This window comes from Parus major, chromosome 2 (assembly GCF_001522545.3).
Source record: "Parus major isolate Abel chromosome 2, Parus_major1.1, whole genome shotgun sequence".
NCBI classification, from domain to species: domain Eukaryota; kingdom Metazoa; phylum Chordata; class Aves; order Passeriformes; family Paridae; genus Parus; species Parus major.
In genome coordinates, this window is record NC_031769.1 from 19919784 (window position 1) to 19991872 (window position 72089).

A 72089-nucleotide genomic window follows, 5' to 3' on the forward strand; every position below is an offset into this window, starting at 1 on the left:
TAATATTTTGCAAGTGTCCAAGCAGCATGATTTACAGTATTCTTATCTATTCACTTAGGTATAGAGAAAATATATGAAACATATCAATACAGTAAGTTTGGTGTCTGCTGTTAGGAAATCAGGCTAAAATTATTTAATCGTCCCTTTTTACCTTAATATTTATGAAGTGTGCAATTAGGATTACATTATATAACTGAAGTTCTTCAAACCCATGCTATCTTAGAAATAGGCAAAGATTCTACTAATAAATTTTATAAAAGAATTCATTTTTCCCTGACCACATTAAAAATTGTGATGTGCAAACCTTCTAGTTAATATTTGCACACAGATACCAAAAACAAGGGTTTATATCTTCCTCAATCTTTCTGAATTCAAAGCAGTAATTTCAAAGCAACTCACATGAAGTAATATTTCATATATTTACACAGAAGTTTAGTTAAATTATTTTGGATAACAGGTTCATTGAAGTCAAACACAAAAATGTGTTTGAGTAATCTTATGGTAATGTACTGTGATATACCTGTGAAAGGCAGGTAAACTGTAAGGTGCTGGCTGCTGGGATATCTGGGTGCCTGGGTTTCCCTGGGGATGCATCACTCTGTGCCAGATTCCCAACACTGCTATAGGGAACCACTTGTCCTAGTGCTTTTTTGGCACAAACAACTGTTCTCAGTGTGGCCAAACTGACTAACCCAATATGGTCACTTTTCCATGCTGATAACTCAGACCAGTTTTAACCAATGATGAGGTTAAAATTAATCTATTTGTTCTCCACCAGTCTGAAGAAGGAAATAGCAATACTTCTACTGACCACAATGGGCATCAGATTGGAACAGTACTCATTTGATAAAGAGCCCTTTTTAACTTAAGCTCTTGAAATAAAACTAACAAGCTTAGATTGTGTCTGCTCTGAAACTAATTTTGGAAGCAGTCTCCTCTATAGGGGTTGTAGTTGTCACATAAGCAAAATACCATTGAAATATACAGAAAATCAGAAGGAATTTTTAGTATTACTGAAGTGTGTTTTGTGGAACCCTGTGAAAAATTTACCTGGTATCTGTTGGGCAAAGTAAAAAAGTTTCTTTGTAAGAAAAATATAACTTTTATTGCATAATCTAGAAAACAGAATTTAAGAATATATTTATGCTACTAGTTAATTTCCAAAGTGTATTTTATTTTTCTCACGTGAACATTGAAGTTAATAGTACTAATTTCATTTTTAATCATTATATATATACACACACACACACACACACACACATATATATATATATACACACACACAATTAGAATGTTGGAGTTGAGTTAACTTCTTGATATAGCCAGCCTACAGTGTGCGAAGATTCCAAATGGACAGATCATATCATATCTAAAATATCTCATAAAGAAAATAGTTGTTGTACAGAGTTAAATTAGTCTATTATAGCAAAAAGTACAAATCAAAAACTCCGATAAACCAAACTCAAAGGAGGAGGATAGTCATCTCCCTTTAACATGTGATTGTTCTTCAACACTACAGTTTGTATTACAGTTTTGTTCCTGGACAGGATTAAATAGAATAATACACAAGGGCATCCCAGACTTAATGTGCTTTTCAGAAGAATTAATAAACCAGTGGGTTTCAGATATGTGGAATCAATAGTTTTCATACAAAAAAATTCTGGTTCACACCAGAATTTTTGTATTTTTTTAACAGAAATATAAAATTTCACTTCAGCCTGTGTTCATGACACTTTGACTACTGAGCTGTCATATTAAGTCAGAGGCCTAACATGAATCATTTATTTTGCAGTAGCAATGTTAAACTCCCAACTGCTTCAGAAGTGCCAAATATGAGATCTTCTAGTTCTTCCCACAAGATTTATGCAATCTATTCTACACTAGATCTTTTGAAAGCACCTTCTATCAAATTCCTAGCATAATAAATTAAATAATAGATATACACACCTCAGTGAATGCACAAAAAGTCATGCACTCAATGTTGTTCAATTTAGATAAAATTCTGTTTACTTGTGTTTATCCTTGAATACCTCACTGATTCCTACATACAGTAAACCTAGAATGGGGTGCAAGTAGTATAGATAAAGTCTGTTGCCTAAAAACATTGTTCTTGTGGTGTGTTGGGAACATTAACTGAAGATAGAACAGAAGGACAAGCAGAATTGAAGCTGTTAATTTTTTTAACAAATTTCTCTTGCCAGTACTTTAGGTTACTGTCTTAACATTTAACTAGTCTGAAGTATAAAAGTAATTCTGCAGGGTTCACATCAAGTAGTTCTTGAAGCGTTCAATTGTAGATAATCTTCCCCTGTGATAGCAGTGGAGCTGATAAGTCATTATATTCTTTTCAGAGCACTACACTTTTTAATTCCATAAAAGTGTTTCCATATTGAATAGATAAATTTTGTAAAAAAAAAAAAAAAAGCAAAACAACCAGAACACTGTAGAACATTTCATTAGAAAATAATATCATATAAGCTTCACTTTGGAAGTAAAAACCATTCAGCTTTTTAAGGTTTTGAGTATCTGTGTGAGCAATGGGAATCTGGAAGTAAAATATATATTGATAATATCAATCATGAAGAAGACCAAGAAAACTACTAATTTTTGTAGTAACAGTATAGCAGTGTTGGTGATTTGAAGTTAGTGTAAATAAAGGTAAACTGCAAGGGAAGATTGAGAATGAATATGAAACACAATGATGCTCTCACCTACAACATAAAAGACCTTGATCTGACTGTCTTGAAATTTTTTGGAAAGGTTGGTTTGTGTTTGAATAACAGCAAAGTTCACCTCAACTGATAAGCCAGTCATAACTGATTTTAAAAGCTGATTTAGACAATGCAATTAATATATTAGCCAAGTCACTTCTATTGATTAAATTCCTGTATGTAAAGAAAATCTTTCTTATGAATAATTTTGAGATTTTTTGGGGGGTCAAAAGGTGCTTGCTGAAATTGAAATATTACGTGAAATAATTTCACTATTATAAAAGAACAGTGTTTCTAATTAAGTACTGTATTTGATGCTATGAAAATAGCTGACACTTTATCAAATTTAAATAAAGGATTCAGAAAATACAGACTAGTAACCACAAATATACACATTGTAATTGGCAGAAATCATGATTTAAAGAATAATAATAGGAAACTTACAAAAAACAAAATTACATTTAACTAATTTATTGCAGTTCCTGGAACATGTAATTATAAAAGCGGATTTATTTTAAAAAAGCCCATTAACACAACAAATATGTTTTGAAAATGCTGCTGAAAAAATGCCACACATGAACTACCCAGGATATGAAGTAGCTACAGATCAAGGAATAAAATATCTCCATGGATTAAAACATGGGAAATGGAAAAAAGGAGCAAGTTTATTAGAGCAGTGGGGTGTTTATGAAAGTTCTGCAATATGTTTTGTGCTTAATACTTTAATAAATGGTTGGGAAACATAGCCAAATGGAGATGACAAAACTTGCAAATGGAACAAGATGTTTATTTTAATCCAAGAAAAGATTGTGGGGATATTCAGAAAGTTTTCATCAATTTGGTGAATGGGTAGTGTGATAGCGAGAGAAACTGTAAGTTTAATAAATAGTAACCACAATATTAGAGCAAACACATTGAGATGCTTATTCTCACCACTAAGTTCTGGATTGACTAAATTAACTGAAGACAAACCCAGTCATCATTACAGATAATGTGAGTGTCCAAAATCAATAAATTTGAGCAAATAGGGGAAGGAAAGTAATACAAAATTCTAAAGAGAATTAGACAAACATTGCTTATCAAATTTCAAAAGATTCTGAGCAAAAGCATGGAAAACATCCAAGGAGGATTTAAATATGGAGAATTTTTACTTCAAAAGGAAAATAGGATTTGTTGCCTCAAATCTGCTGTGAAAAATCTCAAAAAAAAAAAGGCAAATGACAGCTAAAAGTAAAAATAAGAGCTGATATTAAAAATTGGGATTGAGTCATGCCTTTCTCCATGTATCATAATGTAAGATAAGAAAGTCTTTATCAGTTAATGAATTCATAAATTGAAAAATCAAATGAGAAAAATACCCACTTTACTCATAGTATATGGTTAATTTTTGATGCCTCTTTCAACACTACATTGTCAAAGCCATAAAGTTAGAATGGTTTGATGAGAGGAATGCAAGTGGAGAAAATGTGTAAGATAGCAGAATGAATCCAGAATTAAAATAATAAATATTGAAAGTATTTTGGAAAATTACAGTTTAAACCAATTTATAGCTGTCACGCTGAGATGACATGTAGGCTCAGATTAACCTGTATTGGCAAAAACTTCTGAGTTGGGTCATTCAGTACTGTGTGTAAATTCTTTGTATTGATTTTTTAACTATGGGATTCCCAAACTGGATTATATTTATGACTTGAACAGAAAAAGCATCTGTGCATGTGTAATATTGGTACCTACTGTAATCTCACGAGCATACATAATGTGCTCTTTCACCAACTACTCCTTTTACATGTTATATATTTGCTCTTGCCAGTGGGTGTGTGTTTTGAGGATGAAAGATGAACATCTGCTTGTGTGCTTTGGTGAGGAGGGGGAGGTTTATGTTTTGTTTGGCACATCATCTTATCTTTACATGAAGGCCCTCGACCTGAGACTTGGTGTCTTCCAGGCGTCTTCAACATTGAGATATCCACCCCATTCTAAAGCAGACAGACTTGGGCTCTTTAAATTCTACTGAAGAAGCATTTTAAAGATACCCTGACCCAGTTTTGGAATTCTGTCTGTATATGCCTGAGGTCTGTCTGAGGTATTTGGGCTGAAAAGCCATGGTCACCATGCTCAGCTGTGGAAATGAGGAGCCTGCATCCCCAGGCTAGCAGAGACTGAGCCAGGTGTCAGGATAGTGGGTGCAGCCCACACTTTTAAAGCACCATGTCACATTGCCTCAGGCTAAGGGGACTTCCAGAGCTAGTCCCAGCAATGCTGCCTGTGCTGGCTTAGCTTCCCTGTGTACTTGCACAGACAGCAGACATTTACATTAAAAAGCATACTTAAATCTCATCTTTCAGTCTGCCACCTGGGTGCTCTTCAGGCCCTTGGAAGAAATTTCCCCTTCTCAGGTGTGAGCCTTAGTCTTCCTCGTGTATTGAGGGTGGTATTTATGGAGCCCAACCAGATTCTCGAGGTCACCCTGGCAGGTGGCTGTTTGGCCTCTGAGGCGGAGGCCTGGGCACATTCCCACCAGTCTGGCCAGACTCCCAGGTGTTCAATCTCAGACACGTAATTCTGTGTTTCCAAGAGCTGCGCTATTTTCTGTCACTTTTTCTGAGCTGGGCTGTGTCTGCTGCTGCCTGACGGTCGGCAGCAAGGCCGGCTACCATCCCACCAGGATGTCCCCGTCGGTGGAGGCTCACCCGCCCCCACGGGCTTGGCTGACCCGGGGAGACCCGCGGCGCGGAGGGAGGAGCGCGCAGGGCCATGTGAGCCGCTGGCGGCGGCAGCGGCCCTCGGGGAAGACAGATGGGGTGAGAGACAGCGCTCGGTCCGGCTGTCAGCGCGGCCCCAGCCCCGCCGCGGAGGGAGCCCCTCCTCCCCCGTGTGCGCCGCGCTCCCGGCCGGGGAACCATGGCGTCCAGCGAGGAGGACGGAGGCGGCAACGGCGCGGTGGAGGAGAAGGAGAATGGCAAGAAGAAGAAGAAGCTGGGCGCCCTGGCCACGACCTGGCTCATCTTCTACAACGTCGCCATGACCGCGGGGTGAGCGGGCGCGGGCGGCAGCGCGGCGCCTCGGCGGGGCGCGGAGCGGGGGCGGCGCGGCCGGGGCGAGGCGGGGGCCCGGCGGGGCCGGGCAGGAGAGCCGGGAAGCGGGGGAGCCGCCGGGAGCGGGGCTCTCCTCGTCTGCCGGCCATTGCCTAATACGGTGCAGCGCTGCCAGCCGCCGGCGCGTCACCCCGTGCCCGCCGCGGAGGTTAAGTATAGCCGGGACCGGAATGCCGGGCGGGGGAGCCGCGTCCCTCGGCACGGCCTCGCCGGATGCGGAGGGGGCTGCCGGCCGTCCGCGGGGAGCCGACAGCGCTCCTCGGTGCCCCGGGGGCTTCAGGGCCGGGGTCCCGTGTGGGGCAGCGCGCTCGGGCCGGTGCGCCCTGGCTGTGAGCGAGCAGAGCCTGCCCCGGGTCCCGGCAGGCAGAGCTGTCCAAACCAGCGCGGCCCGCGGGGAGAGCTGCAGTAGCCCGGGAGGTTCATTTGGGCTTCTGCTCCGTGCTGCGAGGCTTTGCTGAGAGGGTATTTATGTTGAATAACAGATCATAAGTGCAGTCAGGTTTATGTTGTTAGCACTCGAAACACTTTGAAAATTTTCCCTGTTCGCTAACACTTGGGGGAAAAAAACCCAACCTATTCATTTCCACATGCTTAAAAGAAAGCTAGGAATTAAAAAATTTATAACTTCTAGTGTGATATTCATAATGAGAACAGTTTTACTTTGGTTACTAATGGGCGATCTCACTGCCCTTTGAATCCCATAGAGTAAAACTAACACACCGCAGTTGAAGCAGGAGCTCAAGCACTGATGGAGAAAGCGAGGAATGTGATCATCATGGCTTTATTCTCACTAGCAACTCTGCATCTTGAATACGTATTCAAGTCTGTTCACATATTACTGCAGCACTTTTTGAAAAGTGCTTTTACGTGAGGTTAATGTTACCTCATTGAATTACCAGTCTAGTGCTCCATGTGTGAATTTGCTAATGAACACTGACTCTTGCCACTGACTTTTATATGTCTCTAAAAGATTATCGAACCATATTACTTTTGACCTTAGGTGCTGCTTCAGTATCTCCCACTTCCTTCTCTCCCATTTTCCATTAATATCAAAAGAAATTAAGATATGAAAAATTGGATTTTTTATGCAGAAACAGAATAAAAAAAAGATAGGAATAAATTATTATAATCATTTATGGGTACAATTTCAGAGAAAAATACTTATTTGAAATACAGCTATACTTAACAGAAACACTACACAGGATAACTATTTAACTAGAACAGTATATTTGTCCAGTTGTCCATGCAGTGCAATATAGAAAAATGTTTCTGGAGTTTTAACAAATGAATGTATAACTACATGTTAACAACCATTCTAATAAAAAAAACCCTGCAGCTTATCTTTGTTTCTAAACAGATTTAAGGGGCTAAAATGACAGATCAATACTTAGTCTTGCTGAAAGTCCCAACTTTCAACTGGAGATGCTGCCTTTATTACAGGAAGCGTTTTCCATTTCCTGATGATTTTTAATAATCAGTGCAAGGGCTTTCCTGAGATCCAGAGTCAAAGCCACAGACAGCTAAATAAATCTATCTACAGAAATTTATGTCCACATAAAAAATAATTTAAGTAAAACACATTTGCTATCTTTGATTCTGAGTGTAGTCCAAGATTACTTCTCTCTGCAATGCTTTGGTTGTGGAATGAGATGCAGAAAATGCGTTGTTAGGTTAAATGTATTTTGACTTCTCAGTCTAAGTCTCGGACAGGGCTGTTGCTGCCACATTTGTGCTGCCAGCTGGATGTAAACTCACTGTCACCTTCTTCTTGTCAAACACTACAGTATAAAACAGAACAGCTCCACTGTGAAAGACTACCACAGATATTCCAGTAATTTCTCATTTCCACAGTGGTGGGAGACAACCTGAAATAAGGGCACTCATATTTAAAATCTGTTGTAAAATCTAAATAACACTTGCAGGGGAAAATTTTGGAGCACTGACAGATCGGATTCATGGGCTTAAAGTAGAAGGGATCAAAGAGGGGAATCATTCCTGCAGTGTGGGGAAGCCAGAGTAACTCTATGTGAGTTTGAAATGCTGTCATGAAGTGCTGGAATGGGGCACACCAAGTGACTGCATAGCGGTAGCCGTCGTGCGTAGGCGTTGTTAAGGGGCTGATACCGAAGTCCGTGTTACCCGAGGTGAGCAGGGAGCTGTCAGGATCCAAGCGGCTCTCATGCTCTTACGGCAGAATGGATCTGACCAAAGATTGCTAATTCCAGGTACCCTGTTTCCAGTGCAAGCCTATGCCTTATGCTCAGGAAGGACTACAAGAAGATGAGTTAAATATTTATCCAAATGTTTATGTAAATATTTCTCTGAATGTTTATAATCTCTCTGAATCTGCCTCTGAGTATTTCTGAGACTTTTCTGCTTTGTCACTTGGGCCCTTCGTTAGCCAGAGCTCATGCTGCTGTAGAATATACTTGCTATGGCTTTTTGAAGAGTGAAAGGACTGAGTAATTTTTCCCAGCAACATCAGAGAAGACATTAAACTAAATTTTTTGGCATTTTTGATTTTCTTTTACCTCTCAAAATAGCCATCCATAGCTCTTGGTATGCCTATGTCTATGTTAAAGAATTCTTGTACTTTCTTAGTCTTCTTGGATTGAAACCTGAAGTTTTCAGTCTTCTTGCTAATGCAATATTTTAAGAATGAGGTATAGATCTGAAAGGCTGAGAGAGTTGGGTTTTTTCAGTCTGGATAATGAAAGGCTCCAGGGTGACATAATTGTGACCTTTCAGTTCCTGAAGGGAGCCCACAAGAGAGCAGGAGAGGGACTTTTCACAAGGGACTGCAGTGATAGAATAAGGTATAATGGCTGTAAACTGAAAGAGGGCAGTCTTAGATTAGATATTGGGAAGAAATTCTTTACTCAGAGGGTGGTGAAGCACTTGCAGAGGTTGCAGAACCTGTGGATGCCCCATTCCTGGAAGTGTTCAAAGCCAGGTTGGATGGGGCCCTGAGTGGCCTTGTCTAGTAGAAGGTGCCCCTGCTTATGGCAGAGGAGGTTGGAGCTAGATGATCTCTAAGGTCCATTCCTACCCAATCAATGCCATGATTGAGGAACATATAGTACACTGCTTGGAGTATCCTTATTATATAAAAATGGATTTATTACATGGAAGGAATTCCTCATGCCTTGGATTATTTTACAGAGTCTAGGCTGGTTATGGGACCAGCCCACAGTTTAGACATTTATTTTTCTATCTCAATTTCCATTCTAAATCTCAATTTAAGTTTTAACTATTTTTAAGTCAAATTCTACTATGATTAAAAGATACTGCTACTTTTTCTTTCTTTTGCATTGGAAGGTTATTAGTTGGCATAATTGTTCAGTTTCCTAAAAGAAAAAACAAAATAAATTTATCCAACCCCCTCAAATAAGCTAGTTAAATATATCTGCTTCTGGAAGCCAGGAGCGTAGAACACCTATCTTTCAGCACTTTGGAGTCTGATTTTTAAGCCAACTTTTAAAACACTTCTCAACACTTTGGAAAACATAATCGGAGGGGTAACTTCATTTGGACAGTCACAAACAGGAGCATTAAGATCACTGGTCAGTCCTGAAATCAGTGAGTTGAGGGGCCATGAAAAATGTAAAACTGATGTGCATAAATTCCAGTTGTTTACTTTTACGAACTTGCAACCCAAACAGTGACTTCAGTGTCAAGCTCATAATGTGGTTTCAAATAACAATATTTAATAGTAAAGATGCATGAGAATTTAATAGTAAAAATATTTAGTCACTGCTAGAGAAAAGTCTGATGGGTGGTTTTGGGGGGTTCCCTCAATTAAGTCCATCCTCAGAGCGTAACAAGTTATTCTCCATTCTTTTCCAAGTAAAGAGATGAGTGTAATATTTACATAATATTTTATACTATTTATGTCTAAAGATATTTCTGATGATCTAAGAATACCGACAAGTGAAGAATCAAAATCATCTGTGAAGAAAAATACTCTACTAAATTATTTACGATGGATGGATATTTTTAGAATTCTAATTTGAAATGTATCCATTCTCTTTCTTTTATAGGTGGCTGGTATTAGGTATTGCCATGGTGCGGTTTTATATACAGAAAGGAACACATAGAGGCTTATTCAGAAGCGTTCAAAAGACGCTTAAATTTTTCCAGACATTTGCTTTGCTTGAGGTAAATTTTAAACATTAGTTTGCTTTACTGGATGCTTCATATTATAGGCAAAACACATTATTATCCTGAATTTAAAATAAAAATATTATATTAGTACTTAAAGTCTTTTTTACTTTATTATTTAATGAAGTTTTGGGGGTGGGGCAAAGCGATTACTTGAAACAAATGGGCACATGTTTTTCAGACTTAACTTTAATATTTCTTTAAATCAGTGCCTGGGAACTGCTTTGATTTGAGAATATTTAATGCAAAAGGAAAAATCCCAAAGGTACCACAGCCAGCAGATCAGCCCCCTAGTGTAGTAGATGTCACCATCTCAGAGATTATAGCTTACCTTATATTCTTTAAACTGGACTTACTATCCTTCTGTGCCTTTCCTGCTTCTGCTTGTTTCAAGATGGGATTCACGTCCCTCATATAATCCATTGCAATGGGGTCTGTGCAAGATGATGTGCAAAGTATTCTTTAAGTAATACTTTTGCAAACTATGCACTAGTGGTCTCATTTCTGGTACATCTGTGGAATGAAGTTTTATTGCTGGGTTAATGGAGCACTCGCAGTCCTTTCCCAGGCACAACAAAGAATGTCTATCTACATTTTAACTTTTCTCAATCTGCCTACAACACCTGTAGTTCAAACAACTGTTAACATCTTGTCACCAGCTGTATATAGGCTTTTGTGCTGTTAAACTTTCACAGTAAGTAATTATATTCAAACATGCCAAAATAATGAAAAGTACTTCATTCGCTAAACATTACTGACCAGAAAATATATTGTATCTAAAGCTTCATAGCTGTCAGTGACAAAAGTATAATAATGATATTAATCTGTAGTGAATGCAGAACATTTTAAAATTGCTGTGTGATTAGCATTCCTTATATGACTTCCTCTACACTGTCCTGTAAAATTCTTCTTTGGATAAGGTAAAGGAAGAGAAGCTTACTAGTTGAATAAAATGCTTTGTAAGTATCAAAATGTCGAGTATTTACAATTAATTTGCAAAACAAATCTATTTCATGTAGTTCACAGCTCAAATATTGAACATCCCAACACTGATTGCCAGGGCTCTGCCATGTATTTCTTTTTAAGACTTTTAGTGGGAGACAAAAACCAGAATTGAGCCTAGGTTTATATTAATATCAGAATGCCATGTTTTTAGGGTCCCTAGTAACATGCTGCCCATCAGTAACCTCTGACTTATTTTTATTTACAGGTAATCCACTGTGCAGTTGGTGAGTTCTTTGTTCTAGTTTCTCCTGTAACTAGTTAAAATAATGAATTGTGGAACAGTGATAACATGTTTCTCTTTTTAAGGAATAGTTCGCACATCTGTGCTTGTGACTGGGGTCCAAGTGAGTTCAAGAATCTTCATGGTGTGGTTCATTGCACATAGTATAAAACAGGTATGTGTGTGAGCCAATTATGTTTTGATTGCTTTTAAAGAGAAGATATTACTACAGTTCTCATTTCACAAAGAAGACCAATCTAAAATTAATGATATTCCTGTAGAGAATGCTTACATATTTGAATGCAATTTTGGAAGTTAGGGTTACAAAATAGAAATTTGTGTGATTCTTGCCAGAAGACTGAGTTCTGGGTCTTAGCTGTGAATCAGCAGTGTCTTCAGTGTGGTCTGCCTAAATGAAATCAGTGACTACTTCAATTATTTACAAACAAAACTACCCTAGTGTTACACATTCCCTTTCAAAGGTTTTAGTTAGCACTTGTTGAATTTATCTAAAAAAAATGTAAATTTATGTCTTTAAATTTATGTCTTAAATTGAATTCACATGGATAAACATGTTTGAAAATTTTGAAGTTTTTTTAGAAACCTTCTCAAAATTGTAATGGTATAGTAGTATTAACATTCAATGACATCCAGTATGTCAGAGTGGGGCTTAAGGACCTGTGTAAATGATAATGTTTTATTTGCCTGGCTGTAGGTGGCTGTTGTAAGGCTAGTGATCCATTAGCAGAATGAAACAAGCAGTTCACAGCTAGTAGGTAGGACATTACCTCAGTTTGTGAGGAGTGCTTTCTATGAAAGGCATGTAAAAAATTAAATTATAGATTTTGTGCTCCTGAATTTCTTCAGAACTTGAAAAGCTGAGCCATTAAACTGTCTCACCAGCAGATGGCATAGGCCTCTCTGCAGATGAATTATCCTTGCACCTGCCTCAGTTATCAACTCTTCATTTCATTTCACTGGAGGACTTGTTTTCTACACTGCATCTTTTCCTTTACTGTCAATTTTCTTAACATGGAATAAATTAACTAGGCTTTTCATAGGGCTTTTTTTTGTTTGTTTTTCTTTTTTCTTGTTGGTGGTGTTTTGTTTTTGTTTTATTTTTTTGATATTGGTTTGGTTTTTTGGGTTTCTTTTTGGTAAGCTAATTTTTTATATTTTTCTGTAAGGCAAAATGTCTCAAAGATTAACAAGACTTTTATATTGAATGTCTACACATGAGCTGGACTATAGCAGTGCATTTTTCCATTTTTTATTATCTACAGTGGACTAAATCTTTAGTATATCCAGCAATTTCTTTTATTTCCTCTATCTACACTACTGTAGACCAAGCTGTGTCCAAAAAGAAATACATTTAAATGTATGTCTGATTGTATTTCACGCTGTTATTGCTTAGCAGGCATGAATGTTCAGGATCACTTTAGGTGGTGAGAGGCATGTCAGTGATAATAGCCAGAGCCAGACCTCCCCACTTGACTGCAGATTTGCAAGGCAGCAGATAGGAATTCTCTGCATACTTATTTAAAGCTCTTCTGCTTGGATTTAGCACTGTGAGATTAATCCAAGTTTGAGTTATCAATGTTTGTCTCTAATTGTATGAGACAAAGAACAGCCTAATTCTGTCTTTACCTTTGCTTATTTGTTTAGATGTCTTTGCACTTCAGTTGCTGCTGTTTGTTTGTGATTTTGGTGCTATTTTTATGCTTCCATTTTCTTTATGATGTTGGTGAGATCCTTCTGCTAAAAGTGCACCTTCTTTGACTGACACATTGAGGGTGCGATTTTATGAGCACTTACAATTCTTCTTGATCTTTGACAGAGTTGTGGATTTTCAGCATCTTGAAGATATATTAAGCTTTGTCACCATGTTGCATTTTATTTTGAGAAATCATTTTCCTTTTTTGTAACTTTAACAGAACTTGTGTTGCTTTATTCTATTTCACAGACTTCCCTGGAGCTTTTCAGCCTTCAGGCATAGAAGTGTATTACAAAATTCCTCCCCTCTTAAAGGAAAGAAAATTACTTGTGTGTAGCTCTTTCTCACAGAAGGTAGTGTTTGTAATAGATCCCCCAGGTGCCTTCTTTGTATATGGGGACTTTTGTTTATTTGTTCACTCAGAGTGAAAAAGAAGTAGTGTTTTGGAACAGCAGAGATGTGCTACCTACCGATGAGGCAGTTTAATGACTCAGAACTTAAATCTTACACGGGATTGTTGAATGAGTTTACCCAAAGCTCCTGATCTACTAAATGAACTGCTCTTCATTTAGTGAGCCATCTGTGCTCCAACTCCTTAAACTGTCTTAGAGCTCCCTGAAGTCTGCCAAACTTGGTCTTCTGTGACCAAGTTGGGTTAGTAGCTTATAAAAAGCAATTTGTCTTGTCTAAAGTTTCATGGAGATGTGTACTATGCATTGAAGAAGAAGCAAGATAAAAAAGTAAGAGAAAGTCTAGAAAATGGAGTAGTAAAATGCAGAATGATTAAAAAGTGATTATGAGAAGAACATACTTTCTGTAGCATTTTGTTGTTCTTGCTGTTTTGAGGAAAAAAATGTAAACAAGTAGGTCAACCACCAATGAAAGAGGGATAGTTAGATAGTCTAGTAGAATGTAGGTAAAGAATAAAGAGGAGAAATAAGCATAATTACAGGGTTTTATATTTGATATTTGCATAATGGATGAAGATCACTCAGTTGACAAATGTCTGTATGTTAGTAAACACATATGATAATGAACTTTACATTGTAATGGCTTCAGCATATCACTTTTGTGCCTAAATTTTCTTTCTTTACAAGACAATAGTTCTACTCTATGTATCTTAAAGAGAAGTCTGTTGCAGTTTGCACAGAAAAGAAGCCTGAGGATGTAGAAAATGTTGGTTCTTTATACTTCTGCAGATCCAGAATGAGGAGAGCGTTATTCTTTTTCTGGTCGTATGGACTGTGACAGAGATTACTCGATATTCCTTCTACACATTCAACCTGCTCAACCATTTGCCATACTTCATTAAATGGGCCAGGTGGAGATGTCTTGCACTTGAGTTTCTCATGATTCTGTGCATGTTGGTTTCACGCATGCTGAACTAACACACAGGAGAGCAGATGTTTGAGCTTTGGTTATGTGTCAGCAAAGTGCAAGTCAGTTGCTTTCTGTATTTGGGATCATTTTTGCTTGGTTTAAAATGTTAAAATATTTTAGCTGTGGTTTTTGGGATATGGTTTTTTCTTTGCTGTGTCTCAGTTAGAACTCTGCTTTCACTTACTCTAATTTTTTTTTTCTCTATCTTTGGAGTCATCTTTTAATTTGCAGTATGACTCTTCACAATGCTCTTGAATACAGTGCCCAAAATTAAGCACCTGTGCTAGTCTTTGTGGATATTAGTTCTTTGAAATTGTGGGAGTTATTGTCATTCAATCTGTATTATTACTTTATAAGAAGTTCTGCTTTATCAGAGCTTTTGTAAGATTATATCCATGTAGTGAAATTAAGTACTGACATAGTTTAGCCCACCAAAAATTGTGTTCCATATCAAAACTATTTTCATTTTGAAGCATACTTAAGGCTGGCCACTAGATCACATACACTAGAGAGACTGTGTGTGTTTATCAAGAGGCTTAACTGGAATAGTATTCCATGTATTCAGTATTTGAAAAATACATATAAAGCAGACTTACTCTGTTAGAAGAAAAATATCTAACCTGCAGTCAGTACAGGCAACTGTCTTTTTTATTTAAAAGAGTTTGTTTGTTATTTTCCTTTATTTTTGTTTTATAGATAATGCAGGTTTGATGCTTCTAATGCACTTCTTTGACATGTCTGATATTTATGTCCAGTCTTACAAAACATTACCTTTTCGCTAGTGCCAAATGACAGACTTGTTTAAGCACTTAATGACAAACTTAAAGATAGTTAGATTGTCAATCATCAGTTGTTTTTCATACAGACTTCAAAAAGAAAAATGCACTGAGAACATATTACATTGACAATAATATTTTTGCCATCAGGTCAGTGTGCCTTGAAAAACAGAATTTTGTTTCCTTAATATAAACAATAGGGAAAATTGACATTCTCACTGAGGAGATTTATTGTCAAATTTTAATATAAACAAAACATTTGAAAATACATTATTTTTTCATAAAATCTAAAATATCCCATCAAGATTTATGGATAAACAAACTGCACAACTGGGTGTGAATTCAGTACCAAGAGAGATGGAATTTCTGATCTTTACCTTATAACTGCACAGAGACAAACAATATGTAAAGTAGCAGTTCCTTCTCATCTAATCTACATTCTTGGTGCTGCCTAACAGCAGGACAAGAGGCAAAAAAGCAGAAACTGATGCACAGCAAGTTCCACCTAAATATGAGGGAGAACATCTTTACTGTACAGGTGACCTTGCACTGGAACAGATTGTCCAGAGAGACAATCCAGTGTCTCTCTCACTGGAGATACCCAAAAACCATCTGGGCACAATCCTGTGCCATGTGCTTTAGGATAACCCTGCATGAGCAGGGAGGTTGGGCCAGATGACTGACTGTGGTCCCTTCCAACCTGAACTGTTCTGTGATTCCCCTCATCTGTGAGTCTTCTAAGCCCTTCTGCATCTAGGAGGGTTTTTTGCTTAGTTGCTGCTGTTTGGATCCCATTTCTTTTGGTCAGGGAGTGCCCAGTGTACCTTTCTCTCTGTGTGACAGCTCATTGCTGTTCCCTATGTGAACTGGAGAATTGTTCCTTAGGAGAACCTGCATATCCATGGTGCACTGTGAAAGGACAGCACAAAGTGTATTGAATACAATTTTCATTTGTCACTGCCCATGTGGCCTTTGGCATTCAAACCACATTTTATTTCAGTTGGATGCTTTGCCTTTTATTTGAGCATGATCTCACTTTAAAATGGATCTGATAAGTTTCTGGCACTGTCATTTTCTTTCCTTTTTTTATTCCAATTTACATTAGTGGTAAGTGTAGTATTCCCATGCCATAGTGAGTAAAACAGGCTCCTGATGTTTTTCAACATTATTATCTTCAAATTGTAGTACATACAATTGACCCAGTGTCTGTGCATTGTGATGAAAATATGTAGGATCATTTGAATTTGAGATTCAGTCCTGGTCTGAATTCTGTCAGTGACAATAGGAGTAAGAGTAGTACATTTTAAAAAAATCATTATTGGAGACTAAAAATTTGAGGATTGTTTTATTAGAAAAACATAAAAACATTCTGATACTTAACTGTTTTTTAAAGAAAGCACTGAGGACTGCATTCTCTTGTCAATCTAAGCAACTTTATTAAAAGTAACTGGAACTGTTATTTTATGTCAAGTCAGGATGTGCTCCTTGATTCTGGTGCAGGAACTACTTTAATATGTTGCTGTGCAACTAATAATAACAAGAGAAAATTTTAAGTTTATAGGGTGTTTCTCACAATGTTTTTGTGTTTTGTTTTTTTTTTATTTTACAATGCAGGTACAACTTTTTTATCATTTTGTATCCTGCTGGAGTTGCAGGTGAACTGCTAACCATATATGCTGCTTTACCCTATGTGAAGAAAACAGGAATGTTTTCACTGAGACTCCCCAACAAATACAATGTCTCCTTTGACTACTATTACTTCCTTATTATTGTCATGTTCTCCTATGTGCCATGTAAGTACTGTTTAACTGTAGAAACATTTTAACAATATAATAATCAATCTTCAGTGATGCAATGAACACTGCCTATATTAAAATTTGCTGAACACTTTCTACTAAAGTAGAAAGGCCTGCTTTCTGTTGATCCAAGCTTTACTATGCTTTAATTGGTTAGGCTGAAATTTTCTGTTCTGTGACCTGCTTAGGAACAAAATATGTCTTAAAAATTTCAATGAAAATGCTAAAATTAATTCTCAGACTTGGACAAAGTAAGAAAACTTTTTGCTTACACACAGAAATGTCTGTAACTGTGTCGCTGAGACTTTCTAGTGCCTCTCACACTTCGAAGTATTGACTTAAAAATGGTTCTGCAAGTTGTGCCAGAGATTTGCTGAGGCGTTTTGCTACTAATAACCATTTACCTTGGAAAAGTCTCCATTCAAGCATGTTCAGGAAAAACTTGAAGCAGTATTCTCTAAGATTTTGTTTTTGCAGAAGTCAACCCCCCCAGACCTCTCTGAACATCTGCAATCCCTGGTTTAATCAGTTTGTCCTTGTACTGGTGCATACCAGAAGCCATGGAGGTAGCAGTGGAGTATCTGTCTTTCACTTCCAGTGTAATTTCCACTTGTACCTAAGCATTGAAGACAAGGAGAAAGCAACCTGATATACCAGATATTCCACCATTAATAGGGCCAGACCAAACTAGGCAAATGTAATATTTTAGATAAAATTAATAATAGATTATATAATAATTTTTATTTTATAATCTGTATAAAATCTGACATTGAGGCAGCAGATTAGGGAGAGAAATTGGAAAACTGAAGTTAAAAGGTCTATGATCTGCGTTCATGGAAGGTATTCATTTGAGGAGGCAACCTTCAATACGGCCTTTTACAATATGCACACACACTGAAATTTTTTGTCCCAAGAAGCATGAAGGCCAACAAGGGAGATTTATGTCAATAAAAAATATTCTAAGGTGTGATAACTTACTTACAGTTTTACATCTGTTTATGTAACAACTCTTCAGGAGTAAATCCAGTTTTCTAGCCATTAAATATAAGGATCAACTCTGTCAGCAGGACAGTAATATAATAGATGACAGAGGGACAAGAAAGAGTGATCTCCTTTCTTCAGACTTGAACAAATAAAGTAAATTTGTATCTTCCTCCAAGTCTTAATTCAAAAATGCTTTGGACAGATTCAAAGTCTTCAACTACCAGAATGTGGTTAAATCCTGTTTCTACCAGGAAACTGTTGGAGTGAAGTTCCTTGAACACAGGGTATTTATTCAGGGGGCCTTGTCTGAGCTTTGAGTAATTATTGTTTTTTTAAATCACTGAAATGTTTGTGACTTGCTATTATTCACCTTAATCAATTCAACCACTGTGTGCCATAATTTTTATTCAGTTCATAATTCTGTAAAATTGTGGTTTTCCATTATGTGATCTGTTGAGTTTTTCCATCTAATTTGCTTTCTTTTATGCTTTGATCAAGTATTTCCACAACTCTACTTCCACATGCTGCGGCAGAGAAGAAGGGTGCTTCATGGAGAAGTGATTGTGGAAAAGGACGAATGAATCAAGCTGTGTAACCATGGTGCTTTTAGTGGAAAGGAAAAGGAGGGTAAAAATCCAAAACTTCCTCTGATTTTTCTGAGTCCAAGTTTTAAAACATGGAACAAGAATAAACAACTGTGCCTAAAATATCATGGACTGTATTATTTTTACAATTAATATATTTTCAGACCTACCTTTTCATCCTCAGATTCACTTTGGTTTTTAATTGTTCATTTCTTCAAAGAAATATTTTCTTACTTTCAATAGGTTGACAAGTAGCTTTAAGAATTAGAATAGTTGGCTACTGTGCCTTCTGTTCTGAAAGTTCTGTTATGACCTGTAGTCATTATCAAGAACAGAAGGAGAGTTGATAAGTTGTACTGAAAGTGAGTCTTCTGGAAATCAGAGTATAAATAGGTAAGGATGTTTTTCATAGACTAGGTGAATTGAATGGTATTTAAGCTTTATATTAAGTAATACCTTTCGAATTATAAGTGCTGTAGTATGTTGTTCAACATTTTTTGAATTACAGTATCACACTGAAGAATTCCAGAAGGACTTTTGAAAGGAACTGAATTCTTGATCGTCAGTGCAAATTTAGACCTCCCTGTATTTTCATTTGTCACTTTAAAGATACTTAGAATAATATATATAATATTAACTGGTTAAAATTTGTGCTGAGGAGTAGACAGGATGTGCCTACCTTTCTCTAATCAGTGGCTGGAATGGGATTCCTTTGAAGAGCAAAGCTGATTGTCAGCATGTTTCCTATTCTACATTTAAATTATGTATGCAGAAAATCAGTATCACATTGAAAAACTGTAGCTATGGTGAGATATTTGACTTCTTTTGAATAGTTCAGTGGGATAAAATATATTTAAAATATCATCTTAAAATATAAATTGTGCTTTGATTCATCCCATTGGGCAATTTTAATTGCTTCCTCCCTATTAATTGTTTATAATGTGTTGACCTAATTCTATTTCATGTCTTCAATAATCTGCAAGAAGGATCAACAGTATATTGATGGAAGTTACAGATGATATTACACTATATGATACCTGAGTGGGAGAGGTCAAACAAATAAGATTTTGATCTAGCAGCCTAGATCAGAGAAAAAAGGTGATGCATTTGAGAAAACTTGGATACTTAGTGGGAGAAAGACGGAAATGTAGTAATGTGGTACGAAACCTTGAAAATGTCGGCAGCAAACCTGTCTTGCTTCTGGCTTCACTTATGTCAAAAAAAGTGTATACATCTATGGAAGAGCTGCATCAGGCAGCTGTATGTCAGAATATTTGTGATTGCTGAGGTAACTTCTGGAGTGCAGTCTTATATTTTGGCTAGCTCAGGGATGAAGAATTGGTTAATCATCTGAAAGCTCAGAGGACAATAACAAAACCAGCTGAAGTGAGAAAGAAGTCGGAAAGATTGAGTCATTAATATGAGTAATTTGTTGTATGATAAACACATGGAAGAGCTTTTCTAAGTATGGAGGTGTAGCTATGATGAATTTGAAACAAGGTAAATAGCCAATGAATATCAGAAGAAAGGTCCTACCAATGAGATCAGTTAGATTACAGAATGACATAGTAGTGCTTATCAATGCATGCAGTGTCTTGGAAGGTTTTCAGTTAAAGTTGGCAAGAGACATATTTGAATAGGAAGTTTCCATTTTTAGCTTCAACGATTCTATGATAATACAGCTTTTTTGAAATTTGTGGATATGCCAGAAAAAGGTCTATTAGGTAATTTGATAAGAAAGCAAGGATTTGCTATGTCCCTAACTTTCAAATTCCATGTTGTGCCTTGAATTTGTGATATTTATGCATGTCTTCATTACACGTAAATGAGTTTCCTTTTATATGACAGGTGCATAGCTGACTTGAGACAGAACAGTTGTATTTCTTTAAATTTTAAAAGGTGTAATCTTTGTATTCCTTCTATTTCATACAAGGTGCTCTAATTTAACTTACTACTTCTGTTTTATATGCAGCTAAAATTGTGAAAAGTTTAAAATATAAACTACATTTACAACACTGAATCACAAAACAGTTGTGCTATATGTGTTCAGACTAGCAGTTGTATGTGTCCAACATTCTTTCAGTACTGTTTTATAAACTATGAGGAACAAATTGGCAGTTTTGGGAAATATATCTCCATTAGCTAACAGAATAGTGTGATGAAATATGGGAAACTAAGATTAGATTAAGTTCTGTGTCTCTTTTTTACTGTCAGGGCAGCTCGCTGAAGACCATAGCTATTAATTCATCGAAAATGCATTGGATACTTAAGAATGTGATTTTGAAATCCTTGATCAGATGAGTGTATCTCATAGAAAGTATTCCTTCTAAAAGAAATACTTACACTATAAAATTTATATTTGTTTTTATTGTGGCCTAAGGATATTATCATATATTAATCAAGGACCTATTTTTATATCATTTTGTACATGTGAAATGAAAAAAATACAACACTGTTTGCTACAATCTTGGGTTGCACTTCCATAAAGCAACAATGTACAAGGTAATGATACAATTTTAAAATGGATTTTCTGCTGGAAAACATTCTTGCTAAATAATGAACAAATAAAAGTAAAGCTAAAAATTACTTACAGTATCACATTCAAAGTTTCTTTGACCAGAGAAATTGCCATGTAGATTAGTTTACATGGCATTTACCTAAAAAAAGTAAGCAACATGTTTTTTTCTTCATTTTGTTTTTTGACTGAAGCCTTTCACTGAAGCCTCCTTTTCACAGAATCAGTTAGGTTGGAAAAGACCTCCAAGGTCACCAAGTCCAACCTTTGACTGAACACCACCACATCAAGTAGACTCTAGCACTAAGTGCAATGTCCAGCTGCTTCTTGAATGCTTCCAGGGGTGGTGACCCCACCACCTCCCTGGGGAGCCAGTTCCAATGCCTTACCAGCCTTTTTGTGGAGGAATTCTTCCTGATGTCCAACCTGAACCTCCCCTGGCACAGCTTGAGGCCTTTTCCTCTTGTCTGGTTGCTATTCTGGAACATAGTGAGAACTGCAGGTAAAATCTTCTTGCTATTGACTTCAGATGAGCTAGGATTTTATCCTAGGTAGTTTACTTAAATTTCTATATACCACCTCAAAACATTTAATTAACCTGTTAAGTGGAACTTAAGTATGATTTTCATATGGTGCTCTCTTTCCAACTTTTTTACATCTGTCTTTTTTGTCTTCCTCTCTGCAATATTCCTAGTTTTCTAAAGCATTAAAATCCTCCTGCTTACACAAGATTAGGAATATATTTGAACATCAGCATCTCTAATGTTTTCATGTAGTCTTTAACAAATAGTCCTTAAAAAGGTATTTTCTTACTTGTTCTATGTAGGCTTTCTGAAATTAATTCATATAGAACATGTCTTTATGAAAGTTTTTAATTAGCAGTACGGAGAAATAGGGAGATTCCTTTTAATCACATTTCCTACTATAGGTAGAAACAGAAGCCACCTTTTGTATAAACTCTGCCTGAATGCAGCTGGATTTCTTGAGGTTCTCCCCAGCATTCACATACTGTGAAAAGCTGGTTTGGGACAGATTGGGTTGTTACACAGTTTAGCCCAGAATGTTTGGAGGTCAGATCCCAGCTGCAGGGCATGGGCAGCAGGAAGGAATATGATGCTGATATTGCATCTTCTACATTTCCTGCCAAGGGGTCACTGAGACCACGTTGAGCAGTAGTTGATAGATGTTTCTCCCACCCCTCATGATCTGAGATGAGAGGAAGCTCAGAGTGCTGTCATTGCCATCTGCTGAGGGAGCTCAGGAGATCAGCTGGGAGGATCTCTGTGCACAAAGGGTGTGTTACAGAGAGGGCTTTCCCGTTCCACTCAGCTGTCCTTTGTATCTGTTAGCCTCCATGTCTTGAGACATACAGGCCTGCCAGGATGGGCACCAATCTCCACAGCACACTTCAACATAAACTGCCTTGGAGAAATGGTGCAGGGTGCTGTTTCTAATTCCCATTGAAACCAACATTTAACCAGGTTCATGTTCATGGATAGATTGCATGGCTAGTTAACAGGGAGGTGCATGGAGACCTTTTCTGTGACCAGATGGAAACATGCACATTTTAAATCTAGGTCTAGCTACTGCTCTGACTATGGTACTCTCGGTCTTCTTGAAGTAACTTACTTCAGTGGATACTTGGATATGTGTATGGTTACTAAATAAACCAGAATGAAACCAATTCATAATCATTATAATAATTTATAATTTTAAATTAGTTTAAATGACATTAACAGTTTTTGAATCAAGCTCATGTTTAATCTGCCGTAGAAAGAAAAAAAAGAAAAGAAAGTTAATACAAATAAATGTTCTGCACTAGGCAGTAGGGCTTCATAAATCAAAATTTGCAGGCAGGCAAACTGGCTGCAGTTCATAAAGGATTTTTTAAGTGGGTTTTTTTTTAACAAAAAAGGTGAAAGCTTTTCTGAAAATCAAAGTTTATTTTATAATGTATATTTTAAAATGTGCTGAGACTTACTGTATTATTTATTACCAGTTTACAATTTAAATTCATGCTGAACCAACGGTATTTATAGATGGTTAACCGTAGCCCATTAAAATGTTTCATTCTGTGTTTGTCACAATGGCTGTTTAAAAAACAATCTCCCCATTTTTCTGCAGAGCTCTCTGTTCTCTTGCTCAAGTGAGTTGCAGTACTGTTATAGCCTGTGATGCTTTGCCAGGCTGCTAAAGCAGCAGGTTTCTGCTGGCCAAGGGAAGCTCCATGAGCTTGCTCCCAGGAGGGCACAGCTCCACAGTGGGTGGCACTCTCGGGTCGGTGTCGGGCACCCACTGTGCCACTGGTGCCATTCTGGGGTCTCGAGCACCTTCAGAAGGACTGACAGCTCCACAGATGATTCATCCCTGTGACTTCCCAGATGGAGAAGACCTGTCTGGTGAACTCTTAGGTGACAAAAGCAAATCTGACAAGTGAACTGAGAGCTGTCCTGAGAGAACTGTGGAGAACTGAACGCTGGGCGACTCCAGCCGTCTCTAGGCCATTGCCGTCAATTTCCTGCCTGCAGCTGGTAGCGGCTGGTGATGTGCAGCACTTTCTCTGGCATGTTGTACCACCTGAAACATGTTGCCTCTTTATTCATACCTCTCCTGCCTCTCTGTTCGGTCCCGAATGTATTTGAATGTCCTTTCAGTTTATGGATTTGTTAAAGTGTAAGTGCAGAAAAATTTATCTGAGTGTATAGAATATATGTGTATAGAAATGTATTTAAAGTTTCTTAATAATGTAAATGCACTGCAACTGCTTATTATTGTTATTTCTTCTGAAATGCATTATTATTAGAAGTTTACACGGACAGAAAAGCAACACAATATTATACTTTTAATAATTTATTTACTTGCAAAAATTATAATATTTTTGAGATATAGATTTGGATATTTGTTTTAGAGATTGTTAATATTGTAGCACTGTAGAAATTAATCATCAATTAAAAGGCATATTTTAAACTTTGTTCTAGTTGATTTTTTAAATTTTTTTTAGCATGTAGAAGTCGGTTCATATAAGCATTCAGCATATCATACCTGACAGGTATCTGTTTTCAAATGCCGTATTTTTTTTATTTAGAATTATTTCACAAATTAATCTTGAGGTCCCCTGTAACATATTGACTCTTACCCAGACAGCCTTTTCATATTTATTGAACTATATTCCATAAAAAACAGGTAGGTTTGAGTAGTAATAAAATAGGTTTATCAAAGAAGAGCAGAAAACACAGGGCCTTAAAGAGAATGTCAACATGAATGAAAAAAATGGCATGGCAGTGATCCTGAAATAGATGTTCCAGTAGTAGATGTTATAGTGTTTTGGAACAGGACTTTTTTGTGGTATTAACCTCTGAGAGAGGTGGAGGCAGAGAACATCCTTTGGCTGTCCTTTGCTATGTGACTAACAATGACATTGCAACTATGAGGATTTCGTTGCCATGACAGTATGAGAAACCACTCTGTGAGCATTCACACCTACTTCTTTTGAATTAGGAATCAAGTGGTTGTAACCCCAAGGAGCTTAACTGTGTATCAAGCTTAAATCCTGTTAGTCAGACGTATTATAATGGAGATGTAGATCTCCTAATATGAAAGTCACAGAAATGGTCTTCTGATCTAAATTTACAGGACAGGATTTGTGTGTCCTGGCCCTCTACCAAGGTTAAGCCATTCAGATTTCTATGGAAGCTAGTGGAAGAATATCCACTGATCTCAAGAGGAGTGTGATAGGACATAGACATTTGTGTATTCTGTTCTGTGTAACTCTGGATTTGCCAGGAAAAGAGTGAGCTGTAGGCTTCCTGTTAGTACTGTCTGGGAGAGAGCCTGTGCTTGTTGTGTATTAGCTGTTGCACGGTGGCACAATTCCTCCCAGCTTCACAGGGTGCCCAGCACTGCTCCCTGCGGAACGCTCCAGAACACCTGGAAATCTCTGGTGGTACACCACTACTGCATTATACTGACTTGAATTCAGCAGAGTTGTAGAAACTCCCTTCACATATCTACATAAATATCTTTAATTTCTGAAATTAATCTAGGCCCAGTGAGACATCCCATTAAAAATAGGCAGGATAGATCATCCCTCACAGTTGCTTGGACATTCCTAGCTTGAAGTGCTGCTGTCACTGAACAACTTTCATTTTCATATATAATCTCTTGGTGGTTTGTGCTCATACCACATTCATAAGATGGCACTTTGCCTGCTCTTAAGTGGCTGTTCCAAATTTGGTAGAACAAATTGCAAATGATGAGCAAGGCTCAGATGGGTATCCTGCTCCACACACCAAGCACCCTCCTGCGCTCAGAAGAGAATCCCAAATCCTGGGTGTGGGGTGTGTGGTAACATTTGCATGCCTTTTAATTTATCATGTATGAAGCTGGATAGTATAATATGGACCTTCAACTCATGAAGAAAAGAAACTAATTTTGTTACTGAAGACAGCAAATTACATTTTATTCTGTAAATTAAATCTGGGAAGACCATTAAGATTGAGACTCATTCAGTGGCAAAACAGAGACAGTACTGTGGATCTTGCTGCCGACTCTTGCTGCCAACTGAAAGCAAGTATTTAACATTACTTCTGTTTTCATTCAAAGTGAGGTGATATTGCTGAGAATAAAAAAACTGAATTCTTGCCAGAAGGAGTCTTTTACAATGATCATCTCTGACCGGGGCTCAATTGATTTAACCTTCCAATCTCTACACTATATCCAGCCAACTCTTAAAAAAAGAGTTCTGCTTCTAGGAAAAAAAAAAACTGGAAATAATTCCTCTAGAGGTTTTTAAATATAAAATTTATTTTAGACTTCATGAGATATAAGCACTGTTGAACATTTTCATACACTTGAGCAATGGCTCTCTAAATAATTTGAAGATTTATTTAGTTGGTTAGTTAGTTAGGTCTCTGTTCTTGCTACAATAATAGAATGCTTGAAAAGGTGTTGGAAATGTAGAGAACAATATCCATATATTAAATATGCTGGTATTGGATCTTTAAAAAGATGATCATATATCAGGGTTACCAGAAAGAAGGCAGAGGCACAAACTAACTGCTTAAATGGAAAGAGTAGCTGAAATATCACACCTGCATATTCAGCTCCATTTGATCCATAGGCAGTGTCCACTGTTGTCTATTATAAATGTTGCTCTTGTCATACTTGCTTCAGAAGTTTTTGGATTTTTTTAAATCAATAGACATAAGTAATTACTGGTGGTAGAAATGTGTCACTGTCATGTGCAGCTGGAGTGGGGAAAAAGAGGGTGTGGTATTTCCATTTCTCAGTGCTTTTAAATTGAAAGATTGTCCTAAGAGCCATATTCAGCAGTGTTGCCATCATATTTTTATTTTCCAAATATAGGCTATGTTTTAGATTATTATTTTCCCACAATTTCTTTGCTGTGTAAAAATAAGTCTATGGTCTTGATGATTTTCTCAGTTGTCTCAGGGTCCTGCTATTTTGCAGGTCAGCAGTAGCCTGCTACTGGAAGAACACTTCATTGTGATATTCCTAAATTGGTGCAATGGCTGCAGTCTTTAGGAATAATTTTATCCTCCCAAAAATTGCAGGATGAAGATAAAATATCCCATACTAATATCTTTTATGAATGTTCTTGCCTCCTAAAAATGTCTATTATGTGGGAATGGGTCTGTGTGGTTTGTTTCTTTACTTGTCTGTTTCCACCTGTATAGCTACTAAAAAGCTAGTTACACCCTTGCCTGCTGAATATGAAGTCAGTGGACTTTTGTGGTTTCAGATATGTGAGTTCCTTGAGTTTATAGCAAGTCTGTAGTCAATTTCCTTGATCATTGGCTTCAACTCTTAGCTACAAATATTTGTGGGAAAGATGCAGTGACTTCACCTTCTCTCTGAAGTGAGCATGATATTTCAGAAAATCTTTCTGAAGGCATTCAATGTTTAAACATGCTTCTCTTTTAGTTCTGCTTCCTTCTGATCTGTGCAGGGTGCTGACAGAGAGGGAACAATCATGACATCTCCTTAAAATAACGTCAGGTTGTTGTTCTCTTTTCACTCCCCTGGCTCATTTGAACACTTGCTACAATCCTTGAGCTGCTAGACAGCACTAAATTAGAGATAACACAATCACCTTGCTGTGGTCTGTAAAGCATTCAGGGTTAGACTGCAGAGGGCAGAAAGGCAGCAGAGAACAATGGAACTAACACAGTGTGCTAGGTGAAGAGTGAGTGGCTTTAGCCACGTGCCATGTGTAGTATGTAGGGTGTATGTTTAGGGAACTGAAAAGGAGGCTGTTTCTGAGTCACTAACTCCTAGATGGCTGCTGTGCTTGTGACTGGAACAAACTTGCTATTTCACCTTTGGTATTGAGAAGACACATGAGACGTGCTTCACTGATGAGAGGTACCATTTATATATCTGCTCTTGCTCTGGGCACACTATGTGCCTGCAATTTGCATGGTTCTACATGTTAAAAGAATTAACGCCTTCCACCAGTGTTTTTATGTAGTTTAATTCTGAGATGTCAAGAACTTCTTGGAAGAAATAATACCTTGGACTGATCTGATTCCATCTTAAGAGCACAAATGTTTCAAGGAGCAGAAGTAAATCTATTTAGGGTTTTGGGTGCCCTCCATAAATAGTTCTGGCAGCTCAGTCCAGTCTCCCATCTTTCTGATGTCATCCTCTCCAGCGTAGCCTGTATCTTCTAATTCATTTTGCACTATGAAATCTCATTACACAAAATAAAATATGAATGAAAGAGAAATAGGAGGTATGTAGGTGTACCAGCATACTGAAAATCTGGGACTTCTTCCTTACTGCAGTCTTTTGTGACAATTGTGGAAGGAATATCAGACCAACAATTCTGAGGAGTAACAAAACTGTTAGTCACCAGCACTGGTCTAAAAGTTTCCTGACTGAAACTATTTGAGGGAAATCTGCTTAGGGATGTGTTTCTTCTAAGTGCTTGCTGAGAATTTCAGTCACAAACCCTTTTTGCCAAGGTGTCGTTTTGCTTTAAGATGATTGTGTGTACTTGACTTCAGAAGTGGTGCTTAATCCTTCAGGGTATCTTGTGCTAGTGCTACGATTTCTACCTTTCAAAGGCTTTAACCTTTATGTGATTCAGTTATACTCCCATCACAGGCCCATAGCATCCCTCCAGTGATGATCTTTCTTCACTGTGTATTTCTTATTTCCCTGAGACTGATGTATCTAAAAATATTCACAGCCCAATTAGAATTACCTAGTATTTCCTCTGGTTAAGAAAGTTATTACTCTGTATTTGGTGATTGTAAGCACGGAGGTTTTTTAATCAAGGCACGCTTAGTTTCAAAGCTGTGAGATGTACAACAAACATTAAATAGGAGGAGGGGGTTAAATTACTTCATTATTTACTAGAACCTCTGAGACTGTAATAAGTGCATATTGAATGAGACAATGAGACATGTTTCAAGTCAGCTGCTGACAAGCTATTATTTCAGTATGTCTCTCTGAGAAACCACAGGTACAGAATTACTCATCTCATGATGATGGCTGCTGCCCTGAGCACTAACCAGTGTCATCCTGTACAGCTCCTCTTCTGTGAGAAACTGAGAAATAATTACCATGGAACTATCCTGAGCTCTAAATAGCTGTTATTCTTTAGGTAAACTACTTACCGAGAGGTTTCATCTGCAAATAATACCTCTTGAAACTGTGCACAGGCAGGATGTGATAATTTACAAAAGCCCTTAAGAGATTGCATTTTGAAATGTCACAGCTGGATAGGTTTGCAGTTCACAGTAGGTTTGGAGATACAGATCCTGGGGCCAGATCCTTTGCTGCCATGCCTCAGCAGAATTGTTCTGACTTACACAATTTTGAAGACTAGACTTTAAAAGAGCTTTTCTAAGAATAGTTCAAAATTTGAATGGGTAGTATGTGTGAAATGGTGATGTTTTTCTTTTTTTAATTTAAAAGAACTTTAATTTATTTTACAAGTTTCTTTAACAAAGCTGGAAACAATGAGGGATTTTCTTCTGAACCAGTTTTAGAATAAAATATTCTCAATATTCTAATCTGAAAATCCGTTTTTGACAGAAAATTGCATTATTTCCTAGGAAATTCTTGGCTAGTGCAACCTCCAAGTCCTGAGACTGGGGAAGGGGGTATAGGCAGGAGGGTGAAAGAAGGTGAATGAAAAGCCACATTGCCTCCCCAGCTGTGAGCAGCCAGTGGAGGCTCCCACACCGAGACAGCCAAGGAAGCAGAGAGTGACCACAGGGGGCAAGGGACAGTTGTAACAATGGTCATAAAACCTAGATGAAAGATTTCCTGAGTCTTCTGCTCAGCAAAGAAAATGAGGTAGTGCTGCTGGAGGATGAGAGGGTGAAGGATTATTTAATCCCCAGTTTAAGAAAAATACGGTCTCATTCAATGAGATTTCATTATATTAATTTTACCTCATTCTGTTGACAGAGTAATCTTTTGTTCTGAATTTATGTTTCCTTCCAATAAAAAGCAATGTGATTTCTATCTTGTCATGCATGTATTTTCTTTATTGGTGCATTTGACTTGGAATTTGGAGAACAGTGCCAGGAACTTGAGTGGGGAACCAGTTAACTCTTCTTCCTACGTTTTTCCTGCATATCTCCAAAGGAGTGTTTGACTTGTTCTGTGCATCAGGAGATTAACTCTGATTCACCTTAGCTCTATACTGAGAAAATTCTCTAGGGTCCATCTGAAACACCTACACAGCCACTCCTCTGAAGCCTTTTAGCATCCCTGAAATAAAATTTCATCACCATCCAGCTATATGAGTTTTACCTCTGCCAAGGATTTGGCTTCAGACTCTGGTAGCTTCTGACACCTTTTGATGCAGGGGCAGATCTTCAAAAGGAACCAACCACTCCCATGAATCTGGACTCTTGCAGTGGTTTGTGCTTTCAGTCTGGAGAGTAGATAGAGTTAAAATAATCCCTGTTCTAGTAGTTCACCCTTCTCATTTTTACCACTATGCCCTCTGGTGAGGATGGCTGACTGAAAGAACCATATTTTGTTCTCAAAGCTTAGAAAGAGGCTTAATGTTGTGACAGACAAGAAACTTGCTGAGAAAACAAAGGATGAAGTGACAACAAGAACTGTTTAGAAAGTAGGAACATGGGATTTAACAAGAGTGCACAGTAAAAACAAGCTAGTTCCAAAGTATAAATGCTGATCTTGCATGTCTGAGGTAAACAGAGAAGGTTTCCATGTTTCCCAGATTTGTTTTCTGACACTTAAAGTGGACCAGATGGTCATTTGGTGGGAATTCATTTAGTGCCAAGAAAGTGAAGTTGCTGGTTTACAGCAAATTATGTGTGACTCTCTGTATCTACACCCCACATCATGTGTATTTTTCTTTTCTATATTGCTGTAAGTTTTCTAAACTGCATCTCTCTAGATCATTCTTTGGAAAGCTGGAAGAAATCAGTGACCCTCTCATTTCATTGTACCTGGCCTGACTTGGTTTAAGGCTATAGCAAATACAATTTTTTCTCTCTGTTATATGTGAGTCCCTTCTGATAATGAGAATGTTATATTGTCTTCACAAGGGATTGATGCTATTTATCGGACATAAAACTAAAGGGGATGCTAAAAGAAATTTTAATAATACAGTATCTGCAGACAAATAGCTTTTCTGACACAAAACAACAAAGTGAGTTATTGCTATAAGTGTCAATTAATGCTTTTAAAATGCTTTAATTGCACAGTATCTGTTTCAGACTCTTGAAATGCAGAGGTAATTTGGGCTAAAAGAAGATATGATTCACAGTCGATATATAACTGTGACTTGACAAGGGGCTTAATAGCTGCCTGAGGCAGATCAGAATGTGTGATAATGAGAATCTAGCAGAAAAACACATCATGGAACTGAACTTCAGTGTTTCCCTGGGTAAAGGGTGTCAGTGACTAGCTGGTCATGCTCCTTCTACAAGGCAAAAAGGCAGAAGTGGTCAGTCTTGACAGCAGTGACTGCTGCAACCTTGCAGATAGTTACAAAGTACTCATTTTTGAAGTAAATATGTACATTCATTCATAGTCATATCCATATGAAATGCACATACATCCATCTATAAAACCTTTCTATTTAATGCAGTTTAGTGAAATGCATTTCAGCATGACAGAGAGGTGGGATTGTGATAAAGCCTTCAATTTACTATGCTTCATTGTCTACTTATGTCCCATGCCAAGTCCTTTCTGGGAAGCTGTAGAGAGAAAATTATTTGCTGGCTTAGGTTTGGACTTGACTCTGTTCCTTTCATTGCTACTATACTCTTCTCTGCAGGGGATCATTTTACATTTTCTTAATTGCAGAGAGAGACCATGGTGTTGGCAGTGGTTGTACTGAGAAATGGGTTTTAATGAAGTGCACTCCCCTTACTGCAGTAGAACTTTAGCACCTGCAAGCTGAAAGATAACATCCTGTCAAGTTAAAGTTGATGACTTTGTCACCAAGGGGACAGATTTATTTGCACCCATGCATTTTATATCAAGATTGGGCTTTAAAAATGTTTTGTTGTGTTGCTTTATGACTACCTGTATTTTTTTGTTTGGGAATATTGCTACTTGGAAGTAAAATAAAGGGAAAGCTATTGGCTGGTCATCAAGGTGCAATTCCTTTGAAGTAAATTTAGACTTTTATGATGCAGATGTTTGCAACCTTCCATCTAGAATCAGGGGAGAGAAATGGGTGGTTCATTTAACCTTTTGTAGGCATCAAATTTTAATTGAGAAGAACCCCACTCCAGCCCCTTTGGCTACAAGTACCATACTGTACCTGGCTCTGCAAACAGTATTCCTAGAGGCACACTGCTAAAGGACTCCACAGTGCCCATAGACTGCCCCATCAGGAGGAGACTGGCTGTATTCCTGCTGCATATCAGCTCTCACTTGAGAAACTCTCCAAAACAGATCACTCTCCAAAACAGATCACTTTCCAGGGCTTGTAAGTCCCTCTTGGAGCAAATGAAAGAAAGCATTGCAGACTACCTCTAAAGGAAATAATAGATCCTATATTTTTCAGGATCTTGTCAATGAGAAACTTAGAAATTCTGCGCCTCTTAGAGGTTTCCTAAGGAAAGATGTATGTGACTGTACTTTCAGTTCATGCTTGCTCATGTCTTCTCTCCAGTGCTTTTTCAATCCAGTTGTGAATTTCTGCCACACGAAAAAGAGAAAATAACGTTTCAAAGACACTGTATTCCTAATTTTTTTTTTTTTTTAGAAAATTTGTGCTTGAATACGGAAGAAACAGCCGAGTGAATGTTACCATAAAAGAAAGGCAGCGCCATCAGCTGGTCATGGGCTTGCCCCTGCCTAAACTGGGGTATGCACACTGGCTGTCCTGCCAGGCTTTGGACAAGCCACTGCACCCTGCTCTTTCTCTAGCTGATACCCAGGGGATGCAATGGAAAGCAAGGATTTCAGAAATGTGAGAGCAGAAGCTCAGGCTGCTGAGAGAGAAAGATGTTAGGAAGTTTCTGGGTCTGTGATGAAATGCTGAGTAGACAAAAATCCGTTGGAATCCGGGCTTAAACTGATTGTTCTGCACATGTCATTTCTAATCACTTGTAACATTGTAAATACCATTCACTTCTGGAGGTCAAAGAAGGATCAGGAGAATTTGAGGGAATAAAATGTCCATGCTCTTCAGAAACTGGAGCAAACAGCTGACTTGCCTTCACCTGCAGCATGACTTCCTGCAATCCCCAGTTCCCTGCTATGAAATCCTCATAGCATCCCTCTGAAACACAAGTGTAAAGAAAATTTCACTCTGTCTGCACTTCTATTTAGCTAACAGAAAAGAGGTAATCTCTGCTGCCTGGGTATTGTCCAATTGTTATACTTAATGAGTCTACTTAAACACCTTAATGAGAGGAAAAGGTACAGAAAGGCAGTTGCTTTGAGCAATTAATTACAGAATAAGGGAAAGCTCAACTGTGGAAATTCTACAAGCCACAGAACATAAATACACCGTGGAAGGGAATCCAGGCTGAAACATCCACAAGAAAGGAAGAAAAACTGTGTCCCTTCACTGTGTCAGGCTGGTTATAACCAACCCAAACAACTGCTTAAAATCAGCATGTACCTGTCACTCCTGTGTCTTATGACTTAGACCTCCTCAGCCTTTGAGCTTGTCTTGGGTATTCAGAGCATCTCATGGGCCTTGTGATGTTCTGCCAGTGTTCCCTGCACTGCTCTGCTCAGTCCTGATTCTCTGGCCTGTCATATTGACCGTCTTTTTGGCCCTTCAGCTTGAGACTTCCTGACCCAGGAGTCAGGCTAAAGAAGTTAATTTCATGCTGTATTGGACACTGTGCATAAAACACAAGACTTCTTTTTTTACACTTTTAATGCTAATGGTATGTTTTGTTATTTTGTTTTTGTCCTTTGTTTGCTTCCTCAGAATTAAACTTTTTGTCTGACCTTTCTAGACCTTTGTTGTGTCCATCATTTTTTTATCTGTGCATCTGCTTTCTGTCTTTATGGACTATTTTTAATGATCCTGAATATTTGACCTGTTTTCCACCTTAGATGCAATAGTCTATTCCCTAAAAGTGAATGTTCAAGATGTTATTGCCCTTTTGTTTGGAGCTCTAGAACACCCACCGTGGCAGACATCCTGTGTGTCTATGCTCAGCACTATGAGGTTTTGTCTTTGAGATCTGAAATTAGTTCAAAAGCTAATATCAAGCTGACACAAACTTTGAGTGATGTTCTGCTCACATCATTCCCATTTGAGAAATTATTTTTCACTGTGTAGACTGTGAATGAGTCCTTCTTTTCTAATAGGTGCATTAAATCCCATTCTGCAAACTCTCACAGAATGTTTTCCCCTAGGAATAGAAAAGCCCTGGCCAAAGTCTGATTGCTGAAAATAAACACATCTTGCATGGTGTTTCAGAGGGCTGCAGGTATACACTGATTCCAGCTATGATTTTCAGTCTTTGGCCTGTAGAAATCCAGGAATTCCTTAATTTTTCTCTGTCCTTCATTGGATAAGGGTTTATTTACTCTGTATTCTATAAAACTGTTTTCTGTTTCTTCTAACTCTTGCAATCAGATCTGGTTCTCTTTTGCTGGCACTAAATAATCTCTGCCTTTTCACAGGTTTAAATCCAGACTGTTGATTGGATTTTTCCCCTTGATTTTGACATCTGATCCCCACTACAATTTGTTCTGACACGGTAATTGTAGTACCAGTATATGGTACATTTTGAGTTAAAACAAGTTATAGATCTGCTATACATCACTCAGAATTTCTTCCCCTCTGATTGGTTTCTCTTGTAAAGCTGATACCTCTCAAGAGTGAGGCTTTCTTTCTCCTAGCAGTAATAAACCCCTTCAGTATCTCTTGTGCTGCCTGATCACTGGCTCAAACTTCAACTCTTCCCTATTCAAACCTGATTGCATGAAAATCTAATGCCTGTCTCCTAGCAATATTTAAAAAAATACCCACTTCAGGGCCATCTTTCTTTCATGTTTTTCATGTTTCTTTCATGTTTCAGAAAACATAATGGTCACTTGAACTTTTTCCCCTTGCCTGATACATTTCTGGAAAATGTCACAATTCTTGTAGTTTTAACCTCACGCCTCTCCATGAAACACCATATTCACTACTTATTCCTACTTCTAAAACCTTCTCTCTGTTTTTGAATCTACTTTTTCTTATCCTCTTGCTCCTTGCATCAAGGAGTATTCTTTGGCTTGAGAGCTTTTTCAGAATTCAGAATTACAGCTTTTAAGCACAGTGAGTCATTACTACAACAAAAGGTAAAAGAAAGACAATGTGAAGAAATAGTACATTAGGGAGGGAGATGAATCTATGTAGCCCACTCTGAGCCTGCCTGCAGACAGCTCATTCTGACAGGATTGCTCCAAACCAGCACATTTCAGTCTCTGTCCTGACCTCTTGTCCTCACCTGCATTCTGTAATCACCTGCCCTTGAGAAAAAAAATACTCACTTGGTCAGAAAGTCAGAAACACATTAAAGAAATATTCTGGATGCTGAAGAAGAGCTGTGTCCTCTGTGCAAGGGAAGGTGTAGGTAATTATTTCAGCTGGTGACAGAGTTACAGGTAGTTTTAAGGTATGAAACCTTTCTCAGCTGTTTGTAAACATATCAGCTGGATGAAAAAAAAAGATAAAAGGATAACATTGAGCTGTGAGTGTAAAGAGGATCTGTGCTTCTGGAGACTGATGCTTCTTAAATTATGGAGGGTTAATATGTGTCTGAAAGACACAGTTAAACCTGACAAATCACATTAATTGAAGAAAAATGGCACTGCTACCCTAAAAACTGATCCCAAAATGTGCTGTTCTGCATTTGCAGGATGAACTATTCTAGTGACTAGTGCATTGTTAGCAGCAATAAATATCCCTTGGGATGGTTGTTATTGAAAGCCTTGAGACAACAGAGATGAAAGAGACAAAGGTTTATGGTCCCAGGTGAGAGTTACAGCTATTTTGAAAGGTGCACCTCATTCAGCAACAGAGAAAAGGATTTACCAAAAGCTCTGCAGGCATAACTAACAGCAGGAGGTGAAGCAATTTAATGATGTGAAGGGCAGCTTCTATAGGTGAAATATGGAGGATAACAGGTCTGGGAGAAGGGATGCTTCACTTAAAAAAAAAAAATAAATTTTTTTTCCTATAGCTGACAATAACAACAGCAGCTGAAAGTACCTGAGTGTGAGTGACAGTGAAGGAGCCAGGATGAACTGCAAATGACAGTAAATAAGAAAAGTGACTTGAAAAGGCTCTGGGCCCCTAGCAGCTCTAAGAATAGTGAATTGGGACAACAAAAGCAAGAGTACACTTTGAAAGAAAACATGAATGTGCTCTTCCTCTTGGCCGCATCTGAACCCTTTCTCAACTTATAGATCAATGCAGAAGCAAAGATGTGCTGTATCTTTCATGTGGCTGTGTTGTTCTTTAATAAAACCTGAACAAACAGGTTTTGTTTATCAACCTTCTACTGAAGCCACATTTTTCAATCAGAACTCTTCTCATCTACCATTCTCCAGTCTACTGAAGCAGAAGGTTAGGTCCTCCCTTGACATTGGCAAAGCAGCACCAATTTCCATTGGAGAGTCTCTAGCTGCTCACTTCAGAAGTGAACTTTGTAATGGAAACAATGTTCAGTTTTTGAGTATAAGGAATAATTTTTTTTCCCCATAAATTGAAGAGTTCAGTGAAAAACAGGTGCCACAATTCTGTGAAGCTGACAAAAACTTTTGGTGGTATCTGAATATACAGACTTTGCAAATTAACCTGGATTTGAGTCATAAGCTTTCTTGGAGAGCTTCACATCTGTATTGACCTGCTTGTTTAGTCACTTAATTTTTAAAATTGGGTTTTGTCAATGCAGATAATATTCTAGGTGCCTTGTGAAGCACCTACAAACAACTTTCTTAGTCAAGGATGGGTTCTTGCCTTTTTTTCTGCCACCGGGAGCCTCAGAAGAAGCTCCTGGTGGGTCAAAGTACTGTAGGTCAGGGAATTCTGTTCTGACTCAACATACATACTTTTACAATATTCCCTGTTTAGTGAATTAGTTATTTTTGTTTTGATATAATTATGTTGTTTTAGCACCTCCTTAACTGGAGACTGTTTTGAGGGGCAGCAGCTGCAAAGAAACTGGCAGTAGCATGACATCTCTCACCTGACAGCAAAAGTCCCTTCTCATCGTAGTGACCACAGCTTGCTCACATCTGAAAACCTTGTCTTCATTCATGAAACAAATAAACCTCTTAACTAAGACTGGCTATCACTGATAGCCCCTCTCTGTGTAGACCCTGGCCAAGACATGGGTATTCTGATACTTCCCTCCTATGTCTTAATAAAATTTCATGGAAAATTAAATGTAACTTGCTTGTGACTGTGAGGTGAATGATAAGTTTTCTCTCTGCTCCCCAGTATATTCAGTGTTCATAGCACTGAGTTTGGCAGAGCTGCTGGGTTTGCTCATTTCCTTTACTCCGAGCCAAGATTCCCAGTAGTGTCAGGACAATTTTAGAAGCAAGATACACTCAACTGAACTTCATCTATGAAGAGATGAACAGGTGCTTATAGCTGAGTTGTCAAGATCATATATTACCTTGATGGGTTTTTTCTGCCTGAAATAGAGTAATTTTTGAGTATGGACTTTGGGCCAGTCCTCAGATTTCAGGAAACCATCTACTCCTGAACTGATTCATTCTGGGGAAAACAAAAATGCAGAGATGATAGGAACAAGATCTGCAGAGTAGTTTTCAGGGGTGGAGTATGGCAGTGCCTGTTGCTGGGGTTGGAGCAGCTGCAGGGACTGTTGTCACATTGTCAGATTTAAAGACCTTTTCCTCCTGGGGACACTGAGCACTGTTGAATATGGCTTGATAGGCCTGGGCCAGGCCCCAACACATTGCAGTGATTTGGGTCTTCTGTGGAGTGCCAGGGTGATAAGACACTTTTTAAGAGTATTTTGTTTCTTTCCTGGATTCTGCACGTGTTGACGGGTAAGGAACAAACACCTTGGAGGTGGTCACTGCCCTAGGGACTTGCTCATGCAATCCCACTCACCCCACCACTCTGAACTTTCCAGATTTTGGGCAGATCTCTGGGTAATATTCTTAATTATTTGTCTGGCCTTAAAAAAGGCCTGAACCATTTGCAACAACATGCTGGCTCCTAGCAAAAAGACCAGTTGGGTTTCAATGGTAGTCACAGGATATTCAAAATCTTTAAAATTCTTAACTACCGTAATCAGCCTGGAGGAAAAGAAAGGAATAGAGGGGGGGAGGAAAAAAAAATAGGAAGGTGTTTCTCCCATACATTGTTCCTCTGAGAAAGAGAAAAAGCCAAAGGTGTGATTTTTAATTGTTCCTAGCAATTTTTGGTGTTTGTTGTTCCACCAAAGCACAGAGGTGCCTGCAATACTGAATACATCCACTAGGCTGGTGTCCCGACAAGCAGCACTGTCATCATAAACCCAGCCTCTGAAATACAGAGAACATGTACTGCAAGTCAGGTGTTACAGGTATAACCTAGATAAAACACCACAAATGTGGTGGAAAACCACAAAACTCAAAATGTGAGGGCAAATAAGTCCACATTTTAATTAGTAACTATTGTCAATCCAATACAATTAGGGTTTATAACAATTTTAACACACTCTGGCCCTTATCTCGATCTTTGGTTCCCCTGTTCAGGTGCCAAAAAAGGACTGTCATGGTTTTAAGCCTGGCTGGAGACAAAATACCACCCCAGCTGTTCACTCAATCCCCCTCTCTCTGGTGGAATGGGGAGGAGAATTGAAGTAAAACTTGTATGTTGACACAAGAGCTGTTTAATAATTGAGAATAAATTAAAATACAATAATGATGGTAATAATGATAATAAAAAGGAAACAAACCATTGAAGCACAGTACAATTGCTCATCACCTGCTGACAGATGCCAGACTTTCCTTCCCAAACCCAGATCAGCCATGCTTCCAGGTAACTCCCCCCAGTTTATATACTGGGAATGATGTACTGTAGTGTAGGATATCTTTTAGGTCAGTTTGGGTCACCCCTTCCATCTATGCTTCCTCACAGTATTTTTCTTTTTTTTGTGCATGTCTTCATTGAGACAAGGAAAAAAAAAAAAAAGTCCTTGACTTAGAATGGAATAACTTACCCAAAAAATGTATCAGTGTGTTATCAACAGCTCTTTCATTCCGAATCCAAAATACAAAATATAGCGCTGTAAAACCTATTGAGAAGAAATTAACTCTATTCTAGCTGAAACCAGGACACTGAGATAGGTAAAATAGTTGTTAAGCAATATCCAGAATGCTTTCTGCCATAATACCCTCTCTCAAGCCTGCTAACTCAATGGATTTTAACTTCTCTGTGCTTTGCTACACTGCATGACTACAAATTTTATTTCAGGGAAGGAACAGAGCTGGTGCATCCACCTGTGTAAAGAAGTGATAGGGAAAGGTTATGAGGAGTCATGAAGTAAGGAGCTGCAGGCTAAGGAGCTCTGTGAGGGGGACATGGACACGGACAGCGCATGGACACCCTGATATACCATCAGTGAATTTAGTCCCCTGATTTTGGTAGGCCGAAGATGTGGCAGCTGACACGCTCCTAATTGAATTGGAAGCGTCAGAGAGCCCCTACTGCTATCCAGATCAGCAAAGGCAGGAACCAGCAGGAGCCTGGCAGGAACATCTGAATGGATGCCCATACTGCTGAGTATGGCTTGCAATAGGAGTGGGTCTGTGGGGTGAAACAGTTGCCAATGTCCAATGTCCACACTGTCCAGGGTGGGGGCATGGAGGAGACTATTAATGCCATTAGTGGTTAGATCCCACTAGATGCAACCCAACCCAGAAACCTGTCTTCTGGTTTAATTTAATCTGAAAGCAACCCACCTTGTGTACTCTGAGACAACTCTACAAAGCAAAGAAAAAGAGGATTGATAAGGGTGACTGATTTTAAAAACATTCCCTGAGTGAAATACCCTCTCCATTTCTCTAACAATATATAACAATAACCTGAATAGAAATCATTCCCATGGGCATGAAAAAGCTTGGTTAAGAGGTGAACTAATACTCATGGGAAACAAAGCAGTGCTTGTTCCAGAGTTCTCTGTTTAGGATGTGGAAGTATTTCTCACGCAGCTGTTAACAGTTTGTAAAATACCATAGACCCATAACTCCAGCAAATGCTGATCACCTGTGCCTGGGTCTCTGGTCTCTGGCACCACAGACCTCTGATCATGCTGTGGGGCCTGGGGTGACGCTGCATAGCCAGTAACACAAACCCATTTCTATTTCCTCTGATCATTAATCACTCAGAATTTCATTGGTGCTTAATGGCGATACTTCGGGCTCTCCTATAAAGACTATAAGATTTCATGTACTTGGAGCCCTTCTGCCTTTCTAAGGCACTCACATTTTCTTTTTCTAGGAATAGCCTTGGTGATAAAATGAGTCACCTAGGCCTCTGCCAACAGTGAACATGATGACTGACACTTAAATGGCACCTTTCACGCTAGGAATGTTGAAACCTATGTGTGGAATCCTTCCCTGGCTGCTGGCTCTGCTGTCAGTACGATGCCAGAGCCTTCCTACATGCACAGACCAGGAGGTCTCAGTGTGAGGATTCAACACCCTTCGTTACTGCCTTGGAAAGGATCTGTGTGTGAGGCTCTGACATGGCTGGCAGGCACAAGTATTACACAGGGAGTTATGGTGCTCCTGTGCCATGTTGCAGGGAACAGCAATGGAAGGGAACTGTACAAGTCCTCTGCTGAGGTTTCTGCAGCCATGTCACAGGCACCTCTTCTCATCCCTCCTAATGTGCCAACAGCTTGATTCTCTAGCACACCAGTGGTCTCCTGAGTGCTGCAGAGATCCAGGCAGTTGAGCATGAAAAGGTAAGTGACATGAGCTTTATGTTTATTCTGTTCCTACTGGCTTAACATAACCAGGACTTCACTTAGAAGTGTGCCTTAGAAGCATGAATTAATTTATAAGGAATGTGGAACCTAGCAGCACTAATGATAGAAAGAAGACTAAGTTTTTAACACTGATACTTTATGGAACACTCTTCATGGTCAGAATCATAACAGAAAAGCATCTGAGGAGCAAACAGCTCAGCTGTTCCTTCAGCCAGCCAGCCAAACACATCTTCAGCTTCTCTACCACAAAGTACCTGATTCAGAGAAACCCATGAACTATAGAAAAGGAAATAGAAAAGTAAAACTGAACTTCTTTTTTTCTTTTGTGAAACTTGAACTTCTGCAGGGCTGATTCACAAGTTCTTACATGATAATACTGCAAGTATCAAATAAGAATATACTTCATTTACAAGGGAAGTCAGTGTTGCTACAGCCAGCAGCAAGCAAGTGGGAGATTGAAGAGGATGGTGTCATTCGGTGTTGATGGGAGCCTTGGTCTTTTGAAAACCTGTGCACATCTGCCCAGCAACATCAGTAGTTTTCTATTTAAAGTCAAGCACTGGTTCGCTGAACCTGACTCAAAGATAACTGCAGCTTGTTTCAAAAACCTGGAAAATTAATCGGTGTGAAATGTATTGGAAAACAGAACGGTTATTCATATGCCTCAGCAGTTTCCTTATTAGGTAAAACAAGCTTTTGATTGTTCTCCCAGGACATACAATACCTCAATATGCTGCAAAATAGGCTGTTAGAAAATGAGCCAGCACAACTTGCATACCTCAGTGACCACTTTTGTGACAAATGCAAATGAATATTTTGAATCCAAGGTCAAAGTCTAATCATCGAAATGGCAAAGGCTCAGTCACTAACTTTAGATGTACTCTTCACCCTACATGAACAGCCTGCCCTGGGCTGACTAGGACCCTGTGGAGTTTGCAGAGGGCAGGAACCACTGGTTGTCCCTATGATGAGTTCCCTAGACAGCTACAATGTAAATTCTTCACAGCAGATGCAAAGAAATAAGCATGGGATCAAAATCCTCCTATGGAAAAGGAAAGTACCACACATTAAAACAGCGGTATTAGAAGCTCATAAAACAAAAGGAAGGCTTAGGGTTCCAGATGTATCATCTTACAAATGGTCTTTTACAGTTGGCTCTACTCCTTGGAACCACTGAATCATTTCCTACTTGGGCACGTTTGGAAATGTCAGCTTTTTCCAATTCAATCCTATCTGGTTGCATAAACTGAAAATTCAGAGTGGCTCAGTGCCTAAGTGTGGGAAAGACAGTTGCATAGAAGAATATAAATGAATTCATTTTCCCAGCAGAATTAAGCTCATTTTAATAGCACCGCCCCCTACCCTGAACAATGCTAGAATAAAAATTAAAAGGCAAGTCCTTTAGCAGGAAGAAAGTGTTCCTTTTTTGGTCTACATTGCTTTTCAGTGAGTAATGATAATAGCATCCATAATAATAGGATGCAGGAGGTCTGGATGCTCTCTGCCTCTATCCCTGAGGAATGGGGTGATGAAAAATTATGTTGACTTAACCATATGTCCAGAAGGATTAATTTTGATTCTGTAGTCTTGGTATCAGCTGCTACCTCAAAGGCGATGAGTGTGATGGTGATATTTCTAGGCTACTGATTACTTGCTATCCCTGACCTGAAAAATGACAAGATCCCTGATTTTACATGTTTCCAGCCTGACTACAGACTACTGCTAGGAGAGAGAATTATAAGAGATGATGAGACCGCTTTAAGTACATCTTTATGTCTGGACAAGACACCTATTTCCTAGCCCAGGATGTTATTTCATAGTATGGGTTAATTCAAGTAATATCTGGGATGAGGTTAAGTCAACACCACATAGTGCATATCACAGCAAAATCCCTGCCCAAGCTGGCAGAGCCCCTGTGGCCAGCAGCACCTGCACAGGCATCAGATCTTCTGAGCCTCAGTGCTTGACTTATGTGTCCATGTTATGTGGGCAATATAAAAAATGTGATTTGCTTGATGATTTTGGAGTGCAGACAAGTAATTTTTAGAACCTTGTCAGCCCCTCTGTGGTTTGTGCCCTCCCTGGGGCAGCGCTGCATGCCTGCTCACACCAGACAAATCCTCCAGGGTGCCCCCAGGCCACCCCCAGCAGCTGGTGGATGGACTTTTTGTGCTGGCAAGCAGCTGGCCTGCCACCTCCTGCCTCATCCCCTTCCCCACAGGCAGCACCCAGAGCAGCTGTATGGTGCTGATGCTGCTGTGCCATCGACCGGACAGAAGCTTCTCTTTCAACACTGTCCAAGTGATTGGGATTTTGAGTGTTTGGTTAATGGCACTAGTACAGACTAATGGAAAACCAGCTTGATACAAATAAGTTGTAATAATCTCCAAGTGAATGATTTCTAATGTTCTGTTAATATTTTTAAATAAATCCAACACCACATTTCTAGAAGATGTCTACATTGTGAGTGGACTTTTTCACTGTACAAAGGGTTTCACTCTGCTGATGGCTGTCTGCAGGAGAGTGGAAAGAACTTGACCACAAAGCAGCATCCATGGACATGTAATTTCATAGCATCACAGAATCACTAGGTTGGAAGAAACCTCCAAGATCATTGAGTCCAACCCTGCCGTAACACCTCAAATAAACCATGGCACCGAGTGCCCCATCCAGTCTTTTTATAGACACATCCAGGGATGGTGGCTCCACCACCTCCACGGGCAGACCATTCCAATAGTCTATGACCCCTTCTGTAAAAAACTTTCTCCTAATATCCAACCTATATTTCCCTTGGTGCAGCAACAACACAACATTTATACTCTAACCACACTGCGTTTTCAGACATTCATTTGTAAGGGTTTTCTTTTTCTCTTCCTGAAAAAATTGCATTTTTATGGGTAAAACAATCAGTGAAGGTAGCCACAGTGCCACTTTCCCCTTTAAATTATCAAAAATAAAAAATAAGCTGAAATAATACAAAGCACAGCTTTGATGTGATGATTTCTGGATGTCATCTATTATTCATACACACTGTCAATAGTTCATTAGTTCTGGTCTGTTTTCCCATGTAAAAAATCTTGTTTTTCATGCCTACAGTCATGCAGTAGAAAAAATAGCATGATCAATGACCTCAATACAATGAAAATAACCCGTTTAAAATGATCTCTTTGCATACAGTCTAGAAGCTGAAAACTTCACATCCCATTTCTGAAAAAACCCCAACCCAACACCATGTCAAAAAACAAAATTTATTTTCAAATAGAAATTAATTCTTTCTTACTGTTTTGAGTGAGGTATTTGAATGAATTCTTGCAAATAACACTGGATGAAATTGGGAGGGGTTTTTAAAAAGCCTGTATAAAAGGAAAAAAATTGCATTTTCTGATAACGTATCCCTCTTCATAAAAATTGCAGCTAGTCCTACCTAACTAGGAGTTGTTTGTGGGCATTTCTCAAAGTGATGAATGGTGTCTCAGCGTTTCCTTCTCTCTTTCTGATGATCTGTTATAATGACAGCAGCTTTTATCATATCTCTATTTGTGAGGGCCCCTCGCTTTCTTCCTTCTTTTACTACAGAAGCTCTCAAAGGAAGCCTTTGTGTGTCAGGAGAAGCCAAATTAACATAATACACAGCATCTATAAATAGTTGCTTCAAATTAGGCTTCTACAAAACCTTGAAGCAATATTTCTTTGGGTTCTTTTTTTCCTGCTGCTGGTAAAAGATACAATGTCGTATCACATTTTTTCCTTTATAAAACATTAATGTTTTTCTTCTGATTTTGTACATTTTTCAATGCTTTGATCCAGCCACAGGTAAAAGATGGCCAGTTCATCATTCCTATATTTTCAATTTGTGCAAAAAAGACATTGTTAGAAATATGGCCTGTGGTACTGGCAAATTAATTACCAAGGACAAAGCCAAATTATCTCTCTTGAAGTCAGATCCTGGAAAACATGGATTTTTCATAAACTCTGCTCCTACATTTTTTCAGACCTTTTGAGAACTGCTTCCAGATGTAAAAAAAAATTGGAAAGAACTTGTAAGCTGAGAAGGATTAAGACAAGGCTAATTAAATCAATGTCTGGTATTATTAGGATCATGAGAAAATGTTAGCCACTATTTGTACATCATAACGACCGAGTCATGAAATTTTCACATATCCAATGCAAATGAAGTAACGGAATTATTTCTCTTTTTTTTTCACATACTTTCCAACCAAAGTGTGAAATTCAATTCCATGTAACAAAGAAGTTCAAGAGGAATTTGGAAAAATCCCCTGAAGAAAAAACCCTTAGGTTTTTCTTTAACAAGACAGTCCAGAGATAACCAGTAACCTAGAGATTCCACCAAGCTGAGGGTTTGCACTAAGGCAGAGTTTACCGGTTGCATCCCTCTCCTTTTGAGTTTTTCTTTTTGGACATTGTTGGAAAGAGGCACTGAGGCTGCCCTAAGCAGATGTTAAATGTCTCAGGTGTTGCCCAGACTGCACTCTGGAGGCAAAGACCCGGTGTCTCCTGGTACGTGTCAGGTCAGGAGGTGTGCGCATCAGCCCCGGGTCCCTTCCCCACATCTCTCATCTTCAGGACAGTCTGGCATAGCCATGGACTCCCAGAGCATGAGCACGGCTGTGAGATCTGCAGAGAGCCATGGGCATTGCTGGCTGTTTGAGGGCCTCTGCACTGAGCTGCTATTGCTGTGAGTGTCAGTGAGTGTGGAAGGAGGCAGCAGTTCCAGCTGTGCCAGACAGCAGCAATCTGGCCCGTGTGCCGCTCGCCGTCTGCTGCGCTGGCACAGGAGGCTCCGGACTCTGCTCCAACAGCGGCTGCAGCTCTTCTGCCTGCCTGATCATTATTTGTTTGGGGCTCTCTTCTAAGGACCAAAGGGTGAAAAATGGTTCAAAAAATTCAATGTGAACTGCACAGTCTCTTTTCCACATTAGCTGCTTACTAATGGCTGATATTATCAAACACAGCTTTATAAAACCTACATAGGAACACATCAGTTCTTCCAAAATACTAATTTTTTTTTTCCTTTTGGTTTCTTTAATATTGAGGAGCTTCCTTTTTACTTTTTTTTTTTCCCCTCAGCAATTTTAAGGAATAATAATAAAGTTTTTAAAGGAAAATCTTGGCTTTTCAGAATCTCATGATTCCAGTGACTAAGCAGTGAGGGAAACACTAAATGACACAAGATACCTAATTAAATCACAGACATGCTTCAGTTTCTTGAGATTTTGTCCTGAGAATATTTTCCTGATTTTCAAAACAGCTAACATTTTAATCTTGGCCAGGGAAAGGCAACCACTCCTAATCTAATCTAATCTAATCTAATCTAATCTAATCTAATCTAATCTAATCTAATCTAATCATATTTAGGTTTTACAATTAAGTTAACTCATGACCAAACTGTTTACTTTTTAATTCCATGGCAGTATAATACATTGTTATATCCTGGACAAATTACTGATCCCAGCTCATGTATAAAGGCTATTTATATAAAGCTTAGACTATAGTATCAAACAGCTACTCAAAGAATGCCTGTTTTTTTCAAATTAAGAATAGAAGGTACATTGAAAAAATCCTATGAAAACTATTTTTTCAAACTAACAGGGCTCATCAGTATATTCTTTGAGAAAAGGCAATAGCTGAATAATCACAAAACCAGCTTCTTAACCCAGAAGCCAAGCTCACTATGTTTCTGAGGAAGCACCATCTACATTAATTACCACTTCCCCTTCCCCATAACAGTCACTTCTTCAGCAGGAATTTACAAAATTAAAATAACTTTTTATTGAATAGGGGGATGTTTGTTTTGCATGATGGAAATTCTTTTAACACTTCCACTTCTGTAACTCAGTACAATGACTCAAAAGCAACAGACAAAATTTCTTAAAACATGTTCACAGGAGATGTTTAAGAGGAGAGTTCTTGCCCTGTTTTAAGTTGACTGTCATTTTTCAGGAACTGCAGTGAGTCTTTTTTTTTTTTTTTTACAGATTAAGAGATTTTTAAAATACTCTTGCCAACGCTTTATTTTTTTAAGGAGTTCAGCTCCTCTTTGCTCACTAAGATATTCCAGCTGTACTGTAACCCAGGAAGGCCTCCTGCATGGCTGGGCTGTGTCTGTACTCACCATGTTTTGTGGCTTTCAGGGTTCTTTGTGCCCAGGCACATTCACCTGGCACATTGGTGGCTCGGTACATTAAAACCTGTGGCAGCTCCTTTTCTTGAAGCATTGTGCACAGCCTGAGAGAATATGAGTTGAAGAGACACATAGGTGTGCCACTGAGGGACATGGTTTCCTGATGGGCTCGACTCTGCTGGGTTAAGAGCTGGACTCTATGATCCCAGAGGTCTTCCAGCTTAAATGATCCTACAGTTCACTTATTTGAACCTAGACTTTCATTAATTATTGTTCTTCTCATGAATGCAAATAAAAAAAATCAACCCAATATTCTTTCCAAGTCTCATAACTTTGTGGAGAATGGACTTTTGATAATTGAAGTCCCAAAGCAAGCACACACTTTGTGACTTTCTTAATTGGAACAGCATGAGCCACAACCCTGGTAGTGCTCTGTGCACCAGTGCCATCCAGTCAGGGTACCAGGGCACTTCACAGATGATGGATGAGTTATTTTTGTGGATGCAGGATTTCTCTGCATAGTTCCTACCAACTAATTCTGCTCTCTGGAGAATTTAACAGCAAAACCGCCTTTGATTTTTTGTGGTAAGAGCTTGAAAAATTCACATAAGGTGAGTGTGGAAGACATCTTCTACATGAAAATGATAAAGACCAATTTTCACTGTAAATTCAGGAGAAATTGAAGTAGACAGTGTGAATATAGCAAGGTGTCCATGGATTGGATAATTCATGTCAATAACATGCACTGTACCAAATCTAAAGTATTTTTCCCACATAATTAAACATGCAAGTGTAAATAAACCCTATATCTACCAAGTTTGTGACTTGATTCAGCATTGTGTCTCTAGTAGAAGTTGTGTGCCAGGCTATGCAAGTAATACTCATTTAAAAGCTTACCGTCACCTCATAAAATAATGTCTGAATACGTGAAAAAAATCAGTGTTTTTAGATGAGGACAGGAACGCTTTAAATTCCCCTTAATATTTCTCAGAAGAGGGATTTACCTCACCTGGAGCTGAAACAGTCTCTGGATTTTTTACACACATTATAATAAATATCAGGTTAAATATGTTTACTTTTGGATGTGATAAATTTCTCTCCAGAAGTGATTATCATTCATTTAAGTCTAAATGGAGCCAGGGTGAATGGTTCAGATGTGAATGTATATATTTCATATGACTGTATCTGATAATATGAAACCCAGTCACGATGTGCCATCTGTGTCCTATAAAAGTACACTTTTGTGTCTTTGTTTTTTAAAGATCTTCTACATAAATATATCTAATGAGGTTGATACTTGCAATGAAAGATATATCATTTCAGGTTGTTCTTACAAGGTTTTGTATCTGTAACTGGCAAAACCAGCTTGTTTGTACATAATTTATTAATTTTGCATCCTGTCTAGTTAAACACTATAGGCTATTTAAAAACCTTCCCTTGTGAAAGGGGAAGTAAGTTTATATTTCATAACTTACTTTATTTCCTGAAAATGGTCTCTCTACTGAAATAAAAGTAACTACCTATATACACAGGAATCTAACCCAAACTTCCAAATTTTATACTATTTTACCCTTATGATTACAGAATAGGTAAGTACAGTCAAATGCCAAAGGGGGAGCTCTGTCACTTTTTCTGTTAACTGAACACAGAAGCACACATGCTATAGTCTACAGAAAATAATGCCTGTTTGCTATAACCAGGAAAAAAACCAGGTGAGATCTGATCTTCATGTGCCCACTGCAGAGCCCCCTCAGTGTTTCTTCACCCAGACCCTGGGGAAAACACAGCTCCCATCCCTGCTGTTCCCTCCAACAGCTGCTGCAGCTTGTGATTAGGAGGATGCTTTGTGTGGGGTGAATAAGTGTGCAGCTCAAAGCACCACCACTCATGTCACATCCAGTTTAGGACCTCAGCCAACTTCTACCCAGGGCATGGGCTCCTGCTGGAGCTCTACCAGTGCTATTCTCCGTGCTCCACTCACATCTCTCTGGCCCACACCTCTTTCTCTAGTTTCCTACAGAACATCTGGCAACACCTTCTCATCATGCATTGGAAGTACACTCACGTAGTAATGTGTTCTTGCTTTTGTTTAGCATGAAATATTTTTGTGTCTGCTGAAAATGGCCTCTGTTTATGAGTCTAGATAAAATACATGTTCAATAAATGTAAAATGTCAGTAAATGGTAAAACAGTATTTATAACTGGACTAATCCAATGACCAGTCTAAGGCCAAACACTGAGTTACAGTGCTGTGTTGCAGCTTTACGAATTATATGGTGTCTGAACAGAGAAATTAAGATTTCTGAAGTCGCTTGGCACCTTTTAATTTTCAGAGATAATCTTACTTCAGATCTTGACATGCATCACTGATCTAGACAGGAAACGAGCCCTGGACACTGCTTCCTGTCTTACAGGGCTCAGTAGGCTGCATGCAAACATCCTGTGCAGCAAATCTTTCAGATACCAGCCACTACATGCCATCCTCAGCTAGATGCTAACGTGCCTCAGAAATGCAAGCATGCAATTCAGTGCTGAAATTTTGGTTCACTGTGGTTGAGGAAGGGTCCTTTAGTCCACACTGCAGGACCATGTCCAGAGAAGCTACAGTTACCAGGAACCAGCATGGGACACCAACGAGACGGGCTTCTGTTCATGAAACCATTTATTCAGCATGGGAACAAACTCAGATTCAGAGACAGAGAGCGCTGAACAGAGGCAGGGAGATGGGTTTTGAGGGACAGAACCAGGGTGGAGTTCAGGGTCAGGGACCAGTAGGAACACAACAAGAGAGAAACCCCAGGGGCTCAAACCCAACCAGAATACCCTGGGCTGCCCCCCAGGAGGGGTCTGGGGTGGGGCAACTTCATCCAGGCCTCACAGGGCCCATCCCCCAAAGCAGGAGGTCAAAATTCACACTAGCCGGGCTTACAGCCATGCTTCTCACTTCAACAATGCTTATCTAAAACTAAATCTTTGCCTCCCTGAGGCACCTCACAACAGAAGGGAGCATGTTCCATCTCCTCCAATGTGGACTGAATTTGTGGTCTCAATCTCATCCCTGGTGAAAAGATTGCTGGTTGTTGGGGTCTTTTTCCCAAAATGGGAAATTATTCCACCATACACATTACTGAAGATTGAGTCACACAAGACATAAAAAGGTGTTGCAAAGGCTGAAGCACTGTCTCTCTTGAAGAAGAGCCAAGTAATGGGGCTTGGGGCAGCTCTGGGAAGTGCTGCTGCATCTGCTTGCAGCTCTCTGTGGTACTCTCTGGTCAGCTGTCACATCGGGGGCTCATTCAGTTTCCATGACCATACCCAACAAAAAAATTTCACATATTGCTTACTTGTTAAATTTTCAGTTTGCTCTTAAGGACATCCAAGCTGAGCCTGAGCGCATCTGGGGAGCTTGAATAAATTTTCTCCAGCTGCAGGTTCCAAGTGATGATTCCTTGCTTTAGAATTGACTTTTACACACACTCAGCTATTCGGTCAAATGCATACTCATGCAATATGCAAACACGACATTAAAGGCGAAGGATTTTAAATGCTGGTATTTAAAATGCACATCTCCCCAGCACATGATAATGGTACTTTAAGCATCAGCATTCCTCTCAGCTGAAAATGCCCTCATTCTCCCTCCCCTCTGCCCTTAGTGCTCAGGCTCCACACACTTCACATGCCATCCTGTCCTCCACACTGAGCCCCTGTGCTCCCCAAGCACCTCTTCACTGTTCTGGAACCTCCATCCTCCTCTCCTTGCTCCTGCTCTCCCTTTTGGGTGCTCTTCTCAAACATTGATACACTTTTAGATTTCTTCGGATCTACTGGTGATGCCAAGGCTGTTCAGTGTAGAAGACTCAGAAATGGTGTTTGCAAACCATATATTTATAAACTTAGTCTATTTAGATGGACTTATTAACTGTAGGGGATATCCAAATAAGTAGTTTGGGTGATAAAGCTCTCAAGATTAATAAATGAGGTTGGTCAATCTGTAAGAAGAAAATGACCATGTCCTGCAGCAAGTCTGACCTGGGAGCTAGGTACTGAATGCCTGTTCTGAAAATAATGCTAAACATACGAGTTGTTATTGATCCCTTTTGCTCAGATGACATTCGCTCTTCCTAAGCTACGTTTGGTTTTCCCCTCTGGTAGAGCTTAATTCTTTTCTGCCAGGCCATCAAAGGTACTGGATATAATAACCTAAAATGTGCATTCTCTGGAAGTACAGTAATTGAGAGGGAGACAAATAGATAAGTGACTATCTGAGGACTGTAAGAGAGATTCTGGCTCACCCAGCACACAGATTTTGCAGGAATGGCAGTATATTTGCAGAGCCTAATGAAAGTGAGCCAGGGCTGCAATACAATCAGCAAGGCCTGTCACTGAGGTATGGGATATCAGCATATTTACTGAAGTCCCATACCTAGCACTACATGTTTAGAGGAGAGAGGCAGAGAGAGAAGAGAGCTGAGCCAAATTGATGATGATCTACCATGAGAAGGAAAATGCCCTAACTCCCTCCCCCGGTCACCTTCCACAACCCCAGCCATGGCACGGGCCTTCCAAGGTTTCTCACTTTCTCCCTATGCCGGAGAGGGGCTGTGCTGCTTTGCAACTGCTTGAGAAGCCCCAACCCAGCTGCCCCACTGCCAGTCCTTTCCCCAGCAGGACAGCAATGGTCATGCACTGGCTGAGATGGCTCTCTCATATGTCAGCATGAATCCCGGCATGTTTTGGCCCCTTTTGGACTCTGGTCTACAACCAGCATAATTCAGACAGAAAATTACTTCAGAATGGAGAAAAAAAGACATCTGAGCCAACTCTGGTATACAGCAAGCATTCCCAAATGTCTTTATATCTTGCTAGCTCTTAAAGTACCCTGGATTTATTTCTGTTTGGAGATAAAAGCTTTCAGTTCCAGTTTATAAATGGCTCAAGATGTTACTAGACAAATAAAATAAAGAATTGTGTAGAGTTTTTTTCTCTCTTTGCTTTCACTGATGATTCTGAAACAGAAAGCCACCCTAATGCTAAGAGGTAGATTTTTTTGTATGGCTTATTTTCCTGTACTATTTCTCCTCCCAGGATGTGCTGAAGGTTCAGTGACTGTCTTGCTTTTCCTCATCACTGCGTGGATATGCTCCCTGACCTGTGTAAACACTGATGTTTCACTTCAGAGACACAATGAGCTTGCAGAGGACTCTGGCAGGTGCCTCACCAGAAGCTCAAGACTGGCCCCAGGTTAACACGTGCTTAAAGCTGCATCTGAGTGAAGGGAACTTGTGAAACCCTGACTTCCAAGCACCCTCACAATTACTTTACTATGCAGCTTTTACACAGATTTATGGGATATGTTTTCTTCTCCAAGTGATCTCCTTTTCACAGCAAGGTATCCCAGTCACAAGCCCCATCTGGCTGATCCCACTGTTGACACCCACATTGACACCCACATCCTTCACCTGCACCCCTTTGGCACTCCCCGTTGTATTATAGCCTTATCAGCATTAACTTCACCACTGCAAATAGCCTAAGGTATCTTCATCTACCTGATGACAGAAGAAGGAAAATCTAGGATTTGGAGCTGCTATGTTTCTATGGAGCATTGAACAATTTTTACTGCAGAAGAGACTGTGAGAATCACTATTATGTAAGAGTATGTCTGGGCTGCAATCTGGGCAGTTATATTTTTAACTCTGTTTAATGAGGTTAATGGCTTTTTCCCAGTTTAAAGGCAGAGGTCCTGTCTTTCTACCTCAAATCCATGAGCTCATGGTGCTCTGTACCACTTTTGTGGTGTTCTTCCATAGCAATGAAGTAGTCTAGTAGTCTATCCCCATACTTTGGCACAGGATTCTTCCTTAATTTTACTCCATCAATTTCAACAAAGTATAGAAATGGTAAAAAAAAAAAAAAACAAAAAAAAAAGCTCTAGCCTTTTCAATGCACTATGATCCCAAAAAGACATTTATTTGAATCTGATCAGTCAGGCCACCCTCTTCATGAAACTCATTGGATAATCTTCCTATCCCAAGATTATGCCTTCATACATTTGTCCTTTTTTTTCCTTCTTCCAAGTGATCCCTTCTATTTCCTCATACCATGCATTTATTTTCCTGAATTGTTGCTCTGATTTTCCTTAAACATAAATTATGCTGTCTGGTCATCACACCCCAACACATGTATTATAAAAGATGATTCTGGACTCTACTATGGCCTCTCATTTCTATCACTGTATATTTTATATGCACACTTCAACAAACATGTGATCCCAAATAGGATTTTTCTGCAGATGGGCAGCTGGGCTCACTGTGTCACACTCATTGATGGAAAGAAATGTTTCGTTTGACTTAATTACCTCAACCAGTGACCACAGTGCCCAATAAGAACCCTTCCATTATGTGACATCCCTGGAGGCATATTCCCCCTTCAGCCATGCTGGCATTTTAAAAGCCTCTGGGAGCTGTACAGTCAGTCTGCATGCTGATCTATGACAAGTAAATGTTGCTCCAACAATTTTTGCCAGTGCTAATTTACTTGCTTTGTTTGTTTGCTTGGGATTTTAATAATTGTATTAAAAGTCTTTGCTCCTGATGTATTTGACATTGTGCCATTGGTCCATTAGGAGTTGGTTGAGTGTTGTGCATTATTTTTAATTTGCATTCACAGTATGCTCTGTAATAACTCCCACTGAATTCTAGCAATGGATGCTGTGAATTTGTATTAACAGCAGCGCTGTTTGTGCAACTGTAGTAAAATTCTTTGCAAAAGAATACTTAGTGCATCATCTCCTTTAGCGAAGGAGATCAGAGCTCCAAATAACAACAGAGACTTGCAAATTGTTCCTGGGCTAATTGTAATGGAAGGATTCATCTTGGATGGAAATCATTGCCACAAGCTGCTGTTGATGCCAGAAGTTTACATGGTTTCAAAAACCAATTAGACACAATTATGGAAGGAAAATCCATGAAAGGCAACTAAACACACAGCTAGCTCTAGTTCAGAAATTCCCTGAGCCATTGATTGCTGGAAGCTGAGAAAGGGTCCTAGGGATGGATCACTGCACAGTTCTTCTCTGGGATTGTGCTACTGGGCACTGTCTGAAGAACACGCTGTTCTAGTCTGACCCAGTACAGCCTTTTCCATAGTGTCACGTTAAGATGTCGTGCTGAGAGCCTTTAGGAAGAAAAGAGAATGGGGAAAAAAATTATCTCCCTTCAGGTTAACAACTTTCAAATTTTTCAGTTTCTGAATTAAATTCCTCCTTTGTACCTAATTGTAATTCAGATCCCCTTGGCCCAACAGCTTCCTTCGGAAAAGCATGCATGCTGGACTGAACGACAGTCATGGGCACATAACCTGCAGTGCCCTTAATTGGATGAAGGCTCATACAGTGGCTGGCAGTAGAGCACGCATTTTCAGTAGTTACTGGCCTCAAGTTTGCTTATGCTACAAGACTTCTTTTGGCAATGAGTCTTTATCTGCCACTGGGCTGCATCATCGTTGCTAAAGAGGAGAAGCTGGTTTCTCAGTTAAACTAAATAAAGGAATCTGGTGAAGTGCACACAATATCTTACTCTGATGGATATAAAAACATAGCTTACAACAGAAAAAAAGCATTTATTTTGTGCATAAGAGGCAAGTCCGGCTGTTGGTTACAACACCAGGTCATGTGTTCAGTCCCCATACAGATCATTCACTTAAGAGTTGGATTTGATAATCCTTGTCTGTGATATATCAGAATATTCTGTGATTCTGTAAGTATACATCTTATGAGACACTCAGAGTCCTGAAGACTTCTCCATGGGCCCTGATTTTTTTTTCACCTTGACCTTCTCCAAGGAGTTAATGGTGCTTGACTGGATGAGTCATCACTGGCACACTTGATGAACACCTCAAAGTGATGGTACATGTGTCTGCTTTTAAACACCTGATAATTTAGCTAGGTTTATGTAGATCTTAACAGACTGTTTACTGGCTGAATTTAGTTATTAAATTATTATTTTAATAAAGCCTAATTTTTAAGTTGCAGGACACAAAATTCTGTCCTGAAAAAATAGAGAGAAAACATTAAGGCAAGATAAAAAGCATAGCGGCAACAGCCACACAAGGTGATTATTTGGTTTGAACTTTTTTTTAATTTTAATGGGGTACGGGAATGCATTACTTTTTGTGATTTTCCTTTAGTGGAATGATTGGGGCCATTTGATGTCCTGGAGTCTGGCAGACAGCACCTTAGTTCTTGCAGTTTATCATTATGTAAAACCACATTGCCCAAAACCGTGGGTGGAAATAAATGAAGATGTGAAATGCAATGAACCAATGATTTTCTCCCAGTTTGAAACACATATGTTTCAGTTTTGTGAATTTGTTGGAAGTTTTTTTGCTAAAAGCACTCATATTGTGAGTGCACTAAAAATACCAAAATAGTTGTCTCGCACCAACACCTCAGTCTGGGGCCTCTCATGCTTCCCCAGAACATGGGACTCCAGTTTCACTGAACATCTTTAGTACCTTTCTCTTCTTCTTAATCGTGACAGTCATTTCTCCTCCTATTTGCTATAACTAATATCCCTATGACAGCCATTGCATAGATGAGAAGGCAGCACTAGGAAAGCATTTAATGAACATTAATTGCTTCTTAATATGATTTAGCTGCTGGAAATAAGAAGGCTAAGCTGGCTCCATGTGACCAGCAGCCCTACAGGCACCTCCACCAGACTCCTTTCGAGACGCAATCCTGCTGACCTGAGGGACAGCAGCTTTTCATGGATGAAAACCAAGGCTGCATTTTGCTTTTCCAAATTAGCAGCTAAGTAGGGCTGTAGGAGCTCAGTAACAAAGTCATGATGATACCACCTGGCTGATTAGTGATCTCTTCCTTCTGTGCAAGCCAGCAATTATCAATTCCTGCTGACTTCAGAAGCTAATGGGAATCAGAGGATGGGGGATGCTGCCAAGATGCAGCAGCTTCCAGCTGTGAGGAAGATGACGAGATGGAACAGAGACTCTACGTAGGCTGTTAAGTCTCAGTCTTTTCCTGTGTGGCATCTTTGCCACCTGTGCCTTTATCATTTTGACCATCTTCATTACATTACAACACTCCTGACATGGCAACACCATGTAAGAGAAACTTGGTCTTTTGAATTCAGCATTCCTAAATTTGAATTCTGATTCACCATTGATTCTCATCTCATGCTTCAGTAGGGTCACTTAACCTTTCTACTAAGCTGCTGTGGCAAGAAATTAAGGTTGGTAACAGTTAATGATACTGTGACAATCAATCAATACGTTTGTAAACTTGTTAGTAAACAACAAGCACCAAGTGCTAAGTCTAGTTTAAACACGTGTTGTTCATAATCTTCCCAATTTTTTTGCAAGAACTTTAATATGACACAAAAATTAACCTTCTGATCTTGGGGAAAAAAAATAAATCTTTACTGGTATTATAGACTACCGTTGGCAGCAGACCTCTAACTTGAAATATGATGTCCTAACTGGCATCACTAAATTTCCCATGGATTAGCTGACAGTGATACCTCAGGACTCGCGGGGAAACTGTATTGCAGAGGGAAATGACAGTGAGGGCAAAAAACAAATCTTTTTCTGGACTGTAATTCTTAGTCTTCTTTCATTCAGAGCTGGAATTGAATACCAGTAGGCTTTTAAGATGAAAGACATATTGTTTTACATAGGGTATTTAATGGGTATCATGAAATAGCTGATGATATCCACTAACATAAGCAGGAGCCTTCATGTTTTACAGAGGTGATGGGGGATTGATATTTTTTAGTATCTGCTGATCAGTGAACATACACATACCTTGAAAAGCTTGACTGTTAGCCTCCTACTTGTTCTTATACAGTGTCAACTGGTTTTATAGGATAGGCCCAAAGCAAGCTTTTGGGAAATGGTGATGAACATGAATCACCTTCATGTTCTAGATGTTTATAATTCATTACAATCTCAAACCAGCAAACTTCTTCAGGACTTCAGAAGTCTTCACACAGGCTTTGTTTCACTCTTACAATTAAGTATCTCAAAGCCAAGAAGACAACTGAACTGCATTCCCAGGAGGACTGTGCAGTGAGCCAGTGAAACACCTGCAACGCCTTGAGGAACCAGCCAACTGCTTCTAACTCCCTCTCACCAGCACCCACAGTCCTACTCACCAGCAAGCTAATGAATGCCCAAAAACATCATTAGATGTTTCCCTGCATAGCCCATCACGATCACAGATGGTGTTGTGCTGTTCCTCTGGGGTACTATAGGCATGCTGCCCCTTATTGTCATATCTAACCACTCACAATATCAAGTCAGTGTTACTTCATTAATATAGCTGCAGTAGAGCAACGTTGAGACTTCCTAGCCATTGTTTGATGAGCAGCAACATCAAGGCTTAAGGAAATGGTCATAGATACAGAAAACATGAAGGATGGAGAAGAATCTGCAAAAACAAGGTGTCAGACAGCTCATGATTGAAAGGCTGCTGTAAGTTACAGCATCTCTTCTACCCACTCTAAATAAAGGGGGCCTAGTTATTGCCACCTTGTCACCTTTACTAGGTTTCTCATACCAATGGCTGGCTTGTAAAAGCAACACCGTATTGGCAATTGAGAGACAGGGACATCCAATTCAAGATCAGAAGCCAATTTTATTTGGCATACAAAGCATTTATACAGGGTTTTACTTGTATGGCACTTAGAGAGAGTTCTATTTTTGGTAACATTGTTTACACGTTCTTCATAACATCACTTCATCTGGTAACATTATCTTATCACAAAATTTCACATCATGTTTTCTTGGCCACTTATTGCCCAGGGAGCACTTATCTGTGTCTGTCTCTCCCATGGTTTCTGCTCGATCAGGCCTAAGATATTAAGCTCCTTTATCAGTTCTATTGTACTCTGTTTTATTCCCCATAACACTGAATGCACTGTTAGGTAAAAAGATCCAAGCTTACTACAGAAACACTTCTTTACCAAAACCACTGCAAATCACAGAGTCATAGAATGTTTTGGGTTCAAAGTGACCTTATAAATCATCTGGTTCCAGCTGCCCCTTGCCATAAGCAGGGACACCTTCTTCTAGGTCAGACTGATCCAAGCTTGCTTGAACACTTTCAGGGATGGAGCATCCACAGCTTCTCTGGGAAATCTGTTCCAGTGCCTCAGCGTGCTCACTGTAAAGATATCTTCCTAATATTTCATCCATACCAGCCTTTCAGTTTAAAGTCATCCTGCTTGTTCTATCACTCCATGCCCTTGTTAAAAAATCCCTCTCCAGCTTTCTTGTAGGCCTCCTTCAGGTACCAGAAGGCTGTAATGAGGTCCCCCCAGAGCCTTCTCCAGTCTGAACCACCCCTTCTCAGCCTGTCTCCACAGCAGAGGTGTTCCATCTCTCAGATCATGTTTATCGTCCTCCTCTGAGCAGGTCCACATCCTTCTTATGTTGGGGGGGCCCAGAGCTGCACACAAGTATTCCACGTGGGAATTCACTTCTATCCATAATATACATATTTTCATAACATACCCTTTTATAAGAGAAAACACAGGGCAAGTTGACTATTATTTTTAATTCAGATAAAGAGCCACTGAAGTAGCAGCGACTTCACTACACCAGCCACGGGGCAGAGCTGCCTGCCCTCACCGGGCATACCCCGCTCCCGCCGCCGTCCCGCACGGCGCCCCTCTCCCCTATTAAAGTTTGGGCAGTTTCGACTCCCTCGCTCCGCGGCCCTCGACACCGGGCAGCGCCCCGGGCAGCTCCCCGGGCGGTGGCCAGCACAGGCCGCCAGCACAGGCCGCCCGGGTGCCGCCCTCACGCCGGCCGAGCCCGCCGCCCCCCCTCCCCACCAGCAGCGGCGGGCCGGGCCCGCGCGGCGGCCGCGGGGCGGGGGGGCCGATGGCGGCGGCGCAGGGCTGCGGGCGAGGGGCGGAGCGCAGAGACCCTGTGGCTGCCATGGCCGCCTCCCCCTCCCCGCAGCCTCCCTTAAATACTATGGGGCGGCCGTAGCTGCGCCGGGCGCCGCCGCTGAGCGCACCATGCGGGCTGTCATCGCCTTGGCCGCGGCGCTGGGCAGCCTGCTGCTCGGAGGCTGTCTCCTGCGCCTGGGCGGCCAGCAGCCCCTCCGCGCCAGGTAGGGCGGCCTCGCCCGCGGTCCGGAGCCGGCTGGGGAGGGCGGGAGGAGCGGGACGAGCCCCGCGGGGAGCGGCGCAGCCTGGCGCGGCGCCCCCGGCTCGCTCTGGGCTCGGCGCGGGTGCTGGCAGCTCCGAGCGGGTCGCGGGCAGGAGAGCGGCGCTGCTCTCGCCGGGTGATGTTCTATCACTGGTCCTGACAACTTTGTTTTACCGTCTCGCTTGCCAGGGGCTGGGAAGAGGAGGCAGGAGTAGCGGCTGTCACGCCGAAAGTGGTGCGAGCCCTCAGGTCTCCCCTGACGCCCTTTCCTCACACCGAGAACAGGTACGGGCTGGCCGCCCGCAGGTGGGTCCGTGAGGTCGGGTCTACAAAAGCAGAAATTCGCCTTCGCTTCGGTTCATTCTTCCTTTTGTTTCGGCAGCTTGATCAGAGAGAGCGTTAGAGATCATTAGAGCAAATGACACTTTGCTTTAACTATAATGAATTATTTGCTCATGGGCCCTCTTATTGATGTCTGTCACTCTGCCCTTGCTTTTGAGCCCAATAAAATATTGCGTAGATCAGTTTTGTTAGCGAACGATGCAAAAAGTGCCTGCTGAATGGTGTGTTCCAGGCACCTTTTATTCTTCTTTCCAGGAAGGTGGAGCTGGGTTATACTGCTACTGTTTTTGTAATCTGTTTTTGGTTAAAAATACAGATTCATAATTTAAAATTCACAGGATGAAGGCAAGACATATGAAGCCTATTTCATTTTGGGTTGGCATTGTACTTTGTGGGAGCCCATTCACTTGATCCTGTGTCTTGACCTTTTAGATCAGTGTAGATCTTTTCTTTACAGTCTGTTATTTTATACTGTGAAGTTTAATATTTAGATACTTCATAAAATCAGCTGTGAAACATGTTGTGCCATACATGCAGACTTTAGTACTAATGACTTGTTTTCATGCTCCCCACACACTGTAGGAAAACTAAGAGTGCAAGAGACAGTGGTGTAATCCACTCATGAGATAAATACTATGTAAGAAGTAGTTTTGAAATATTTTTGCTTTCCTCTTTTACTTTATATGGTCTTACTAACTTTGCAATTACCATGACTATTATATGGTAATATAAATTATGGTCAAAAACACATTATAAAAATTAGAAAGAACTTAAGAATTGGGTCTTTCACAGAAACTGATGTACTTGTGTTGGAGACAATGGTGACAGTGCAGTTAACCTTACTGAGGCTGCCATCTCACCCAATGTAGTTGAATTTGACAGCCTATGCTTTCCCTTAGTGAATGCAAGTGATGTTATAGAAACAATTGCAAGTGTACCCTAACAGTGCATATGTTACGTGTTTCTGATGAGAGACCCTTGTGCTCCCTCCCTCAAAATTTAGAACTTTCATGAGCTGTAAGTTTATAGCATCTTTCAAAATTAGAGTCAAAGAAATTCTGCACAAGTTTCTACCTGGTGCTATGAGCTTCTAGCCTGCTCTTTCCTATTCTCATCTTTTCCCTTTCTGCCTTTTTTCCCTTCTCTCCCCCTCTTAGTAATAATTTTGCAGTATGTACTCTTCTGCATTGTTTTGTTGTTTTGTTTTTTTTTGTAGCCATTACTCTGTTCTTCTTTCCACTCTGTTTTGGGTTATGTCTGTGGTTTCCCCCTGGCCCGTCTCCTCACGCTCTTCCCTGCTAGTTTCTGAGCTGCATCTCCTTTCACTCAGCCTTTTGTGCTATACCATGTAGTCGAATTGACTAGAAATGCTGGCAAAGAGCACTTCAGAGAACAGTCTAGCTATTTCCCATCTGCTATTAGTACACTCACAACTGGAGCAAAGAAAGTAGAAACAACACATACCAAAGAGGTATGAAAATCCATGTCATGTTTTCAACCTCTGTAATAGTGCAAGTGAGATTGAGATTTTAAATATGTATTCTTCCTTGTTCCACTTGGAGCATGTTTGCACCAATTTGATGCTAGTTTTGGTCAGCCTGAAATTGTATTTCTTCATGACTAAGTGAATGCAAAAGTGTGTCAAGTAAATAATTCATCAAAGAAAGTTTCAGTTTACTCAAGCTCCTGTAACCGTAGTGTCTTTGGAGAGATGTCTTGCCAGCTGAATCCAAGAGTGGATGTGCTTTCTCACCTGAGTGACTATGCTCAGTAAGCTGGCCTGACAGGATTTTGTAGTGCATGTTTGGCCTGTGAGAAAGGAGAGAGAGCTGCTGGACTGGACTGGACTGACTGACTGAAGCTGTTACTTCATGCAGAGAGCAGCAAGACTGGGCAGGGAGCCATGCTGGAGGGGTTTGATCCAGGCAGCAGCTGGACTGGGCCTGGCTAAGGGCCATGCTGGAGAGGTTTGATCCAGAGAGCATCTGGACTCCTTCAGGAGGTTCAGACCAATCCCTTGGTGATGGAGATGGATGGTCTGGTCAACAGGAATTAAGATTCCAGTGTGCAGTGGGGAAGCATGATTCTCCAAAAAAACCCTGATCATTTGAATGGTATTGCTGTGTTATTGACAGCAATGTCATTTCCTGCATAAGAGTAAGGGGATGTACATGGATGTTTCCAGGAGAGGAAAAAGAAAAAAAACCTAGACACTATCCTTGACCTCTAAGTATAAGTAATCTAGACAATCTTCACAGTCACAAGCTAATCTTTTTTCTTATCATTATTTCCTTTGCTGTTGGAGGCATATTTGTAACCAGACATCTCCTAAAGAATCTCTAAGGCCCTATTATTCTGTTGCCTTGCAATATTTAAAGCTAATCTGTTCTTTTACTTCGAGTAATTCTTTTAAAAGGATGGAACTGAAGGGTGAAAGGATGAAAAGCAGGGGATTGGATCAGTCTCTTAGATATTTAGGCAGCTATTATGTGCAGCAATGTTTAAATACATGGTGACCAGGCATTTAAAGTTCTCTGAAGATCTGTGTCTTAGTAAATAAACCTGATGATGTGGTTTGTCTTACAGAACATTGCTTACCCCTTTTTCTTGTTAAGCATTAGCTAATTGGAGCAATGTGACTGTCTCTACAGTGCAACTTACATGTTTAGTCTTGGGCTCATTTCACAGCCTACTGTGGCTCTTAGTAGGGTTTCTTACTGAAAAAAGTGGCCACTGTTAGTAAGATATGTCTAGTAGTCCCCAGATTTATTCATGGAACCAATAAAATTTATATTGCAAATTCTCCTATCTATGCCTCGTACTGTCCTCTTAACTTTCAAGCTGTAACTGCAAGAATAATTTCTATTTTCTTAAGCCAGCAGTACAACCAAAAAAAGACTTGCATTTTTCCCACCTTTAGACCCCTGGTCTTCTCTCTCTCCTTTTCTCTCTCCCCAGCTGTGTTTGTGCAGGCTTAGTTGTTTGTGTAGTGGTTGCATTAATAGTGGAACAGAAGGCTCGGTATTGCTAGTGCTTATCAGGGGAAAATGAAAATAGTAAGAGAAGCTAGGTAGTATTTTCTTTGTTATGAGGCCCAGGGTGTGCTAGGTTAAATTTAGGCAGAAATTTTAGCTCTTATTATACTACCCTGGAATATGTAGCATATAAATAATGTCAGCTCCTGCAAGGGAAGTGAAAATAGCACTATTTATGTACACTTATATAAAAGTAACAGGGCATCAGTACCCTAAAGAACTGGCCACCATTACTGTGTTGCCAGTTTTAAGGCATTCACTTACTATTTCCCTATCTTGCTGTCTGTCTTTGTGGGTCCAAGGCAAGCACAGTGTAAAGACCACTGAAGTAATTGAACAGTGGGAGGACGTGATTGAGGAGCTATGAGTAAACAAGTTAGTATTAATAGAGTGTTCCATAGTGTTGATTTCTCCAATTCCTCTCTCAGCAGCAGATCTGAATGCAGGCCTAGGAAATAAACAGCTATACTTAATTAACAATGCTACAGAGACCTGTACATTCTGTGTCCTGTCAAAATACTGCATTCAGGCACTCAGAAGTGGAAGAAGAGACAGGCTAACACCGCAATTATGGATTAGTATATAGTAAATTGCACTGATATACTAGTATATTGTACAGATACTTTGCTATGGTTTATACTAGTCAGCAGTGGGGGTCCACTTCACTAATTTTACTGCTCTCTTACTACTTTGCCCCTTCATTTCCAAGTGATGTGTGCAGGCATGTTTTAGGAGCACACTTTGAACATATGCCTCATGTATTAGTTCTGTCTAAATGAATAGGTGGTCAGTTGAAAGCTGCTGCCAGGAGTCATTTGTGTTGTGACAGTGGTGAAAGGTTTGCCAGACTCTTTCTGTTTACTTGGTCCAAATGAAACTGCTCTGTCATTCTATCGTGTGCCCTTGTAACACGATTTTAGTGTAAGTACCTTATTATTTTCACTTCCCCTGCCATGAGGCTCTGAATGTTACTTGTCATGTTAACTGTCATGCAGTTTATGGATTTTATAAATAAAAAGTATCTGATGTTATACATAACCCCGGTGAATGCACAAGAGGGTCTTTCAAATAATTTAAAGGTGCAGTTTGTGCATTTCTTAGCATTCCTTAGATAAGCAATACCTGTATAGGAATTTGAACAAAGATAGTAGGATCAGTCCATTTAACAGTTACTGTGATTAATGTTTCAAGATAAATTCTTACTCCTGTGGTTTGATGAAGCCATTTTTATAGTCCATTTCACCAAGAATTTAAATTGTGTATTGTCTTATTAATCAAGGTGTTGTGAACTTTAAAAATATCACCGTATTCTTATAATTTAATTAATTTGAAATAGTGTCAAAGACAGCACTTAAGAGCGCCCTTCCTAGGGAAGTATGGATTGTGGTTTTTTAATAGTATTCAACTAACAGATGATGAGATTCAAATATAAATTAGTCCCTTCAAGGAAGAGATTAGGATGGAAAATATTCACAATCTGGATAATGCTATTCAGTGTCATTTGGTAGAACGATTAAAAATGGGCAATTTTGCATACAGAAGTTATCCTTTTTAGCTGGAGATGCTCAGCTGGAACATGTTTAGATCTCTTCTGCTGCTTCAGACAGACAAGGGCAAGAAGCTTTAGAAAAGAGCAGCAACTGGTTCTGCTGGGTGTGGAGTGAATAGCCAATGAGTGGTATTTTCCCTTACTTTCAGTGTGAACTTACTAGGCAGGTGAAATTTTTATTGCTTTACTGATGCCAAACAGTTCAGTTCTGAGAAATTTTGAATACCTCATCCCAAACACATTCTTTGTTTCCACCTGATTTTGAGGGATTTCTAGAGGAGTGGCCTTTCAATCTTCATGTTACAATATAACTCACAGCACCACTTTTCCTTTTTCCATCTGCTTTTTTTTTTCTCTTCCCTACCATTCCTCCATCTCATGCCCATTTCATTTTCCAGCTATGAAAACTGGGGTTGAATTCTTTAGAGGGTGTCCCTTTGCTTTCCCTGCCTGTACCTTGTACCTTTCTGCTCCCCCAGAATGCTGTGTTATTTGACATGCCTCTCTGTCTGGTGATTCCCAGCACTACAGTTCCCTATTGTCTCAGGACTGAATGCTACAGGAGCAGCAAAAGGACTTTCCATATAGTTCCTGCATTTCTTATTCTAAAGGTGGATTCAATCCTTGTCTTAAACAATTTTACAGTTTGAGGATCTGCTGTCTTCCTGAGAGCAAGATATAGAATAAAAACGTGCTGATAAATAAGGCACATGGTCTTAATCTACTGTGGATTTATTAAAGTACAGATGGTGTACTTCCTGAGTTCCTAGAATTACCATAGGAAGTATGTGGTCCTCAAGCTGTTCGTATATGATTAAAAAAAACCCTGTTTTTCAGATTTGGTCCAATGAGATTGGCTTTGAGAACATCTAAGCCCTAAGGAAAATACAACTGAAATTTCCTTGTATCATCAGTTTTATGAGTTCAAACCAACAGAATGTTTCTACTTCAAGTTCTCATTTAGCTTAATAATTCACAAAATTAGTTGAAAGTAGCCTGATATCTTTGTTGTTAGGCATGTCATTTGATTTCATTGTGGAAGTTGTAATGCAGCTCTAAGTATTGAACAAGGACTGTCCTCAACTAGGTCAGGTAAATTAATTTAGTGTTAAATGTTGCCTTGCACAATTGTCTGATATGAGTAGAAATTTAATCTGAGTCTGATACTTGCACAACTTTGCCATGAATAATGCAGTAGAAGTCTGGACTGCTTCTTGCACACCCATTTTTATCTAAATGCAAAAAGGTTTAATTCATGTGAGGCAGAGGGCACTCTGACAGTGAAACAGAAATTCAGAAACTTAACTTTTAATGGAATGAGTCATTGTTTCACATCTCTTGCAAAGAAATTGTTTTAATTTTGTATCTTTTGCACCACATAAAGAATGTTAAGTAAATTTTGTGTAAAAAGCTACAGAAGAACTATTTTGGTGATCTATCATGTGGGTGTAAAAGTGGTTGTGAGGCTTTAACAACAAAACAGAATAGGGACTTGTTTTGTTCTTTCTTTTTTCTCTGACTTCCTCTTTTTTTGAATTTTTCAAGTCTTGAAAATGAGTGCATAAAAAACAATTATGTGTTAAAAAATGAGGCAACTTGCTTGCATTGATCTTATTAAATTTAAAGGACTAGAAGTCTGTGGAGTAAAGCTTGTATTTGAGAGAATATTTATTCACTGCCCCACAGGTCTCAGGACACAAATTAATAAGAAGCTGTAAGGACTTGTAATGGCTGTGTGCACAGAGTTGTGAAAGAATGTTGGTGCTCTGCTGCTGCCTGCTAATGCACCTCGCAGGGATCTGCTCTGAATTGGCTGTCCTGGCAGCCTTCACATGTTAGACAGGGTCTCTTCTGGTCAGCTGTGGCTTAGAAGGGCTGGGGCCACTTCTCAAATCAGCATCCAGTTCTTAGGTTTTAGTTATAATGAAAGTACATGCACTTGGCTTATATCAATAGTTGGGGTTTTTTTCTTTTCTTTAAGATGCTGTTTAGCCAGCTAAACTCTTGCCTGTAGCCATTTCTTTTACTTCAAGCTGCAGCTGTAGAATAATAATTTGTGGTTATTGAGTTAGAGAAGCAACAGAGAGGAAGAATGATGTAGTGCTAACTAAATTTGTTTGAGAACTGGAAAGGGCCTACCTGGTTGTTCTGAACCATAGACAGAACCATTCAGACCAAGCTGCAATAAACCTGTAGACATAAATTTTGTAGGCAGAATATTTGCTAGCACTTGCTATGTGAGATCTGCAGTTCTTAGCTCTGAACTGTGTTCTCTGAGAGCCTTCTGCTATTTCTATTTCACTCCTTGAGGAAAAAAATGACATAAAGAGCTGTATTTAAAGCAAAGACAGCCAAGGAGCTCTCAGTAGGCAGTGCTGGCTGTTACTATCTATTGAAGTCACTGCAGAACTGAAAGGATAGGGGTTTATGTTATGTTGTCTTACCGCTGTCCTCAACAAGAGGCATACAGACTGGATACTTCCTCAGGGGCACTGAGATTATATTGGGAAGAATTTCTTGGTGGTGGGAATAAAGGAAGAGGGCTGTTCTCTCTCCTCTGCAGCCTACATCCTGTGGAATTGCTACTGGGGTGACTGAATCTCTAGAAGATTTAAAGGCAATGAAACAAAAACAAAGGTGGTTCCTTCCTTTCCTGCCAGCTATGAACATGAGTCAGTTCAGTCGTAAAATAAACAAGCATTCATTCTTCTTTCTACTTTAGCCAGTATTCTCATTTGAAGTCTTTAAGAGAAGGCTCAGGAGGGACCTTATTGATACCTGAAGGGAGGGTGCAAAAAGGATGGAGCCAGGTTCTTCTTACTGGTTCTCAGTGATAGAACAGAGGCAGTGGGCACCAGCTTAAACACAGGATATTCCCTCTGACCATCAGGGATCTCTTCTTCACTGTAAGGGTGACTGAGCACTGGCACAGGTTGCTCAGGTAGATTGTGGAGTCTCTATGCTTGGAGACATTCAAAAGCATCTGGACACAGTCCTTGCTCACCCTCTCTAGGTGGCTCTGCCTAAGCAGGGAGTTTGGACTAGTTGACCTCTAGAGATGCTTTTCAACCTCAGCTATTCTGTGGTTCTGTGGCTTGAAATGGCACATCTTTGCCAAGCAAGGTCTTTGAAATCAGCTTGTCAGGAATGTTGTTGCTAAGGGGTCTCCATGTTATAGCAGGTGAAGGCAATGGAGTTTTGGTCCTTGTCAGTAAAAGCAGTAATGGCTCAGAAGCACAGTGCATTGTGTGCAAAGGAGGAAGCCCCCTTTGCTTTGTGAGTGCCTCTGCACAGAAGTGTTTCAGTTGTTCTCTGAGAACAGCATCTCTGTCTTCCATGTTTCTACCTCTGGTGTGGGCAAATAGGGTGCAATGTCCAAGGCCTTTGTAAGTAGTGAATCGGTGGAAAGAAGCAAAAAGGAGGGGGAGTCAGCAGGAAGGAACATGGTGCAGGGCAGGGAAAATAATGCAAGAGGGAAAATATTTATGATAAACGGCAGTCCACAGAGTGGAAGGCTGATGTTAGGAGAGGGTGATAGCATGAGATAGGACCTAGATACAGGATGAACTGAGGTGAATAGAATAAGACCTTGGTATCTCACTCATTTACTAATTTACATCTCAGTCTTCTACAAGGGCTGCCCAGAGCAAGAGGACCACATGGGAGTCTGGTGATAATAAGACAGGAATTAAAGATCACTATCTGACACTTGCCTTAGTTCCTTTTACATATATTTGTTCTTTCTGTGTAAATAAAGAATAAACAAGGCAGGAAGTATTATGCCTGAGTCAGTAAGGTAAAGTCCAAGATCCACTTCACCTGTGGTGTCTCCTGTATATATTATATTCACTTTGAATATTGCATTTCATCAACAGTTTTAGGAAATCACGTCTGCTAAATATTTTACTAATGAATATTTTAAATATCTTCAAAACTTAATGCTCAAGAGGCTTTCCATTTAATTTATTTTTTTAAAATTACATTTGCTGATTATAGTATACAGTGGAAAATATAATTCAGACCATGAAATAGGGTTATTTTAAAGAATCAAATATTTTATTGTCCCTAGCAGCAAATTCTTTTACTAACAGATTCACAGCAGAAGTCCATAAGATTTTTTAGGTAATGTTTTCAGCTGAATCAACGGTTATTAATCTTATTGTCATAGCAAAGTAAATGTGACATTAGTAGAATATGTTCTCTCATTTAAAGTTTATTGTTTTTTCTCCTCCCGCTCCCTTTTAACAGAACAACTCTTAATAAAAATGGAATTTACCAGCTTGAACAGGCTTCAAAATGTAAGGCAATTCAGGACAACATTTTGTCATCATCTATCAAGAAGAAAAGGTAGGTGTTTGTTGTCCTTTCTGCTTTGTTTGTTTTAAATAGAAGGGTAAAAGATTGTCCTTTTTTACATAATTCTTGGTTTATTAATGTGGAGCTATGCAACAGAAAACTGTATTTGTTCAACCAATGTTTGCTGCATTTTTTCTTTTGCATGGATAAGATTTATTCAAGGTGGGATTTTAACAGTTTTATTTTCACAATACAAGATTTCTTCTTATCAGTTAGCAATATTACATTCAAAATTTTTCACAAAAATATTGAGTAGAAGTGTGGGGTATAATTTCATTTCTGAGAGTCTTTTCCCTGCCTGGTGGACACTCCTCCCTGTTTTGAGCAACTTCAGTTAATGATTCTGTTTAGCATTGTTGACTAGAGTAAGTTTGGAAATGTACTGGTATGAAGACTTGCTGGTTAGTTGCATGATTCCATTATGATAATGAGTCCACAGGAAACTAATAGTCCAGTTCTAGACACATTGAAAAAAACACCCCAAATTAATTTTGGGTTTCAACTTGCTGTTGTGTATTTTTCTGGCATGGAGAAAAATCCAATTTTAATATCAGTCCTGCTCAAATTCCTTGTGATTTTCCAACGTGAAAAGGGGAGAAGCAGCCATGATTTTTGACATGTAACATCTTTTCCTATATCACCAATAAATAAAAGGATGCACCAATAAATAAAACATTGTAAGAAAGGCTTCCCATTAGGACTGAGTTGCAGCTTAAAATGGTGCCATGCTGTCTTTAAAACTGGGAGCTTCCCTCCCCACACCACTCTATTTGGGAAGAGAAATGGAATGCAAAACAAAAGATGAGCTACAAATAATTATGTGCCTTTCCTTATTCAAAGTACCAAAGAAGTCAAAGTTTTCCTTAATGCCAAAACAACATTAAATGATGATTTGAAAACTTACTCTGTCTTTGCCCCTTCCTCACCTTTTTATTGCATTTGAAGTTCTTTCACGTCTTTTTAAGTAATTGTATTTCCAGCATTTCATCTTTGCTCTTACTATTACTTCTTTATTTATTTCTTGTTCTTTCCCTCTTCTTTACAACCTCTTATGCCATCAGTATTCCACCTCTTTCAGCAATGCTATCATTGAAGTTTTTATGCTTTTGAAAGGTGCTAGACCACTATGTTACTGATGCACTCATAGTGAGAGCTGAAACATAGACTGGCAGAGGTCAAAGAATGCAGTTGACTGAAAACTTGAGAGATTGACACCAAGGGAAGGAAAACCAGTCACTGTATTGCTTTGAAAATCCACTTACAGTAATATTAATGCTGTTGTTTACCCCGCACATTGCAAAGTTTTACAGTCTTTGGAGATGAGTCCTACATTTTGGAGCTGAGATTATGGGAGAAACTTTACAAAGTACAAGACCTTCATTCTGTGGTTAAAGGGACTGTACCATTTAATGAGGCAGAAGATAAATTGGGCAGGTAGCAAGATAAACAGATGCTTGGAAAAAAGGAGCAAGGGATTGCTTTTTGCCGTGAATATCTTTGAAGATATTGACCTTCACTGAGAGGAGCTGCAGGGATTTTGTTGCTTTTACAAGGTGTGACCCATATGCGTGGTATATGATGCTTTATTTTTGTAGTTCTAGACTTGCAGGGACATTCTGGACACTTCTGCCTCTTAAGTTGGAAGAAAGAGAAAAAAAAATACTAATTTAAAGGTTATCAGGTGATTTGATAGTAAGAAATGCTATGTAAGTGGGAAGTTATTATTATAGCAAGTGTGTGCTGGTGGTGACAGAGAGCCTGAAATACTGAGTTTTGCTAGCAGTTTTCCATTTTTACTCTAGAGCAAGCTCTGTGTACAATCTCCTGAGGGCTTATAAAGCTCTTTTTTTGGTGTTTTTTTTTTTGGTTTTTTTTGTTTTTTTGGGTTTTTTTTTGTTGCATTAAAGTGTCCAGAGGCAAAACAGAGCCTTCCCTTATTTTGCATTTCATGCTATAGTTTCTATTTTTGTTTCTTTTTTGAACATAAACTGCCAAGTAGAAATGTGGGGTTTTTTCATTCCTGTTGCTCAATCTTCCTTCTAATTCAGATCCCATTTTTTTACAAGTTGATATTTAGTTTTAGCAAATAACCAGTGAGACTGCATCTGACTGTTTTACCTGTTGCCTCGATACTATCTCAATGCTTTGGTCCTTGCTGTTGTCCTTTACATATCTGCCAAAAATTAGAAGATACTAATACTTTGTCAGTGCTTTGAATGTGCATAGTAATTCCACCTTAGCCACAGCAGTTAGTGTAGAAGATTTCTGCTTACCTGACAAAAACTCTGGGGGGAAAAAAAAGAAAAAGCCTTCCAGGTGTTGTCAGTCAGGCTCATATAGTATAAGTGAGTTTCTTAGGACAGGAAATTATTATGGTTGTGATGCAGGTGGCAGATAAAAACAGGACAAAACAAAAGCTGTTTCATTCATTCACTCTTCTCAGCACTGTAATTATTATGTTGTCCAAGTATTTTTATAGCTCAATTTACCTGAGCTTTTTTCATCTTAATAAAACCTTTTTAGTATCAGTGAATATGTGCTGTAGGCTCCTGGGTGCCAGTGGAAATATATGTAATGTGCCAGCTCTTTAAAATGGAACAGTGGAGAAGATGACTGTCTAGGTTACAGCAGAGTCATGAAATGATTCCCTGATAACGTGAACTGTTTCCTCTGGAGAAATGAGTCCCCAAACCTCCTTTAAACCAGGAAGTGCTAATATTCGCTTTCTGAGAGGAAAACAAAGCTTTCTGACCTGCAAACCCAGCTGTAACAAATCTCAGAGCATCATGTTGAGTCTTCAAAAAATTATTTCTAGGAATACTCTCTGTATTGGAGCTCATTTCATGGAATCTTGTGATTGGTGTGAGCAGATGCCTTGCAGAGCTGCCACAGTTGGGAGCTCCTGTCCTCCAGGACAGCGTGCTGGGTTGTCTGTGCTGCCTGTGGCTCTGGGCCAGTTGGTAAAGACAGTCCAGAGTGTCTTGGTAAGTCACAAGAGGAGCTAAACTGGATGCATGGGGTGAGCAGAGGTGGTGTTCTGACTCATAGAGGCCTGGAAATGGTGCTCTTCTGTGTGAGCTGGTGAGCAAGAGCAATTCCATCCAGTAGAGACAGCTGTGGAAAGGCTGCAGTGTTCTTGCTTCATAATTGGTGTTTTTACCCTAAGTGCATTTTCTCTTACAAGTATGAGAAGGCCTTACAGCTTCTGACAGTGAGTGCCTGTGTTTCCTATAAGGTCTCAGAACTCGCATTATGGATGATGCTTTCATTCTTCTCCCTACCAAATGTTTCCCTGTAACTTGCTAATAACTTGTCAGTCCATGACTGATGAATAAATACCATGAATAGATGGTAATTTTTTTGTTTAATTTCTGACTCTGATCTTCATCTTATCAATGTCTTTAAGCTAGAATTTTCTTTTTCTATATATTTTTTTCTCCTGGATAATGATAGCCTAAGTAACTCTTCATGGTTTGTTGTCCTATTAATTTCTGATTTCTGATTTATTTTTTTTTTTGTAAGTCCAAGCATCTAAGAGTGATTTCTTGTTTAGATTAAGGAATGAAACCAGATGTGTTATTTAACATCTGAATAGACTATTTCAGTCTTGTGCTTTTATCTCATCTCCACCCCACAAACACTCCCTGCTCTGCACTGCTACTGACATTTGTCTGACCTCATGGTGACTCAAGTTAGGTATCAGCTTAAGCAGGAAGATAGTTCCATTTTCTCTGGCTGCAGTTCCAAGGCTGATAACATGCCAGCAGGCAGCTGCCAAAATACGAGGGGCTTGATCCCTGTTCATCCGTTTCCATCACTCTTTGCTTACGCTGGCTGTGGTGTTAGATTATATCTTTCTTATCTGGTTTAACACAATAAGGAAGAAGGAAATGTGTATACATATTCTTTTCCTTCTTTTTTCTTTTTTTTTTTTCTCCTTTATTTTTTTGCCCTGGTAGTAAAAGTGGCCTATGAAGGCATTTGACAAGTGCAAAAACAGGCAAAATAAAATAGGTGGGGTCAGGTAGGTACCCATAGTGACACAAGGGAGTTGGACTGGAAGGAGGAAGAATGTACTGGACCAGGTCAGATTAGCTACAGCTGCAATAGGACT

The 72089-nt window shown here is 39.5% G+C and overlaps 2 protein-coding genes across 10 annotated transcripts in view; both read left to right on the top strand.

Annotated features, from left to right (window-relative positions):
* The first annotated feature begins 5337 nt into the window (after window positions 1–5337).
* HACD1 (3-hydroxyacyl-CoA dehydratase 1) lies at window positions 5338–23912 on the top strand. Of its 5 annotated transcripts, none has more exons than XM_015619616.1 (7): window positions 5478–5743; window positions 9847–9964; window positions 11178–11196; window positions 11285–11367; window positions 14106–14227; window positions 16677–16855; window positions 18341–23912. In XM_015619616.1, the coding sequence occupies exons 1-7, from the start codon at window positions 5613–5615 to the stop codon at window positions 18421–18423; spliced, it is 735 nt and encodes a 244-aa protein (XP_015475102.1). In that variant the 5' UTR covers window positions 5478–5612; the 3' UTR covers window positions 18424–23912. The 5 variants fall into 5 exon arrangements, with proteins under 5 accessions (XP_015475103.1, XP_015475100.1, XP_015475099.1 ...); XM_015619615.1 differs by having other exon boundaries at window positions 5507–5743; window positions 11279–11367; XM_015619614.3 differs by lacking the exon at window positions 9847–9964 and having other exon boundaries at window positions 5344–5743.
* Window positions 23913–58437: 34525 nt separating this feature from the next.
* The window catches only part of ST8SIA6 (ST8 alpha-N-acetyl-neuraminide alpha-2,8-sialyltransferase 6), a 47176-nt gene continuing 33524 nt past the window's right edge, over window positions 58438–72089 (top strand). For 2 of the 5 annotated variants that reach the window (XR_004495740.1, XM_015619444.3), the window contains exons 1-3: window positions 58438–58655; window positions 58883–58999; window positions 67868–67966. Coding sequence is in view for 4 of the 5 variants with exons in the window: in XM_015619444.3 (XP_015474930.1) it covers window positions 58561–58655; window positions 58883–58999; window positions 67868–67966 (311 nt within the window). In the remaining variant the exon portion in view is untranslated. The remainder of the gene's footprint in view (window positions 58656–58882; window positions 59000–67867; window positions 67967–72089) is intronic. The other 3 variants (XM_015619443.3, XM_015619442.3, XM_015619447.3) reach the window with 3 other exon arrangements.

Excerpts from the sequence above, each read along its gene's own strand:
- HACD1 (XM_015619613.3), top strand. The coding sequence starts at position 5,378 with ATGTCCCCGTCGGTGGAGGCTCACCCGCCCCCACGGGCTTGGCTGACC. Across the intron at positions 11,368-14,105 it reads TTGCACATAGTATAAAACAG|ATCCAGAATGAGGAGAGCGT; the intron begins GTATGTGTGTGA and ends ATACTTCTGCAG. Across the intron at positions 14,228-16,676 it reads TACTTCATTAAATGGGCCAG|GTACAACTTTTTTATCATTT; the intron begins GTGGAGATGTCT and ends TTTACAATGCAG.